The sequence below is a fragment of the Aulonocara sp. 'chitande type north' Nkhata Bay genome, linkage group LG2, assembly GCF_057382095.1.
Source record: "Aulonocara sp. 'chitande type north' Nkhata Bay isolate Kocher_YH1m ecotype deep benthic linkage group LG2, A_spYH_male_GT1.1, whole genome shotgun sequence".
Taxonomy (NCBI): Eukaryota; Metazoa; Chordata; class Actinopteri; order Cichliformes; family Cichlidae; genus Aulonocara; species Aulonocara sp. 'chitande type north' Nkhata Bay.
The window spans coordinates 19,442,727-19,511,994 of record NC_141345.1 but is presented as its reverse complement, the minus strand read 5'-3'; the positions used below and the strand labels follow the sequence as shown (position 1 = coordinate 19,511,994).

General features: G+C 40.0%; 8 protein-coding genes across 13 annotated transcripts in view; 4 read left to right on the top strand and 4 right to left on the bottom strand.

Moving 5' to 3' along the window:
* tenm2a (teneurin transmembrane protein 2a) overlaps window positions 1-3,003 on the top strand; it is a 229,967-nt gene extending 226,964 nt beyond the window's left edge. For 2 of the 5 annotated variants that reach the window (XM_086307882.1, XM_086307871.1), the window contains 2 exons: window positions 182-312; window positions 488-3,002. In XM_086307882.1, the coding sequence (XP_086164008.1) occupies window positions 182-312; window positions 488-1,225 (869 nt within the window). In that variant the 3' untranslated portion in view covers window positions 1,226-3,002. Of the gene's footprint in view, window positions 1-181; window positions 313-487 lie in introns of all 5 variants that reach the window. The other 3 variants (XM_086307866.1, XM_086307888.1, XM_086307896.1) reach the window with 3 other exon arrangements.
* A 2,832-nt stretch (window positions 3,004-5,835) lies between these two features.
* On the bottom strand, window positions 5,836-13,075 carry LOC147337667 (cysteine-rich transmembrane module-containing protein 1-like). The gene is made up of 3 exons (XM_086307843.1): window positions 12,782-13,075; window positions 9,673-9,964; window positions 5,836-7,083 (listed from the first exon to the last, which is right to left on the bottom strand). Exons 2-3 carry the CDS (start codon window positions 9,956-9,958, stop codon window positions 6,980-6,982), a joined length of 390 nt encoding a protein of 129 aa, XP_086163969.1. The 5' UTR covers window positions 9,959-9,964; window positions 12,782-13,075; the 3' UTR covers window positions 5,836-6,979.
* A 6,911-nt stretch (window positions 13,076-19,986) lies between these two features.
* eif4ebp3l (eukaryotic translation initiation factor 4E binding protein 3, like) lies at window positions 19,987-24,244 on the bottom strand. Of its 2 annotated transcripts, XR_015131196.1 has the most exons (4): window positions 23,832-24,244; window positions 22,171-22,347; window positions 20,475-20,604; window positions 19,987-20,442 (listed from the first exon to the last, which is right to left on the bottom strand). XR_015131196.1 is itself a non-coding variant. In XM_086307827.1 (3 exons), exons 1-3 carry the CDS (start codon window positions 23,962-23,964, stop codon window positions 20,576-20,578), a joined length of 339 nt encoding a protein of 112 aa, XP_086163953.1. In that variant the 5' UTR covers window positions 23,965-24,244; the 3' UTR covers window positions 19,987-20,575. The 2 variants fall into 2 exon arrangements, 1 of the variants encoding a protein (XP_086163953.1); XM_086307827.1 differs by having other exon boundaries at window positions 19,987-20,604.
* Window positions 24,245-27,642: 3,398 nt separating this feature from the next.
* On the top strand, window positions 27,643-32,787 carry LOC147337665 (uncharacterized). Its single transcript, XM_086307815.1, has 6 exons — window positions 27,643-27,859; window positions 28,762-29,669; window positions 29,938-30,034; window positions 30,408-30,518; window positions 30,967-31,133; window positions 31,466-32,787. Exons 2-6 carry the CDS (start codon window positions 29,245-29,247, stop codon window positions 32,511-32,513), a joined length of 1,848 nt encoding a protein of 615 aa, XP_086163941.1. The 5' UTR covers window positions 27,643-27,859; window positions 28,762-29,244; the 3' UTR covers window positions 32,514-32,787.
* Window positions 32,788-33,931: 1,144 nt separating this feature from the next.
* LOC147337664 (uncharacterized) lies at window positions 33,932-38,916 on the bottom strand. Its single transcript, XM_086307802.1, has 13 exons — window positions 38,686-38,916; window positions 37,653-38,073; window positions 37,472-37,504; window positions 37,286-37,375; window positions 36,803-36,874; window positions 36,608-36,696; window positions 36,393-36,495; window positions 36,029-36,131; window positions 35,897-35,949; window positions 35,709-35,787; window positions 35,021-35,487; window positions 34,626-34,819; window positions 33,932-34,517 (listed from the first exon to the last, which is right to left on the bottom strand). The coding sequence occupies exons 2-13, from the start codon at window positions 37,863-37,865 to the stop codon at window positions 34,373-34,375; spliced, it is 1,641 nt and encodes a 546-aa protein (XP_086163928.1). The 5' UTR covers window positions 37,866-38,073; window positions 38,686-38,916; the 3' UTR covers window positions 33,932-34,372.
* A 4,332-nt stretch (window positions 38,917-43,248) lies between these two features.
* On the top strand, window positions 43,249-53,157 carry acsl4a (acyl-CoA synthetase long chain family member 4a). The gene is made up of 15 exons (XM_086307767.1): window positions 43,249-43,396; window positions 45,223-45,763; window positions 45,855-46,032; window positions 46,160-46,269; window positions 46,656-46,794; window positions 46,881-47,031; window positions 47,239-47,362; window positions 47,944-48,015; window positions 48,117-48,256; window positions 48,351-48,523; window positions 48,807-48,881; window positions 48,978-49,166; window positions 49,346-49,460; window positions 51,607-51,764; window positions 51,868-53,157. The coding sequence occupies exons 2-15, from the start codon at window positions 45,407-45,409 to the stop codon at window positions 52,023-52,025; spliced, it is 2,139 nt and encodes a 712-aa protein (XP_086163893.1). The 5' UTR covers window positions 43,249-43,396; window positions 45,223-45,406; the 3' UTR covers window positions 52,026-53,157.
* nxt2 (nuclear transport factor 2-like export factor 2) lies at window positions 53,145-61,620 on the bottom strand. The gene is made up of 4 exons (XM_086307777.1): window positions 61,458-61,620; window positions 61,288-61,374; window positions 53,595-53,739; window positions 53,145-53,452 (listed from the first exon to the last, which is right to left on the bottom strand). Exons 1-4 carry the CDS (start codon window positions 61,470-61,472, stop codon window positions 53,268-53,270), a joined length of 432 nt encoding a protein of 143 aa, XP_086163903.1. The 5' UTR covers window positions 61,473-61,620; the 3' UTR covers window positions 53,145-53,267.
* Window positions 61,621-61,907: 287 nt separating this feature from the next.
* On the top strand, window positions 61,908-67,093 carry psmd10 (proteasome 26S subunit, non-ATPase 10). Its single transcript, XM_086307789.1, has 5 exons — window positions 61,908-62,074; window positions 62,183-62,281; window positions 62,431-62,577; window positions 66,250-66,416; window positions 66,642-67,093. Exons 1-5 carry the CDS (start codon window positions 61,961-61,963, stop codon window positions 66,793-66,795), a joined length of 681 nt encoding a protein of 226 aa, XP_086163915.1. The 5' UTR covers window positions 61,908-61,960; the 3' UTR covers window positions 66,796-67,093.
* Window positions 67,094-69,268: the final 2,175 nt, after the last annotated feature.

Here is a 69,268-nt window from a genome sequence, read left to right as displayed (position 1 = left end):
TGGACTAGATAGTTTATGCTAGTAACAATGTACTACAGATGGCACGGACGAGATAAGTCACAAAAGCAAACACGCTTTCAGTTTTTTGGTTTTTTGTTATACTAAAACCACTGCTTCATTTGCTACTGTGTTTAACTTTGTCATTCAGCAAAAGTAATTTCCCCTCGTCTGCTTGCTGTAGATGTGAAGAGTTGGCTGGTAATGTTTGGCTTCCAGCTCAGTAACATAATCCCAGGGTTCCCTCGACACTCGCTCTACTTTGTGGAGCCACCGTATGAGCTGCAGGCCACCCAGCACTGTGAGAACGGACAGGTACACCTATTTAAAATATATACCCACTCTCATTATTAAATCAAATATTGACCATTTTCTTTTAAATCTAATATAAATGTGCCCTGTATTTACTCACTGCGGTCAGCTGTGTGTTATTACATTATCATCTCTTTCAAAAAAGTGACAAAGCTTTTCTTTAACTTTTTCTATATAGCTCATAACCGGGGTGCAGCAAGCAGCTGAGCGGCACAACCAGGCCTTCATGGCCCTGGAGGGTCGTCTGCTCAACAAGGAGCGTCGCAGGCGCAAGGACAAGCCTGGCCACTGGTTCGGCACCAGCACCCCCATAATAGGCAGAGGAGTAATGGTGGCGCTGCAGGAGGGGAGAGTGGTGGCTGGCGTGTCGGCGCTGGCCAGCGAAGACAGCCGCAAAGTGGCTCTGGTGCTCAATGGTGCGCAGTACCTCGAAGGCACGCATTACACACAGGATGGAAAGGACTGCCACTACTTTGTGAAGGTAGGCTCTGCTGACAGCGACCTGCTGGCCCTGGGGCTCACAAACGGGCGCAAGTCACTGGAGAGCGGAATCAATGTGACAGTGAGCGGGCGGTCGAGGAGAGGAGTGACCGTGGAGTTTGCAGTTCCATCATTATTACTGAGCGTTCGGTACGGGCTCGCTGCAGACGTGCTGGACGAAGAGAAGGTAAGACTGTTGGAGCTGGCCAGGCAGAGGGCGCTGGCGGGGGCCTGGGCCAAGGAACAGCAGCGAGCTAGGGACGGAAAGGGAGGCAGTCGCCTCTGGACAGAAGGGGAGAGACAGCAGCTCCTAACGACAGGTCGAGTACAGGGCTATGACGGCTACTACGTACTGCCTGTGGAGCAGTATCCAGAACTGGCTGACAGCAGCAACAACATCCAGTTTCTCAGACAGAACGAGATGGGCAGGAGGTAACAGCCCACTGGAAGGGCGGACTCTTCCCACTCTCTCCCACTTTCACATCTCGAGATTTTGTCCCGGTTCCTTTTTTTTTCTCTTACCCTCCCTCCTCTTAAAACCCATGGAGATTTAACCAACAAACGGGGTTATTCACGGAACGCTGCAGGGACTTTTAAAAAAGAATGACTTACCAGACAACACATTGTTAATTTTACTGCCACAGGCAAAAAAATAAAAATAAAAATAAAAAATACAGTTTAGTCAGTCAGATTTTTTGTTCTGTTTTTTTTTTTCTTTTGAAAAAACTTTGAACAACTGAAAAAGCACTGAAGAACTTTGAGAACTGTTGCTTAATGAGTAAGAAGATTCCCCTTTTTAAAAAAGATAGTGATATTTTTGCCCATATTTTTTGGGTCACACTGAGAGCGTCCATGACAGCTACTGGTAACACGGAGGGTTTGCACTGCGGTGGCTTCTGCGATCGAGGCTTATCTGTCTCTAATCGACGCTAGAGGCAAAAAAAACAAAAAAAAAGGGACCAAAGTGGAGGAGCACTCCAGAGTGCCGCCATTAAAACTGCTCATCAAAAGGAGGACGTCGTGCACAGCGACAGACACGGCAACGCTAAGAGTTGCCCACCACTATGAGTCGTCTCCCTGTCTCAGGCCTCCCATTGTCCACCTCGGACACCCAACCAAGCAACACGCGGGCTAACGGCATCCTTGAAAAATCCACGCTGTTAACAGACTACGAAGTAAACTTTTTAACAAAAACAAAGTCAAAAAAATGTGATGGCTATATTTGTGGACAGTGGTGTCACACGGCATTGTTTATTTTGAAACGGGGAAAAGAATCATACTACTTACATATGTGTCCGACTACACTGAATTTCAGGATGTTGCGTATACTGTAGATGCCGTAGTTTTGTACGTTCCAGTCGCGGTAGAATTGTGAGAGTTTCACATAAGGCACTTCTGTACAGAACGATCAAACACACCGATCACAGAGTCCAGACAACATGCTTACGTTAGTATTTATTTGATTTTCTTCTTCTTCTTTTTTAAATTTATTTATTCTTAGTACTATATGACAATCATGAATGAGTCACCAGTTCTATTCAATATGAACATTAAATGGATGAGTTTATTTTCTTTTGTAAGATATGTAAGAAATTGTTCATTTTTGGGGTTTTTTTGTATTCATTTCCGTTTGCTGCCAGGGCAAATAATAGTCACTCTCAAAAAGAATAATTTATGTAATAAAGTGTTTTAAAAAAAACAGTTTATACTTTAAATAAAGTCTTTAAAACTGTGAAATCTGTTTTTTCGAAATATATTTCGATGTACAGTGTATAGACTTACCTTTATGCAGCACAGTAGAATATTGTTCAGATTATCAAGTTTTATATTTCTAAGAGGAAGTGGCTTGTAATGTGCAAAATCTTTAGCTGGTCTTACTACTCTAGAGTTTTGTGGCACTCTAATACTCCATATCTACAATATCGACCCCCCCACCCCACCCCCAGTTTGTTGTTTTTGACTGGGGGTTGTTTTTTTTTTCTTTTTGTTCGGAAGCTGTCCTAGATCCCAACAGCAGTAGCAGTAATGGATCCCTCTCACTGTGAAGAGACTCGTGCTGGATGTCATAATGTACCAAATCAGTATTATCAAAGGATGATTCTTATACATTCGCTGAAAACGAGACTCTTCTGAGAAACCTTATCAATAAAACATAATTGTTTACTTCAGCCGAGTGACGTGTACTTCACTTTCATCCCACTTTTCCGTTTGAAGACTACCGATGTTACTCATACGGAACATCCTCATTATTTTATGACATGCATTTGTATTAGTTGTGTGATGCTGAAATGCATTTCAAAGGTATCTTTGAGCTTGTTGCTGGTACTGGAAAGTTCCAATAATTAAAACGGGCAGCCCGCACCCAGCCCTTTCTTTGTTAACTGTACATAATTTCCTTAGGTTTGTTCGGAAAATAAGAGGTAATTAACAGCAGTGTTTTATAAACACACAGAGAGCTACCATTTCCCTCTCGTCTATGCTCTGGGGGGGGGCGCTACATTTTTTATATCTGCTGCCTCTTGACACTTACTCGGGCATGTTTACATAAGCTAAAGTAGATGTGACAGCATTTTGAATGAAGGCTTAATTATAAAGGAGGAGCGTGCGGTCGCAGATGATATCGCAGTGCCTTTGATGATGTTTCTTACAAATTTAAAAGCCCCCAAAAAACACAACCTCAGACTCGAACCTGCACTTTCACTCTTAGTCTCCAGCAATACACCTGCCAGGTTTGACAGGTGAAGTTGTGGTCTCCCTCTCTTTTTTTTAGGGGTTTCTCACTGTTGCCAAGGCAATTATCGCAATAAGGCACAGGGCAGGATCTGATATATTGCCAGCTCAGACAACACAGTTTAAAAAATATAACTCTGACATCTTCATGTCCATGCCACCAGCAACTACTCTAGTAAATGTTTCCTATAAACATTAAAAATGTTTGTATTAATGGGTATTAGTAATGTGATTAAAATGTGTAGAATTTACTGTCCATTTACGCTCACTGCTCGCTCTTTTAGGTACAACTTGCCAATACCGGGTTGGACTTCCTTTTGCCTTCAGATTTGCATCAAGTCTCCATGGCACAGACTAAAGAAGGTTCTGGAAATATTCCTCAGAGATGTTGTTCCAAAGTGGCATGACAGCATCACAAAGTCCATAATGTAACTCTCCCATTACCCCACATCCCAAAGGTGCTCTGTTGGCTTGAGATCTGGTGACTGTAGAAGCCGTTTAAATACAGTGACCTCACTGTCATATATTTAAGAAAGTAGTTTGAGGAGATCTGAGCTTTGTGAAAAGATGACAGCAGAAGATGGTTAAAGGGACAAACATGGTAAGCAATTATCCTCAGCTAAGCTGTGGCATTTAAACAGTGCTAACGTGGTACAAGAAAATATCCCCCACACTGTTACACCAACATCAGGCTGAACCATTGATACGAAGCAGGATGAATCCATGTTTTTTTTATGTTGTTTATGGCAAATTCTGACCCTGTCATCTAAGTGTTGCAGCAAAATCAAGACTCATAAGACCACATGGCATTTTCCCAATCTTCTATTATGAGTTGTAGCCTCAGTTTCCTGTTAATAGCTGACAGGAGTGATGCCTGGTCTGGTCTTCTGCTGGTCTTCTGCTCCATCAACTTCAAGTTTTGGCATAACGTGCATTCAGAGATGCTTTTCTGCATACCTCGGTTGTACAGAGTGAGTTCGTTAGGCAGGCAATAGTAACTCAACTATCAGCTATTAGGGGTCTAGCCATTCTCGTTCAGCCTCTGACATCATCAAGGCTTTTTCCCCCACAGAACTGCTTACTGTATATTTTCTCTTTTCCAGACCATTTTCTGCAAGCCCATGTTCTATGGGAAATCTCAGACTAGCCCACCTGGTACTAACAACAATGCCACATTCAAAGTCACTTAAATCACCTTTCTTCCCACTCTGAGCCTAGTTTGAACTATGTCACGTCAGCCATGTCTTCAAACCTAAATGCTTTAAGTTTCCGTCATGTTATTGTTTGAATGCATATTAGCAGTAATAAGAACATAATAAATTGCCCAGCCAGTGTAGGTTACAGCAGCATAAGCACAAGTTAAACTTGTAACTTTAAAAAGCTTTGAATGTCTTTTAATTGAAACAGTTATAAATACTGTGGAGGCTAGCTTAATGAGAAATGTGATACAAACTACGGTTGATTCACATGTGAGCTCTCTGCTGTATCCCACAAATGAAGTGAAATACAGTGAAAACTGTCTAATGCTATGTTTAATGTGTAAAGTGATAGTTTTCATGCTCAAAGCTCACGACTTTTCAGTGATGGCTCATTCTTAGCTCAGCAGGCAGTTTGGGTGGGGAAAGAGTCTCCTTTTGTTACCACCAGTTGCAGTGAACTAGCTTAGCTGGCAACTGTAGTGGAAACATTAAGCAGTAGTGCTTGCAGGTGAGTGTCAGACTTATATTTGATAAAAACAAACAGAGTGGTAGTGTAACTGGGAAAATGTTGCTACAAGGGAATTTTAGCTTCATAGACTGTTTCCACAGTGCCCCCAAGTGGCCAATTAGAGAAAGCTCTTATAGGTGTAAGTAAAATACAGAAACTTACATTACAAATAAGTCTTCTTTATATTCTGAATATATATAGTAATGTTAATTTTGATTCATAAACATGGATAATAAGCAACAGATTGATGTTTCAACTGTGCAGTTTATTTTAGGATTTCTTCTGAAAATGTAAAGATCCTGCATTTCAAGTATTGTGGCAAAAAAGAAAATCACTAGAAGTACAAGTACCCTAAAAGTGTTTATGCTTGAGTAACTATGCATCTTGTAATTTACCTCCTCCACAACTACTGGCTGCCAATTATGTCTCATTTTCTCCTCTGCTCCCCCCCTTCCTTTTATTTGATTGTAAGACATTTGGTGTTAAAAATAGTTGAAAACTCAGTCACCAACAGCCACAAATCTGCACTTTCATCCCTGCCTAAATCGCACACGCACACACACACATACCTCATTCACATTGCCCATTAAAAAAAAAAAAAAAAAAAACAACCCAAACAGAGCCTTTTATGGTTATGGCAATAAATTATTTTAATCATCTACAGCAAAAAGGCATCGTATGGGTAATTTGGATCAGTCTGTATAGCAATCACAACATCTTGTTTCAGTGAGAAATAAAGCTGAAAAGCTAATATGATAAAAATAATATTGATAGTCTGTGAAGGTTCTCAGTCATCCAGGTCATCGCAGTCAAAGGAGCTTGCAAAGAAAAGCGTCTGGACTTCTTTAAGTTGCTTGAAGACATTTCACCTCTCATCCGAGAAGCTTCTTCAGAAGTCCAGATGCTTTTCTTTGCAAGCTCCTTTGAATATTGATAGTCATTTCTTTGTATATGAAGAAAAACATTGTGGCTGTTAAATGTTGCCATTAATCAAAATAATAAAATAAGAGCATTCCATTTATTGTCTTACCGCCTATGGACAAACGTGCATTTGTTAAAATGACTTGTGTGCAAATGAGATGGGAAACATTTCAAGCATCAGCCCTGTCTGCAGCGGGGTTCTCACAGCCTTTGGGTATCATCATACTGGGTAAGAGTCCTTGAAGTTTTGCAGATAGCATAGCTGAAGGGGAGGAGTAAGGAAAGCTTTTATGTGGTTATGAAGACAGGAAGGAGTATATTACAGAGGCAATCATTATAAAGTGCCCAAGTGAATCACGCAGGATGAGCCTGAGATCATAGTATGCTGTATGTTTGGCATCTACCATATTGTGTGTGCAAATCTGTAGCTTGTGTGTTGTTGCACAATTTTAGTAAGGAGCCTGAGATTTTGGTAATGTTTACAAGCTCTGTTAGAAACTGCTACTGTGTAACCGTGGACAGCAACTGTGTAACCGTGGACAGCAACTGTGTAACCGTGGACAGGTCAGTCAGTCAGTGTGGAGGGTTGCACATGAAGGTGGAGGGTTGCACATGAAGGTAGAGCACTGGGATGAAGCTTCCATGTGGGAGCGAGGACTTCATTTATAGAAGTAATTTATAGCTTTACAGACATACAAGACTTCTGGAGGGAACAGAGGGGCGTTTGTGAGGAAGTGCAAGGTTTAAGTCAGATGGGAGAAAGGGCGATGGGCTTCGAGGCACAGAAATAGGGGCAAGAGGGTAATGGGGGTCAATCAGTAGGGGAATGGCGTTATGTCAGCATGTCCCAGAGACAGCAGCAGCACAGAGCTGTCCAGCAGGCTGTCAGGCATGTGTCCGCTGTGTCATCCCTTCTCCTGTCTTCAACCACGTACACTACAGTGAAATAAAGAGTAGAGATGGAAGAAAGAGGTTGGAAAGGGTTTTAAAGAAAAAGAAAGCAATTAGTGATTTCTTTTCTAAAACAACATAAAGTCCAGTGATATAATTCTCAGTGTCAAATCTCCAGCAGGGAGTTCAAGTGTAACCAGGGGTTTATACACTTTTCCTCTAATTACAGTCATCTTAGGAGTTTAATCTTTACAGTAATACCATAGCAGCGCACAGCCATGATCACACAGCATTACACTTGACTAACATCAGCTCGCCTTCGGTGCTTTCCCTTTACTTCACGTGTGTAGCAGTGGCTTTATTTCATCCTTCACCAACATGTGGAAACTTGTCGAGGCAAATGATCATGTTAGCCATACATGAGCTTTAACAGCTGCTCCAGCCTGAATGAGCACATCTCACCTTCTTTGTGTTTCTGATTAATCATTTATGTGGAAGCAAACACTAATCCAGCTTTTAACAGCTTCAGCTGGGAGGCAAGTTACCTAGGTGACATGCCACTGACCCAATAGGCAAGGACAGATGGCTTACCACTTTTCATACTGAACTCTGATAACGATGTGGCAAAGGTTAATAAATGTTTGGCCAATATTTATTTTTAATGCCGCTAATCGACATGGCGTGCAATGAGAATCTCAGTCACAGCACACTTAGCTTTTATTGACCAGATCAGGTTTATCTTAGGCTACAAAAGCAGCAACACCTTAGTGCTCGCTTTCATAAATAGAAGGATTGGCCGTGTTTTCTTCATGCAAGGCTGTTCTCTTTGCATACTCACTTTGAATATTTATTTTTAAAACGTGCCCTTTCTTTCCCAGCTTGTGCTACACTTTATTGGCTGCTCAGTGGGGAGTTCAAGCCGCATTAACACACCTTTCATCTAAAACCCGGCTTGACTTCACACATCTGAAACCTTAGCTGCCTGCTCGGGGATGCTTGAAGTTGTACCACGTTAAGGTTCCTGGTAGAAACACAGGCATTTGTCAAATTGGCAATTAGATTATCAAGTACCACGACTTAACAACACGTTATTTGTTGATGTTGTTAGGGAACAGAATGGTGGCTTTTAAAGCAGCGAAACCCCAATGCTTACATTAATAAAGTGGGACTTTTTCAAGGAAGCCAAGCATGTAAATGAAATCCTGTTTTTTTTTTCCCCCATTCTGCCCGAGTGTGTTGTATACTTTGTTAAACAATGTTGACTTTATTGTGTTAAGCACATACTTAAGGGGGAAAAAAAAAAAAAAAAAAAGTAGTAACGACTACATGCTAAAGTAGTGACTTCCCGTTGATGAAGCTTAGATTCAATAAGATAAGATAAGACTTTATTGATCCCACAGCGGGGAAATTTTTGCGTCACCTCAGCTCAGGTACAGATATCAGAAGGAAATACAAAAATACAAATAAGTACAATCAATGGAAAAAAAGTAAGATAATACACTATATACAATGGTAGCATACACAGTATGTGATCATGGATATGGTTGAAAATATGGAAGAACATAAACTATATAGCTATTGTACCACACACACACACACACACACACACACACACACACACACACCATTATGCATGAAGTGGTGACCGTGGCTGTTCACAGTGTCCAGTGACTTATGACATTGTGATTGAGGAGTTATAGAGTCTAACTGCTATTGGGATGAATGATCTGCGAAAGCGCTCCTTCTTGCAGCGAGGGTGTAATATTCAGTCTAATCTAAAACTAGCTAAGAGAAATTACACACCTGTCCCAAACAGGAATTTGTGTTTCAGGAGCCCACTGAAATGTGTCCACTTCAGTATTTAAATATAGTTCACTTCACTTGTCACAAACATAGACATCAGTTTTTGTTTATGAAGCTTTATTTTTTGTCATATGCCTCAGGAGGATGTGACTGAGCAATACAGCTTGTTCATTCAGTAGAAATTTGTTAATCACAAGGCAGGCCAGTCCTAAAGCATACCACCAGTTTTACTCCAGCTATGACCATAAACTCATCAAGAAAATGTTAAAGGTCTAAGATCAAGTGAGCAATAAGATATTTTGCTTATCTGGCATATTTGCTAGAGCAGTGGAAAGGCCCTTCTCTTGCCATTACAAAGAATATGTGTTTAAGGTACTTATGTAACCATCTTAAAAAGGTACAGCTAACGTTAACAGATCAGCTTCCTAGTGGTACTAACAAGGGGCAACCTCCAGACCTAAAACCAATGCCAGGTGCCAAAATGTGCAGTTCCTTTAGTAGCCAGCTGACAAGGTAGCACTGCATCGTCTCACACAAATATGGTCATTCTTAGCTCCAAAATGTTTTCAAAATGCCTTTCAAAAACCAGTGTGTGAAAACAATGTAGCTACAAACAGCTTTCCTACTGTTTATGAGTTATGCGAGTAGCTAATCCTTGCAGCTGAATGCAGACTTGCAAGACTCCCAGTGCATCTCCATAACATCCAGTCAACAAGTAATTCAGCACAGGACTTAAAATTGTGTAAGGACAGTGACAACTTGTAGTTCTGCTAGTACTGCTGGATTTGGACTCACAAGTGTTGTGTAGCACATTTGGGTCACAGTGCTTACCTGTGTTTTTGGGAGCTTCCCCATACATGGGCCCGGGAGGAGGTCCACCCTGCCAGCCAAACTGAGGCTGTCCAGCATACCCATAAGGAGGTTGTCCTGGTCCAGGATAAGGACCGCCAGGTCCCATTGGTCCGGGAGGGTAGTTCGGGTAAGCTGGGTTAGGTTGCTCCATGTTCACAGGGTATCCCTGCTGAGGATACCCTGGGTAGCCTTGAGGTGGTGGGCCCTGGGCTGGGTAACCAGGAGCAGTCGGGCCATTGCCTGGGTATGGAGGCGGGTTCTCCATGTTTGGCTGTAGGTTAAAAGGAAAAGAGAAAAAAAAAAAAAGTTAAAGGTGGTGTGATTATGGCCCTTTTCTTGACTAGAAAGCAGATACACTGAAGCAACACAGAATACCTTTTCAATTCCTCCATATTCCAGTTTCCTACTCAGAAAGTCTAAAGTAATATTTGGCAGTATTTTGCCAAAGTTCTAAAAAAAAGAGAAACTGTTTCTAGTTTGTATACATCACACACTTCACTCACTACTTCTTTAACCTGTTGACTATTCCACACTTTCGGCAAACAGCCATTATCTCCACTCAGCCACAGAGGAAAGACAAGCACAGTACATTACTCTAATGTTTGCAGAGGATATCTTATGATTCAGTGGTCAGTCACAGCACACATCAACCATTCCAGAGGCAAACATAATTATTTTACTATTCACACAGAAAGATTGGCTTCACAGCGTACAGAGTGAGGCCAGTAGAACACGTGAATAAGAGAGAGGAAGAAAGAACTCTGTAACCACAAGGCCCGTACAAGTTGCATTTTCACACTTATCACATTATATCACACGTTCATGTCTTCTTTTTGTCAGTGTGCGAATCAAACGGGAAAGAAAATGATCCCAAAGCCATTATCAAAGTAAATAAACTATGTCTGAGATCAGCCATTTAAAAGTCATTTCTTTCAAGTGCATTTCCCAACCAGTGGTTTCTGAGAAGGCCAACACCGAAACACTTGCTAGCTTTCACGTAGAAGAGCCACAGAAAAAGAAAAGGCTGATAGTTGGAAAACTGTGGTGGTGCTTACATCACTGGAATCCCTTTTTCACCTTGTATATGTACACTATAAACATCCAAATGGCTTTCATTCCTTCCTGCTCATCTTTTTATCCACATCCAATCTCCCATCTGTAATTTAAAAAAAGGTGCACACACAGAGTACTTCCAAACTGGATGGTGAAAAACGTTATTACCACTAATCTACTCAGTAGGATTTAACAGTGTACTTTTCTGTATTTATCACTTATGGAAAATCTCTTATTGGGTTCAAAGTACATAAGTCTTTTTATAAGTGTCATTGCCCAATGGCATTAATAACCATGTTTGATTGTGGCTCTTGGGTAATGTTATACCTGCAGATAAGCTATGAGGTTGGTTTCATACCACTTTCAAAGTGATGTGGGAATGTTAACATTAGCAGCCCATGTGACAATAAGCTTTATCACGGCTTTCACGCATTTCACCACCTGAATATGTTCTTCAAGCTACTAGCAGACGGCACTCCCTCTAAAGATGCCTAGGAGGGACAAAACAATTCCTGATGATTTGTTTAAGTAGTTACAGTAAGCCAGCACACACACCAGCAAAAAAACAACAACACTGGAATAAGCTCACCTGTCCTGCTGGGACAATGAGAGGTGACGCCAAAGTGTCCCCTGTGATGAAGGTCTATTCTGTCCCTCTCTTCCTGTGTAAGATTACGTGTTGAAGGTTGAGAAAGAAGCCAAACAAATGATCGGTAACCTGACACCTATGAGGATGTCTGCATATACTGTCAAAGTTCACCTTGAAGGCCATGGGCTTTTATTATACCTACGTACATTTCTTACTAGACTTTGGTACAGGGTTAAGTTTTAATGAAAAGATTTTAATAGACGTTGATTTCTATGAAGGTTTTCTCAGTGTGTCTTTACTGTGTCCGAGAGTGATAATTTGCATGTGTTTGTTTTTCCCCTCTGATGAAAAGCAAAAATAAATGAGTGAAGTGAGATCACATGTGTTTCCACAACAGTATCATGATGACAATATCACAGACAAACAGGGCACACGGAGTACCTGGACACTGAACACTAAACCTTCCTGAATCCTTTAAATGCCACTGAAAATGCCATTGTTAAATAATGACAAGCAAGAAGTTTCCCTAACAGTTGTGTTATCCTTGTGGCTGAGTTTAACACTAACATCTGGAAAATAAACTGGGTGGTAAAGCAGAACACGTAAGCATTACTATGGAATATTTAAAATATAGCCTCACAAACCCAAAAGAAGTGCTAATAATTAGCATTAAGTAGTAAAAGAAAAAAAATCTATTTGGGCATTTTAATGTTTTTTAGTACATAGGACTTGAACTACTTAAGATATGATGCCAATTTAAAAATTCTAAAAGGACCAGCTATAATAAATAAATAAATAAATAAATAAATAAATAAAGGGGGGGGGGGAGGTAAAAGCCCATATTGCCCAAAATGAATGAGCTTACATTAGATTTACATCATGTTTGTACAAGCTGAGCTGTGGCAAAGCAGTTCGGTAGCCTGGCAGCCCCTGTTTACCTTGTCTTTGTCTAGAGACAAGACAAGACTCCGTGTATATTAAGACACCCCATTGGACCCAATTAAGAGCAATCAGAACCATAATTCTGTCATATAAACAGGTGCTTGGAGCAAACTGAGAAAAAAAAAAAGCTCTAAACTAAAAAAAGACACGAAAACAAAAAGAAAAAAAGAACAGAAACTATAACCGGAACCTTTGTTGCTCAGCAACGCTGCCTTGAATTAATCTGAGTTAAGCTAAAGCTAGTCTGTTAATATTTGATCCGTTTGTATTTTCAATAAGCGTTTGTTAGTATGACTAGCCCACTTATTATCAGGGTTAGTCAACAGAATTTAGTTTAGCCTATTAAGTGTTTTTTTTTTTTTTTAAAGAACTCTATAGCCTTTACAGGAGGCAAACAGAAGTCGCACCTGCAGGCCACAACCCAGTCCGACCCATCTCTAATTTCACAGTGACAAGGCTCGTACACACAAATATACACAGTCCGGCCCTGGCTGGGCTTCCTACCTTTGAGTAACCACTATTCCAGTCAGCTGGAGACGGCAGCAAAGTCTGCTTAACCAGAAACGGCGTCAGTCTTCTCTTCTTGTTACTACTTCTTACCGCAATGACCGACCACTGTCCAGAAATTTGGTGCGTATCGCGTTCACTGGGTGTGACGTCATTTAAAGGGTACGATATGCGGGAGGCGTTTCGGTGGGCCACCGAAGGGCGGGATTGGCTGCTGAGCCGGCCCCCGCTCGCCAGCGTCCAATCACAAGCTAGAGCGATGACCAGCCGTTCGCCAGGGGAAAAAACAATGACTTCTGGTCGTTTGAACAGATAACCGATTTAGCGGGTCTACATCACCCAGCCAGTGACGAAATTCACACGAGGAGCAAGAATAGCTCAGAGGAGTGACTAACTGGTCAATTATTAATCGATGATCTTATTTCTCTCACTCATGGGAGTTTTGCTCATAAAGCTAATGGATAATTTACATGTTACCAAAGACACATAGTCAAATATTATTTTATATATGTAAGAATGAACTTTTTTTATTATTTCCTGTGTTTTATCTATCATATTGCATTGCTGGTTTTGTCCCAGCAGATGTCAGGCTAGCCCCAGCCTGGAATCATAAGACCTTCTCGTGTTTATATGAGATACACAATTCGGATATTCGCCAAATGCGTGTGTTTAATTTTGTTTAAGTTGCTGAGCACACCAGGACACCGTGTCGTTGAGTTGTTAGATGTTTATTAACATTATATGCTGTAAGATTCAGGCATTAATCTAAGACACTTTCGATCTTTCTGGGTCCCAGTAATTGCAGCACTTTGGCAGATTTCAATTGTATATCTTACAGATCCGAGAGAAGGAAAACAAACTCCACGAAAGTGGTTTGTGGAGTGGGCTGTATAGCTGCACTTGTGTTCACTATAGGCTGATTGCTATAAACCCTCTTATCTGTGACCGTATTCTCCCAGTGATTTATTGGCTTGTCAAAATGTCTTGCACGTGCAGAGAGGCCATGGCGGTTGAGTGAATTTGTTTTCTTTGAAACAACTGTACCTGTTAACTCAGGGCTCCATACTACACAGCGAGTTCAAAGAAGCTTTTTCCCCTACCTAGATTCACCTACCCTAACATTGGCTATCAGGATAAATGGCAAACAACGCTGGTTATCAACTCCCTAAATTAACCCAGGATTTCCCCTGTGCTATCACATGAAAGGGGTGACGTCAGCATCTGACCAATCACGAAGGGAGGTTTCAAGACTCATGTGACTTTTCCACAGAAAATGATCCCTGTGAGTGTCACCTACTCCAGAGACGTTATCAAATGGTGATGAAAATCTCAAAACAACATAAAATGCCAGTAAAATGCAAGACTGTTAAAGGGCTTCCTTTGACAACTGACACAGTTTGGCTTCATTTTGTGATTTTAGTAAGGTACAGCTTAACATATTATGTATTGTCCCAATAGAGAATCTACATCACACTTACAACGTGCTTTAAAAGAAAAGAATTAGTGAAAACGTGTTGCTTACAAATGATTTTAAACCCAAACTCTGAACATAACCTTCTCCTGACAGTTTGAGTGTTTATTCTCTAAGCTGCAGAACAATAAAATTGAAAAAAAATATGTAAGTATTAATTATTTATTTATATGTAAGTGTTAATTAATAATGCTCATCAGGGAATCAAAGACATTACATGGTATTTAAAAACAACAACAAAAAAAAAACTTTAGACCTTTTTTACTGTTCACATGCAGGTGCCCGAGGGATCTCCCGGTACGGTGACACTCTTTTCTGGAGAACTGATTCTTGATTTGATTCTTGAGTTGATTCTTAATCTACCAATTTACCCCAACAAGAAGTGAATACTTCATAGTAAAGAAAACCCAGGTTTAACCCAGAAGTTACCTGGATAAGCCAGCCAAGTCTGGCTGCTTAGCATAGACCACAGTTCTTTCTGAAGCTTTCCCCGAGTGGTTCTTGGCTCTTGGACAACTCTTTTGATGAGGTTCTGACTCTTCTATCAGAAATCTTGTGAGGAACGTTTGATTGTGGCTGGTTTATCGTGAAATGATGTTCTTTCCACTTCCCTAATTCACTGTAACATCCTGAAGGTCAGAAATATGCCCGTAACTGATCCCATCAGTATCTTCTGCAACAGTAAGGCTCCTACTGTCTTGCAACAATAAGGTTTACCCGTCATAAGCTGCATTTGCTGTGACACCTTGGTAATGAGAAACCTTTCTTATAGGCCATGAGTTAGGACTGAACCAGCTAGTACTAATTTCCACTGATAGGGGGCAGGATTGCATTCATAATAGAGAGAGATCTCAGCTGGCTTCTAGGCAAAGCAAGGCAATTTTATTTGTATAGCACACTTTAAGCACAAGGCAATTCAAGGTGCAATTCAAAATTAAAAACAAGCAAGTAGAAAGCCATAATAAGATCAGTTACTCATAAGCAAGTCTAAATAAGTAAGGAGTTCAGTGTCTCTGCAGCTTTGCATTCTCCTGATAGTGCGCTCCAGATGTGAGGAGCATAGAAACGAAAAGCTGCTTCTCCATGTTTAGTTCTGGTTCTAGGGACAGTCACTAAACTAGAGCTGGAGGACCTAACTGATCTAGATGATTTGTACCATGATAGCAGATCTCTAATGTACTCTGGTGCTAGCCCATTCAATGATTTATAAACTAATAAAAGCACTTTAAAGTCTATTCTCTGAGCTAGAGGGAGCCAGTGTAATGACTTTAGAACTGGGGTAATGTGCTCTATTTTCTTGATTCTAGTGAGAACACAAGCAACAGCGTTCTGGATCAGCTGCAGTTGTCTGATTGATTTTTTAGGTAAACCTGTGAAGATACTGTTACAGTAATCAAGGTGGCTAGAGATAAATTCATGGATGAGTTTTTCTAGGTCTCCTTGTGTCATCAGTCCTTTAATCCTAGAAATGTTCCTCATATGATAGAAGGCTGACCTTGTTATTACTTTTATGTGGCCCTGGAGGTTCAGGTCTGAGTCCATTATTACACCTAAATTTCTGGCCTGGTCAGTAGTTTCTAGTTGGACCAGTTTAAGCTGATTACTGATATTTAGTCGATCTTTTTTGGGTCCAAAGATAAGTACTTCAGTTTTGGTTTTGTTCAGTTGAAGGAAATTATGAGACATCCAGTTGTTAATTTGCTCAATGCATTTATTAATTGTTTGGATAGGTTCAACATCACCTGGTGACATTGAGATATAAAGTTGGCTAAGGCTTTCAATGCCTTTTCACACCTCCCTTTCTTCATATGTCCTTGTGTCATTCCACGCCACTACACATGGCTTAATTTAAGGACTCATTTGTCTTGGTTTCTTTGTATGCACAGATTATTTGGGATGTTACCAACATCTGGTAATGATTTCATGTCAATAGCTCCATTAGAAGTATAAGTTTGTTTTCCCAGCTGTAAGTACTCATTATGAAACCAAAAAAGGATCTGTAATTCTTACATCAATATATATTGCTGGATAATATTTACAAATTCATTAACATACATCATGTTTTCTAAGACAATAACACCCTTATATCTATCTTATTACACTGTAAAGTAACTGTAATACAAACCAACCTGGGCATATCTCACATATAAGGGTTTTTTTTTTTTAAATCACTGGTAGATGTTAAACCAAAATATAATTCTTCACTATTATATATCGGAATCAGTATGTGTGCACATACAAGGAACTGGGCTCTGTTTTTTTCCCTTTGCATTCAGTGTAAACAGAATGAACAGCCAGTATAGTAACAACATGTATGGCATATCCATACTGTATGTGCAATGGTGAGGAGTGCAAAGATGTTTGAATAAATTATGAAATAAAGAAGGGATGGATAACTGGTTACTATATATACAGTATATACATGCTTGTTTCAGCAGCAGGTATGGTGGATGTTTGACAATACATGATATTCTGTTTAATGAATGAGTAGCATACCAGAAATTGGACAGCGTGACCTCTGCTATTGACAGTTGAATTTAAAAGGCAATGATTTCTGTTCTGCAAAGAATTCCATGTAGCAACATGTGATGAGGCTTGCACATTGAGTATGTGTAACAGGACACCTGTATCAACAAACAGAGCTGTAAACCAGTGGTGCCACTGGGTATCGAAACCCTGATCTCTGACATATGCACACTAAGCACAGTATGTTTACAGCGGAAGCGTAAAGTCATGCACAGAAAGTCTGTTGATGAAAGTTACCGGTGACACATTAGGCAACAGCAGCGATTGTGCAACAAACAGTGAAGAAATCGTCAGCGTTACTGAGCCAAATGCAAGACGGTGTAGCCTGCATTGTAAACATCACAGACCAGTTCTGAATACATGAAAAACAATTCAAAAATACTTTTCAAAGATCACTTCTAGGGAATATAGTAAAAAAAAATAAATTACAATGAAATGTTTTCAAGCATCATATGAGCCTCATGTAATCCAAGAAACATCTGACAGTGTCTCATATTAAATTTCAGTGTAACAGCGATCGAGGAATCAGCGTTTACAGTGTACTCTTTTACTCATGTGCTCAACAGGAATCCTGGTAAACAGCTGGCTGGCTTTCCTGTGGTGTAAGTAATGTGAAATTGAGTTTGTGTGCGTGTATGTGTCAAACATGCGGCCTGCATCAGCCCACTCCCACCCCTCCAGGCCCCTTCCTGTCAGGATATATGTCACCTAGTAGGCTGTGTGTTTGAGTGTCTGTTTACATCGTCACCCGGGCGATTCATCCTGAACTTGTACTGCTCGGCTTTAACAGGAGCACAGGAGCAGCTGATAAAAATAGATCCTCATCGGCCATGCCAGCTTTACCCGACCCTCTTACAGGGAAACTGGGAGGAGCGAAGACGCAAAGAAGGGATCTTAACTCTTTGGAAAAGGGCACTGGAGCAAGTTTACCAGGGTTCATTTGAACTTGGATGGCAAGGGTGGTCATCTGTGGTGTTGTTTTCAACAGCACAGACATATTTTTTCCAAAATAACATTTCACAAATGTGCAGCAGACCAGAGACTGGTAGTCCACTCATCAACAACACAAAACATTTCAGGATCAGCTGCTTGCTGGACACAGTGTAATGTATGCAATGCAGTGAAAATGCATTGTATAAAAGCATCATAATGGCCTACTACACTCCTGAAATGTGTGCTATTATATCTTGTCATATTGAGATGTCGGAGGTATCGATAGGCTGTCATATGCCCTGCAATAGAGTTCCTTAAGTAAATCTCGCTCACTCTGAGACTTATTATTGCTGCAACAAACCTTTCTTATCATTTCTCTGAAGTCGACCCATCATCCTTTCCCTTGGTTTATCTCATATATATACTGTCGCAATAATGGATACACAGATACTGGATGCAAAATAGCTTGTTTCAGATAGTTTAAAAACTGAGAGCCTGCACTGAAGTCCACAGTAAGATAAACAGGGATTATTTTGAACTGAGTCATGTAAAGCCACTCTAGAGGAGTCCAAGAATTTAAAAAAACAGAGCTGGCAATGAGCATGCAAAGTCCATTTACGTACTTTATTAAAAATAAAGAAATAAATCAAAATATGTTTGAAAACCTTGGCTAACATTTGTAGCTTACTTTAGCCTGGATTCAGCTGTAAAATCAGCTCAATGCAGCCAGAATTCAGCCAAATATCGTTGATAGATGGTGACCTCGATGGTCTAGTCTAGTCTAGAATTATTACAGAAGCAAAATGTTAACCTGCTGTCTGAGCATTGTATTTGCTGTAAGGTGAGCTAATACAAGCTAACAGAGCACATTTAATTTGCTTGTTCTTAAAGGAACTACAGTTACTACACTGCTTGCTTTAATTAATTAGAGGTGGTTGGTAATAATATCTGCAAAACCATGTCTTCAACATCTGAACAGAATGATGTCACAAAATTAAACATGAACAATGTGGGGCAGGGGCTGCTTGTCCGTTTTTGCTTGAATACTCCACTCAGAATAGACTGTCATTATTATTAGCTAAAATACTCAGTAAATCCACAATTACATATTTGAAATGACTATCTGGTCAAATACCAGCAGGTGTCATACCCCCGCCCCCATACTGCGGTATAGTTTTACTGTGTCTGGCCTCTGAGGTGCAGCTGCTTTCATTCCTTAAGACCAGACCTACTTCCACAGTCAGTTTCCCTGATCTATAGACTGCCAGTGTCTGGAATAAGCCAGCATGCCTAGCACTGACCTTGCTGAGTGGCCACGGCCGGAGACACAGTGTACATGGCTCTGGGCAGCCTTGTGCTTCAAAGCCACTCCTGATAAATATTAGAAAAAAAAAAAAAGAAAAAAAAAAAAAAAAACACTTAATAGATTTTTCAGTGTTTTTTTGCTATGTCTGAAAATTCAAGATTGCATTTCCCATCAACATAAACGGTGCATAATACCAGGATAAAGACTAAAGCTGTGGTTCTCATACTTTTTCTCTAACTTTCCCACACACGCACTGATAAATGCATCTTGGACAATGATACTTCAGCATGCAGACTAGAATAGCTGGGGATTATCCACAAAACTTTGACTGGAAGGACTTTTTTTTTTTTATTTTTTTTTTTTTTTTTTTTATTTCCCACCTTCTCCTAGAAAAATCATATTCAGTCTGGCCCTGTTCCTGACATTCAGGGAACCACAAGCCTAAAAATAACCATTTTACTTCACACAGATCAGCAAAATTGAGCTTCTATGCACATGTGGATTTCCCTTTTTAAGAATACAAGAGTATCAGTACACAAGTAATGCAACATACTAACTGCCTAATATACATTTTTGCATGGCAACATGCTTTTCTGTTACAAGGTGTAACAGGGTCATCGTCTTAGCTACACTGGCTATAGTGGATTTCTGTGAAATAAGGCAGCACAATCATTTACTAAACGTGAAGCCCAGGCTTACAGGCTCCATTTGAGTCCATTTGAGCACAGAGAAAACCTGACATAAAGCACAGACAACATGTACTTTGGGTAAAGTACACGTTATCAAACTTTATGAGCTATCCTTTGGGGTCATAAAAATACATTAACACTTGAAACCCTTGTAGACCATTTCTCTTTAGAGAAATATATACTTTATTGGAAATGGTAAAAGTTTAAGTTACAAGGCCTTTATGTTAGTGTGCAGCTTAAAAGCTAAAACATGGACAAAAAGAAAGCGAAGAAACAATTTGACAGTTTTCACAGCCTTTATTTGAATTTCTTCACATTCCATCACTTCCTCTATACAAAACAAAGTAGGACCTGAATTTCAGAAGGCACCCCCGCAATGTTAGGTGACACCTGTCTACCAAACAAAGAAAGTCAACCTTCCTTTTTAGGGCGGGTGGGGGAAATGATAAATGATGCATGCATTGAAAGTACCAACTTCATATGTCTCGGTACGATCATCTTATAGTCCCTCGATTTAAAAAAAAAAAAAAAAGCAACATAGTACAAGTTTCTTATTTACAAAGATTTTAAAAAGTGAAATCAAAATGGATTTTTTTTTTTAATCCTGCTACAGTTCTGAAGTGAATCAGCAACCAAACAACCCATTTAGTACAATAAACACTTTTGTAGGGTTAAAAGCACCCTACTTTTATGCTTTCATTCTTTAATTCCAGACAAAAGCTTTTACTCGTTTTAAAAAAAAAAAAAAAAAGAAAAAAAGAAAAAAAAAAAAAAAAAAAAAGTGAAAAAGCTTCATTTGTAATGCGTTACGGTCAGTGATGACCTTGGAGGCATTTAAACATCTCCACAGGAGGTAATACTGCAGCTCAGATGTCCATCTCAAACTGGTTGTCATCTGTTGGGGGAAAAAAAAAAAAAAGAAAAAAGAAAAAAAAAAGAAGCACAAAACAAAACAGTTGAGATTAAAAACAGTGAGGTTTGATAATCTGCCATCACCTTATTTGTGCGGTTGCAGCCACACCTTAACCGACAATGGCGACGAGAACAAACTAGCTCTTATCACTGCAAAGGAAACCATCAAGGGGGCAAAAAACACACGGACACACCAAGGACATAGAACATAAAAACAAGACCCACGGCACGTCTTGGGTGTTTTTACCCACACAAAGAAGGAGACAAGTAGGCAGGGGTCACGTGTAATCCTCATGGTCTTCAGTTTGACAGGAGGAATGGAGGAGGGCAGATTGATAGCTGCATGTACTTCAGTCAATAACAAATGACTAAACTGTGAACCCAACCTTTGGTCACATGGCCACAATAAGCCCCACTAGAGGATTTGTTGCCAAAATAAGGAACTTTATCTCTAGCAAGTCACAATATTCTAATTGGAAATCAATAATAATAACAATAATAATAATAATAATAATAATAATAATAAGTCAAGTTGTTTACCAAAAGACATTAAACTTTAAAAAAAAAAAAAAAAGTGGAAATATGATGCTTTTCCTCAGCCTGTGACATTATGTTCTGAATCTTTGGCTGTGTTTGTACAAGTAATCGCAGTGAGTCACAAGCTCAGGCTTAACACTCGTCTAAATGCTCATTCCTTGAGTTGTTTTATTCTCCTTGCCCAGAAAACAATATCCTGAACATATGATCATCTCACACAACTTTCTGACTTCTATCCATGAGGGGCCGCCAATCAAAAGACAGCTAAAATGGTTCTAAAGAGAGGAACAACATCTATGCAGTTTAAGATAACCAGATTTTGAACTGTTAATCGTGCAAAGTCACTTTGTCAGACATGATTGTTTACCAATAAACTGCTGGCCTCTTTTTAATAAAAAGGTAAACAGCTAACAAACAGTTCAGCTGCAGAGTTGAGGACTGCAAGAACAGCAGGCTGTATGCATATGATGGTTAAGGCTGGACACGCTGGCTTAATCAGCATTTCGACTTAATCATAAAACAGTCAGTGGAGCCTTCTTTGTATCAGTTAGAAAAATCTGAGAGGGGAGGATGATTTAATGTCAATTGCGACACCCCCCCCCCACACACACACACACACATTTTTCTCAGGGGTTAGGAAAAAGACAGGAATCAAAAACTGTTTTACTTAAGAACAGGTTCCATTTCATGGGCTCATATGCCTTGAAGCTTATTAATCCCTTTTATCAGTGTTGGCATGCCCCCCACCACCCTAACCCAACAGCTGCACATTGCAAAACAAATTATTGAACTATTTGTTTTGGGCACCTCAGTCACATGCAAAGCTTTTTTCCCCTCCCAGTATTTATCCTGAGTGTTCAGATTGATAAAATTGTGTTGGCTGACATCACTCTCACAAATAAAGGGAACAATAAGGATTCTGAACTTTCAGGAGACTCAATATATATCAAGTAAAATTCCACATTACAAGTTGTGGTGACACAAATGAATCTTATATGTACAAGACATTTACCTGCAATGTCTTTCTCTTCCTCTTCTTCCTCCTCTTTGAGATCCTGCAACTTCCCCGTGGAGTGTGTGGCTGGTACAGTTACCCCTGGGATTTGGGGAAGACAGCATGGGGGGGTCCGAGCAAGAGGAGAGTTTCGACAATCCAAGAGGAACTTTCTGTCATAGATGATGCGGGTGCCTATTTTGTTTTAGGAGGGGGTGGGGGTTAAAATCGAAACAAAGAGTCAAACAACAGAACAAAGGCTGGACTTCTGCAAGCTCAAACTGCAGCCTAGTTATTACTCAAGCCCCTTTGCAGTGATCTAAGGTGCACATCTGGAGATTTGGACAATATTATTCTGTATTGGAAGAGATTTAAGTGGGGAAAGGGTTGTGTGCACACAATGTTTAGAGCCGTCACAGTAATTCTAGGAATTCCAAGAAATCAAACCACAAAACATTCTCACTTTGAAGCAAGATGCTTTCAGATTAAAGCCACATGTTTCATATTTTGATTCAGCAGAAAGCTGTTACATATACAGCAGTCATTAAATGCTTATGAATTAACCTAAAAGTACTTATTTTTCTTTTCAAAATGGAGTTTGTACCGTCTACAAGGAAAAACACGTTGAAAAACAGTTACGGGCAATTCATCCTAGACAAAGGGAAGCAAAGCAGAGGGAAATGGGGCAGGGGAAGGGGGCTGGAATGCAACCTATAGTGAAAGCAGCGACTGCGCCATGCAGCTACATGTGACAAAGGGTTAGGGTTAGCAACACAAGCATCGACCTGATAGGGTGTGCAAAATTTAATGTGTCACTATACAAAGTTTAACTCAAGTCAAAACTCAGTAGCGACATCATGTCACGTGTTCTTTGGCATCCATTTTTAGGCCTTTTTCTTGAAATGTTTACATTCCCCCATGCATTACACATTTCATCCCCTCCCCCTTCAAAATGTACAGAATGTTCTCTACTGTTCCTCAAATGCAGAACAGAGAGAAGCAGGGATAGGACGGTCTCCCGCTCCTCCACCACTGCGAAGGCCAATCACTCTGCATTTCTGGCAGCCGGACACATACACCCTAAAAGTCACGAGTTAAGACTGGGCGTGTTGTGTTTGAGACAACAATCAGTAAGTTTGACGCTGCAACAAGTCACCGATCAGACCACCGTGTTTTCGTTTGTCACAGGGGGCAGTGTTGTTATAAGCCTTACCGATACAAGTTTAACTACAGAACTTAAACAATATGTATGTAGTTATACATGTATAAAAAAGAAAAGAAAACACAATTTAGGAAAAAACAAAACACCGACGTTAGAGTATTAACCAACTCGGTGCAGGTAAAGCACACTCGTGAACATACGGGGCTGTGGCCTGCTGTGAGCATGCTCTCAATCTACAAACGAGGCAGGGGCCCCATCTTTGCCCGCTTTTTGGTCTCGAGCAAGTGCGAGGGCTGTTTTTATTGACGTTAGGGGAAACTAATATTACATCAGACACTTATGTTGTCGCGTGCAGCCTCTCGCGAGAGATGACGCGTGACCGTTTGGACGTAGGCACAAACCATTAGTTTCCAGCAAAAGTCGAACTTTTCGAGGGTTTTCCCCTTTTTCTTTCCTGTTGAGTTCTGAAAACATAAATTGATAACACAAAAACACAACACAGTGCAGTTTTTCTTACCTCCAGGCGTGGTGGAGAACAGGGTACCCCCGGGTGTTTGGCTGTAACAGTCTGGTAGCTGGGACCAGTCCTTCAGGGTAAGCACCCTGGTGGGGATAGGACGGCTTTTAACTTGATTTGCGTCGACCGACATGCTAATTTTGGCCTAACTACTGCTTCAAAAAGTGCTAGCGACTTTCTTTGTTTCTTTAGCCCCGAAACTCGTAAATACAAGTTTCCCCACAGTTTTCCTCACGGACAAAACTACGTAAGATACCGTAAAGTTTTACAAGTTTCACTTGCAAACTAAGAGTTAAAGCAAGCTCAAAGTTTTAAGGTCTGTCACGACAACCAGCTTCCGAACGCTGCTACACTCTGCATTCGTGGTACCCAAGTCTGCAGCAGCCAGCCGTCATGTTTTTGTGCAGTAGCTACCAGGCACGTGGGACAGCGTGTATTGGGTACGAATGTTTATCCCCAAACGACAGTCCGCGAGGGCGGTGACAATGAGTAAAAAGAGCGTTGTATTCTACTCTCTATCACTGTCAGTTTACCCCATGGGGGAAATAGTGGGAATTGTATTATTACCAATGAATAACATTAGTTTCTCTTTGTAAACGAATGGTATTAAAATAGCCGTATACTGGATAGAAATAACACGAGTTCCCGCGAGAATACCTAGACAGGGGTCATCTGGTTCACAAACCACGCATCCACCTCGTGGTTGTCAATCACTTGGCAACACTGCCCCCTACATGTGTGTCAGTGTGTTAGTACCATGCCTTCATGTTTAGAGGAGAAGCACCGTGTGCACGTCTCTCACGTGGCAGCTCCAGATCTCTGATCAATAACAGCAGCACCGTCTATACAGGTTACAGTCATCTCTGTTTTATTATAAGTTTTCTTTAATCAGGAAATGCATTATTACTCTCCAACATTTCATTTATCCAAACATTTCCTATATATAGCTTTATATGGAGATATATTTATCCGTTTCAGTGTTTTGGAACAAAGTGTGCACGTCTCGCACGAATCAGCAGAGCTCTGATCAATTCCAGCAGTAAGTATCAATAAGGGTTACGCGATTTACTTTTTCTGTAATCGGGAGATACATTAGATGCATATAGTTATACATTTGTCTATTTACTCACTTGTGTTGCTTGCGTTTTATTTTATTACATTTATGAATAATAAAGATTCTCTTGGAGTGGATTAAATCAGCAAATAGAGAAGCAAAACAGATTTCCCATTGGTCTGGAAATTTCTAGCCTTTGGTCAGTTAGTCTTGTTATTATAAACATAAACAGATACATAAATAAACATGTATTTCCAATAGAATATGTACACAAAAGAGATAATTAAAGTTGGCATTAAATCGGTTTAATCAGGACTCCTTTAAAGTGACATATTTGTTTGTAGTTTTATTTGACAGATTGACCTGCCTTTTGGTTTTATTTTATTTGTTTTAAAAAAAATTCTCCTACTTTTCAGCCACTTGAGGGCGACATTGACGTTAACACAAGGAACACTTTAAAAAAAATTAAAAATCTTTCTCATAATAACCGCCTGTTTCCTGGGATCTCCTCTGTGCTCTTGAGTCTGTGCTGGGAGACACAGCAAACCTTCTGGCAATGGTATTTATTGATGTGCCGCACTGGAGGAGTTGGACTATCTGTGCGACCTTTGTAGGGTCCAGGTTTGGTTTGTCTCATTGTTGCTGCTCTTAATTTCATTAACACCAAAGCAGCTGAACCTCATTAACCCCATCTGCTACTTCACTGACCACTTGAGGGCGACATTGACATGAACAATTTGTTCATATTAAATGTGTGTGGAACTTTTCAATGACTGGTCTGGGTGTTTTAACTAGTGATGGGCAGATGAAGCTTCATGAAGCACTGAAGCTTTTCATCCAATTGGTTCACCCCAGCGCAAAGCGTCTTGAAGCTTCATTTGCTCTAGTAGGACATCTACTGGATGTAAAAATATTAGTTAGCATGAATTTGAAGAGAGTGGCATTTTGCACACAGCCTGTAAATGTCAACAACAAAAGGAGTGTGTAAAACATGTATATTGTAGTGATGGCAGTATACTGTGTATATTTATACTGGCAGTATGGAAAATGATTATTTGGAAATGCTTAAAATGGAAATGATCATTTACTGTGAGGTGAGGTGTGGTTGGAGTATGGACAGTGGTTGTGCTTTTGTAACGTTGAGGTATGGACAGCTACAGACTGAGGCCTCAGTCCTGCCTGTTCACATTTTATTCAGTAAAAACTAAAATTTCACTGCTTTTATGGCCTTTTTAGTGGGGAGAACATAGCTAGGATTTAATGATTTAACAAATCTTTTAAATCCTTTGTCCTCCACAATGCTAAATGGCTGGGAGTCCTCAATCACCATGCTAACCAGGTCTTCATCTATTTGAGATTGTCTTTATTGTCTTTCCTCAGGAGAACAAAGCACAAATATAAATATCACACACGTAACTTATTACAGTTGCATAATATTGTTATATCATTTAGTAACATTACTGCATGCTATATTATCATTGCATTTGATGGCTCATCTGGTCTTGCCCCACAATCGGTGTTCCCCTTATTCTCATGCAAAGCTCTGTAGTGCCTAAGCATGGATGAGGTGTTGTTGTTATATCCCAGCTCCCTGGCACATAGCAAACACTTCACCTTGTACAAAAGGCAAGACAGCTTAACATAAATTGTATTGCACCATCAGTATCATGACAATACATCTTCTGTAGAAATTTACCTTGTTGGGAGGAATAAGATCAAAATGTTCCCACACAGGGGAGGACATCCTCCTCTTCTTAGCTGGCTCCATTCTCTCCTGACTTTCTCTCCTCACTCTCATAAACCTCCAAACTGTCTCCAAACTCTCACTAACCGCAACTCTCCATCAAACACCCACATTTTGAATGAAGTCTGAGGGGTTTATATCGCTGTCATAGCTCGCGGCAAAGTTCGAACCACTTCCTGAACCAGTCACGTGGTACAGCCGGGCAGCGAGGCTTCGGACGTCTCATTTTCAGCTCCTCCCATAAATGAAGCAAGCCTCGATACGCGTATCGCGGAAACGCCCCCTCCATTACTCGACACAAGCTTTGAAGCCTCGATACAGAATGTCACATCACTAGTTTTAACTATAAAAAGTTTAGTGCTACTCCAGTATTGCATTGATGCTTAAAATAAACGTCCTAGGAATAAGGTTTAACTTCATATTAATTTTAGGATGTCAAATTAATTTGACCACATTAATGAAGTGACCCCAGCAGCAATTTGATTAAATCAGTTTTAGAGATTGTGTTTGAATGTTTAAGGGAAAAGCTACGGAGATTTTTACGCTTTTGAAATCCAGCTTTCATCTGTGACCTGCAGAGGATGGCCTGAACCAGTTTATCTCTGGGCACTTGTTACTTTAAGGTTTTTGTCACAAAGAAACTGGGGCTTTGTGTGGTGTCAGTGAACCGACAATAAACTCATTAACTGACTTTGAGTTTGTGAATTAACATTACACAAACTTCCCTGACAACACATACTAACTATTAGGTTAGCATTCTATGATTCATGGGTTACACACATGGAACTCATGTTTGCATAACACATCCCTCTAATCCAGGTACCAAGGAGAACAGGAATGACAAGATTATGGTTTGCATAAACCTCCAAGGTATATGCGCTTTCCAGTACGCTTTTTCATTCATTCTTGCGAAACACTACAGAAAGGTGCAGCTCATGATTTCCAGACCTTATCATAAGGGAGGATTGCTCAGAATCTTCTGTTTACATCATACTTGTAGCCCCCCCGGACGATCTGATTTCCTCGTGTCAGCATTGTTCCCACATCATCATAATTAATGTTGTTCCAGGTTCAACATTGCAAGTGACCAATCACCTTCTTGTGACGTCATTCCTTTGCGACTTCGAAATACCCGCCTTCGAGTATTTCGAAATACAAGTGAAGAAGCGAAAAACCGCCGCCTGTCCGCCGAATTTGAAGTCAATTTAGGATACTTTCCTTTAATAAACGGTAAGCATTATACATATGTTCCTCACTTGGCTTGCTGTTTGTTTGCTAGCGATAGGCTACTTGACGACAGCATTAGCTAACCAGTGTTCTCTAGACCAGCGTTCCCCAACTTTTTGGGTGTTTCGTGGCCCGGGGGTTGGGTCAGGCAAAATTGCAGTAGCTTCCCTGATCATTTTACAAACATAAATGAAGAGAATCTGGACTAAAAGGCCTAGACTTATGGTTGTGTGCTGAATCTATGAATCAAACTATCACCTGGAAACATAATTAACTGGTCCATAGCTGTGAAACTGGACATGAGTTCTTGATTCTATGGAGATTAACAGTAATCCAGAAATTTACAAATTTGTCCTGGTACATCGCGTAAATGTTGTCCCTGGGACATCATGTAGAAGTTGCCCTGGGACATCGTGTAGATGTTGTCCCTGGGACATTGTGTAATTGTTGTCCCTGGGACATCGCGTAGATGTTGTCCCTGGGACATCGCGTAAATGTTGTCCCTGGGACATCGCGTAAATGTTGTCCCTGGGACATCGCGTAAATGTTGTCCCAGGGACATCGCGTAAATGTTGTCCCAGGGACATCGCGTAAATGTTGTCCCAGGGACATCGCGTAAATGTTGTCCCTGGGACATCGCGTAAATGTTGTCCCTGGGACATCGCGTAAATGTTGTCCCTGGGACATCGCGTAAATGTTGTCCCTGGGACATCATGTTAAAGTTGCCAGAGACATACCATATAAAAGTTTAGCTTCTTTTAGCCCCTGTTTGTTTTATATTATTTTATATATATATTTTTTTAATATTATATTTAATATTTACATTGTATTGCAAAAAACCCCACAACAAGTTAAAATGAATTAATGAATATTGACTAATTAAACCTTCGTTATTTTTCCACCAGAAATGGACGACATAATTAGAAGAAGTGTTCTGAATGACGAAAAAAAAAGAACTGGAAAAGACACACAACTTTGTGTGCATGTGTCACAATGCCAGGAGGACCCATTCAGTGTTGTGTTAGAAAAATTGAACTCATTAACCCTTCATGGACATTATAAATGTTTAAATGTTGCCTCAGGTAAAGACAGGAAAAGAGACTATTACAAATTCAACTGCATCAGAGCTGGGGGAAAAAGTCGAAACAGCTACAGAGCAGTGGGCTGTAAGGCCTATGTTTCATTTAAAGTACTCAAATGTTGGAAAGACCACACAGTCATTGTGCAGCGTACATATGATAAGCATGATGGGCATGATCCTTCGGACCCAAAAGACGCACATTTCAACAATATTTCCAGTGATTTAAGGAGGAAGATTGAGGAACTGCTTTCCCTTGGAACTAAGCCAGCCATCGTACTAACCGAATGTCATAAATGGGCCAAAGAACATGGACACAGATCTTCACAACAGAGAGCATTTTGTCACACCACGTGACATTGACAGTGTTAGAACCTGCATGATGAGGAAGAAGCACTTTAACTGTGGAGACAGTCAAAGTGTACATACCTTACTTAATGGAAAACATCAAGAACATGTTCTCTTCTATCAACCATACACATCTGACCAAGAACTAATGATTGTTTTGCAGACACCTGTAATGAAATCAAACATGGAGAACTATGCAAAACAGTTAGTATTTGTTGACACCACGCACTGCGTTAACCAGTATTCATTTCCCTTATTCACACTTGTTGTAAGAGATGATCATGGGCATGGAGTCCCTGTGGCCTATGCTATTGTCAGCAACGAAAGTCAGAAAACCCTGGAAACTGTTCTTGGAATAGTTTGTGAGCATTTCCCAACTTCCCCGAGGTAAATAATACATTGACAGCTATTGATTTTGAAATAATTCCTTTTCAAAAAAGTTATAACATGCCAGAATCTAATGCTATAGCTGCAGCATGGGCTGCAAAAAACTTTCCTTTCCAGTTGTTAAAGTTATTCCTATAGGCTGTATGCAGTATTTTATATATCTACTTGTGAGTTGAAATGTTTAATTTGGCATTGAAGTGGTGCTTTGAGATAGCAAAAACATTTTCATACTGTTTAATCTCATTTAGTGTTTTCTTTTTTTCTGTAGAGCATTTATGGTTGACAAAGACTTTGCGGAAATAAATGCTTTGCAGAAGGTTTTTCCAGAGTCAGCTATCCTTCTATGCTGGTACCATGTCTTGCAGGTAAACCACATTGTTTTCTTTTCACGTTGTCTAAGATGCACCTGAAACACATTTTTACAACAGGGTCCTGTTGTCATGATTTGCCTTATTGTGATATTCACCTACTCAGGTTAATGAATATAAAGGGATAAAATGTTGAGTGACTATGTCCATCCATTTAAGACCACAGTGCACTCATCTTCTGGTGGCTGCTTCCCAAAGCTCTTTTTGACATTTAAAAATATGTTTGCCTGGTTGATTTCTGTAATGCACAGGTCCTCTTGTCCAGTGAGTGACAAAGTTATTTTTGGACGTCAGCTTTCTTTTATGCTTTTTGTACAGCTGCTCCTCTGTCTCTTTCTCCAGATTAACTTTTTTTCTCTTACATTCACAGGCTGTTAATCGATGGCTTTCAAAATCAGAGTCCGGGGTCCATGGGCTTTCTAACACCCAAAAGAGAAATGAAATCATTTCTTTCTTTTGTAAGCTGAAAGCTTGCACATCTGTAAGTGTAATTTGTCTATTTCACATTTTGATTTCTTGATTACACTAAGAGCATAATAACTTTCAGTTGCTAAAAAAAGTTACAGAGAGATACAAAATAGATTTTTGAAACAATTTCTAAAACTGGCTTCTTATCTTGCTTATCAAAACAAGTACTTAAGCTGTGCAGAACATCATTGTGTCACCCACTGTGCAGTAGAACTTGTGAGTGGGATTCTTTCACAGACAGATGCTGAAACCAAATATGCTTATAGGTTTAGTGTTCCTTCTTAGCCATTGTAAGGGAAGAAATAATTGCTTCTTAATACAAAAACACGACATATTATTAATAACTTAAAATTCTTAATGTTATTCAATAAAAGGAAAAGGGCTTCAATACATAATATTAAAGATTTCAATAGGTCTGTTAAATGGATTGAAATATATTCTGTTGCATCCAATTCTCTTAGGAGGACGACTTTAAAGCCACATCAGCAGAGTTCTGCCAGACATTTAAGCAATACCCTTTGGTGTGCCAGTATTTTCAGAAGCACTGGGAAGGCATTGGCCACATGTGGTGTGACTACGGCCGTCGCTTCAGTCACGCTCGTTCTGAAACAAACAATGTGATTGAAAGGTATGATTTATTATTTTGACCTCATTCGATTGTATTGCTGAAAAAAAGATATTATGCTTTAATCCAAGAGGCTAAACTGAGTAGGTTCGTCATGTCATTGCCAGAACAGGTTTTAGGCAAATCCTTTAAATTCTAGCAGCGTTTTTTATGTTATCACAACAAAAAACAGAGTAGGTGGATTTGCCTAAATCAGCTAAACCGGCACAGAGCATTCCTTTATAAAAGACGTGTGCAATAGGTATTCCAATTTTTAAAAAAATAATACAGTCTTGATTAAAACTTTAAATTCCTTCAATTACAGTTACTAATCATTTCAAATAACTGTTTTTCAGATTTTTCCACCGCCTGAAATACCAGTTTTTATCTGGCTACAAGAATAGGCGTCTGGATGATCTGATTGAAGTGCTCCTAGGGAAGGCCGACGACTACTTCTCAGTCATAAAAACCCTGCAAGATGTGGGCCGCATGAAAAACAGGTTTGCTGACACCTTGTCTCAAGTTTCAGACTCTGCTTCAAGACTGATGGAAAGTGGTTGGGCTCTTAAAATTACAGTCAAGAACAGCCATGGAGTTAATGCATATCAAGTCCCATCTGAGTCAAGAGAAGACATGGTGTATGATGTCTGCCCTGTTGAGTCCTACTGCAACTGTACATATGGCTTACGAGGACTTCTTTGCAAGCATCTAGTGTTACTTGCAAAATTAGCAGAGGCTGACAATGACATCTATCCAAACATGGAAACAGACATTTCTACCTTGGCAAGAATTGCAGTGAAAGAAAGGCATTACTTTGTACACTGTGAGGACTTGAAAGTGATAAAAATGTCAAGTTTGTTTGGAAATCTGTGTTTTTTTGCATCGGCTGAAACACTTCAGTGCACTTGTTGTACGTTCTCTCACTATAACACATGTGCTTGCCTGAAGGTGGCTTGTAGCCATTTTAAACAAATGAAAAACTCTCTGAAAAGTCCTCTATCAACTTTGAATGACACTCCTGTAGTTGAAAGCACAGACAAAAAATGCACAGAAGATGCAGTTGGAAAACGAAATGCTGTTTTAGACACAGTTAAACAGTGGGCATTCATTCCAGAGGGTATTACTCCAATGATAGATGAACTGCATACAAATGTCTTAAAAACAAAACAAGTAGGCAAAAGTATATGCCAGTACGAAATAAAGACGACAGATAATGCACGCAAAATTAGGCCATTGTATTCTAGCAAGAAACGTTCGGCCAGCATCGACATTCCAACAGTCTGTGAAAATGAATGTGAACAGTCGATAACCACTGAAAGAGAGACATCCTCTGGAGAAAATGAAAACCTTTTGGAATACAAAACAAAAAAGAGAAGAGTTAAAGCTAAGTATATGCACAAGTAGACTTTTGTGTGACATTTCAAAGGGACTGCATCCATTACTTCTGTTTATTGAAACCTAAAGCTGAATAGCTGTCTTAACTTTCTGCCAAGGAACAGTTGAAAAGAAATTGTTTGGTCTCTCAAGCAGTTGTTATTTATGTGTGTTATTCATTACTTTGGCTTGGTTGCTGTTTTTGATACAAATTCATCTGTGCCCATTGTAATATTTTCATATGTTACTATTTTTATATTGCTATGCATTATAAATAAAGGATTACTTATTACTATTAAAGGTCTGCATTTGTAATTGTTGGTATTATTTATAAAATATGCGCTCTTAAGTTTTTTGCTCCATAAAACGATACCTGTCACTTTTTGGACATAGAGTATCAGCTGTTGAGAATCCTGGCTCATACAAAATAGAAGTAAAAGGTTTCAACATCCAGCCTTTTTATGATTAAATACAAAGTGTAATAACAGAGTTATTGGGGTGTGATTTTTGTTAATAGTTAGTCTTAAGTATAAGTTTAATAGTAATGAGTAAGAAAATATAGCCAGAATAATGGAATGAGACTAACACCTGACCTCACACTGAGATTTGGTATGAAGTGGCATGTTTGTGCTAATGCTGACATTGGGGCTCAGAGTTCCTCTGTGTGTATATATTTGTGAACGTTAACTTGGCTAATGTCCAAGGGTTTGACTGCTTTCCTGTTGGATTGTATCACAAAGAACAGGGATAAGAGCACCAGTGGCCGTGCACACCCTCATCTCTCTCCTTCACCCGATCATTAGTGTTGGAAACCGGCATTAGCTCAGAGTAGATTAGACTTCAGTATAGTGCAAGTGATTTGATGATTATTTGATTCAGTTTTTTCTGTGTTCAAGCTCAATTACTTTAATAAAATATGTTGAATTCAAACAAATAAATAAACAAATAAACTGTGGACATTACCCTTTTAAACCTTTCTGAAACAAGACAGGTAAAAACCAGTGTATAAAAGTTTACATAGGTATAAATAGCTCTAACACTTTACTCCAGCCTGGCGTCCACACATGTGGACATCACATTTTGGGTTATTTAGACCAAAATACTAAATCTTGATCAACAAGTGCCTGATATACAGTTATGAGGACATTATACTGCAACTGTTCTATCGAAATTTCAAATTAATGTCCTCATATGTGGCTCTCATTTTTCTCAGAAACAAAAATTAGGTAAAAAAAAAAAAAAAAAAACAAAACCTGGTAATTCTTTCTTTTTACATTCATCGGGTTCCAATCGGCCCAAATATCAAAGAGAAATTAAAAATGCATGCCATGGAAGATTTCGGGTCTTAGGGGGTTAAAATGACCAGACCCCTCCAGCCTGTTTTCCAGGCCACTAAATTAAACCCAGTCAATTACCAATTGAACAGAATAAAAACCTACGAGGTCCACTAATAGTCCAAAAGTCCAAATCTTTAATAGAAAAGACAGGCAGAACTCAAACAAACAATAATCCAAACGAGGAGCATATATACACACTGGAAAGTAAATAATTATAAGTTATTAAATCAGACTAATTAAATACAGTAAAACTAATAAGGGAAGACGAACACACGGGAAATAAAAATAACAGTGTAAACATACCAAAACTCAAAATAAAACAGGAAAGCTACTACAAACCGAGTGTGACACAATTACATTCATATTGAAACATATGTGATAATTTTCTTTCTTTGTAGCATTTTTAAGATATGTGTTAGAACAGTCATTATGCTGTTTGGATTAGGAACCAATCATTTTTGCCAAATAGTTAACACAAACTTAGAACAACAGTGAACAATTTTCAAGATTCTGATTTACAGAACAAACAAAAGTCACAAAAGGTTTCATTATTTAAGAGACAAGATCAAGTTTTTCACACAGGAATGAAATGACAGAATCCAGTGCAGCGGGGCCAAAGGTGTGTGTCAGCAAACTGAAGGTTGAGGAATCAGTCAGCTCATGTTTAAGATTGTGTTGGATTTTGAGAAGAGTCTGTCTGTTATTAGAAAGTAAGATTAACAATGTTACACCAATAACCCAAATACGGGGAAATGACAAATAATACCAAAAAAGATACAACTTTCATATTGTTTTACTAACTTACTTTGTCATATCAGCACTTGAATGGTCGATGCCTTTACAGACCATGTCTGTTGTGACATCGCAGGCCAATCTTCCGGCAAACCCGAGGGCTAGCTCCCCAGCCTCCTCTTCACTCAGAACACTAAACACTGTTACTTTAGTTTTGGCCTTCTTAGGCCTGTCAAGAATCATTGCGGGCAGTTTGGCTTTACGGCCCTAAAAAAGAAAAAGTGCAAACACCAAAAGAGCAGAGAGAGACACACACACACGCGCACAAAGTTAAATGCTTTTGTTTACATGGTGTAATTGTGTATATGTTGCAGCAAATGCACAATTTCCAGCCACATTGTCACTTCATTGATACGAGTAACCCGGATTTATTTCAGGTGACATCAAAATCACGAAATGTATACCTACCCCAATCAAACCTCTGAAAACATGAACTGACATGTTCTCTGCATTGATTCTGCGCTTGATCTCGTCTTCTGTTATTGTGTAGGTTTTCTTTTTTGAGCTTGGTACAGATAAGCGACCATGCACTCTGTAAACTGTACTAGTTCCTTCTGAATCAGTTTGGAATTCTGTATCTGCATCGATCCTGTCAACATCATCAGCAGCAGCATTATCTGTACTCAGACTTATGCCGTACACTTCTGTTTCTTTTTCTTCAGTCTGTGTACCTTCATCTCTGACTGTCAGTCTTCCTATCTCACTGTTACTTGTCGATTTGCTGCAGATGTTCTCTCCCTTAGGAACTTTTCCTTTGTCATTCGCTGCCTGATGCTTTCCCTGATGACATTCTTCACTGGCTACTTCTATTGCTCCTCCTGTATAGCCACCCACTATGCTGCACAACTCCTTTCCCTCTGCTGTGCTGCACTGTGCTGTTACATAAAGAAGAATGATATAAACAGCACTATATCAATTTAATTGTGAAGAGAAATCCCCACAATACGACACAGTTATGTCTAAAATAGTTTTGTGTAAAAACTGGATCTTGAAACGTCCACTTTAATTACACAGTCCTGGTGTGCAAAGGCAAAATTACGAAAAAAAAATTCACTTTAAACATTTTTGGACATTGTTTAGTTATATTGTGACTTACTCTCACAGAAGATACAGATGCCACAAACAGACTTTGAACAACGCATGTGCTTGTATGCACTACATTTCTGGCACTGCACCTGTGAATTAAAAAAAAGAAAAAAGAAGAAGAAATAAACTAACAAAAAACTAATGAACAAAGTCCATTAAATAAACAATCTATATGGCTAAGGACATGTCATAGTGTACCCGGTCTTTGGCTGCAATCACACACCAGCACTGACTGCACTTCCTAGTTCGATCTGCAAAATATAATTTGTTTAAGTACAAGTTACATTTTCCAATGTTAGAGAAAAAGAAGGCAGCTAATTTTATCTTTACCTATTGAGGAAAATAAGTAGTGGCAAAGTCGGGACCTGAGCTTTGTGATTTCAGTGTTGTACTCCTCCACTTGTGTTTTACCGTCAATGAGAGATTGGGCAAACTAATAATTGACGAAGAAAAAAAAAAAAAAAAAAAAGAACAAAAAGAATTAGATTAACAAAGAAATGTTTGTTTGTTTTTAACCCCCCCGAGAAAAAAAAAAAAAAAAAAAACAGAGCAACCAAAGCAAAGCATTACTGCTGAAATGGTTCAATCTACAAAAAAAATTGAGATTTTACCATCCTGCCTCTAAGGCTTTAAAAACTGAATAGGCAAAAATGTAAACATTACTTATATAGGTTAAAGCTATAGTTTTCAGTACCATTATGACATGCACTCCACATGAGTTCCCATCCTGTTGATGTGGGTGGCTCACATGTGACAAGGTCCACTCTCCAGCGCAGCCTCTTGCTGAAGCAAATGAGCTGAGAGATTGCAGTTATTACAAATAAAAAGCATATAGAGAAATCAATAACCACGTTCGGTAATGATTTCAATTAAATTAAATATGTTATGTTAAATATGTTAATTAATTACCTCCAGTTTTTCAACACCGCACTTTTTCTGACCTCCGACTCGCCAAATGAATTCATATAGACTATGGTCCTCTTGGGTATGTCACAAAACTGTTTTGTAAAAAGATGGATATGGTAGGCTTGGGCCTTGAGCTTTCCTAATGAGGGACACTGAAAAGTATCATGCACTAGAGAGTGCAAAATCTGTGCAACTTACAAACAAGGTCCAGTGGCTGCCGTTTTCCAGACAGGCTCCAATCAATTTCTCATACATCTGAAAGATGTTTTTCTGGAAATAAAAATAATGTGACAAGTATGTTTTTCTGTCAAGAATGACACTGCAAAACTGCAAAAGCTTGTCAGGTGAGACTTGTAATTAATTCTGCAGATACACAAACATATAGAAAGTGTCATTTTTGGTTTACATTAATTAATTTCTATAGTGTGTACAAAACAAATCAAGACCACAGACTCAACACGCACCACTAAATTTTTGGTGTTCTTTATCAGTTGGCCAAGACAGAAATGTTTTAATCTGTGTGCATTGCTTTTGAACAAGTCTTTACACAGAAAAGGTTTCAGAAAGGTATTTTTCAGGTTCTTCTGACAAGGCTTCAATTTTGGAAAATGCTGTTTGTTTATAGTGGCAACTTATAAACCCTTTGTAATAAGAACATAGTTACCACAGTCCAAGTCATACCTTCAAAAAGTATGCACTTTGTGCTCTTGTGGACCCATCCAAAATTTTTCCAGTGATTTGGCTTGGTATTGGATAAATGTGAGGGAAATTCTATAAAAATAACATAAATACACCTATGTTTTCAAGTACATTACAAAAAACGTAAACATGCTATGTCATTATGATCAAACAAGCTTTTCAACATACCTCACACTGCAAATAGATTAGGCCATCTATTACCTTATAAAACAAATAAATAAATACATATAAATAAAAACAGAACTAAGGAACACGATTCATTAAGTAAATTGTACAATAAAGTGTATTTAAAGCAGAATTTAACATTAGTTTTATGACAACATAAAAGGATTTTTATGTCAAGAGGTACCTCATCTGAAATGTTAGTCTGGTCAAACAGGGATTTCAAACTTGAAATACCAATAGAGTTTGGTCCAGCTACTCCCACAAGGTAATCTGTGAGAAAGCATATGCTGTAGTCAACAGATATCATTTTCTTTTTGCATGCTGCAACCATCATCCATTTCAGTCTTCTAGGAGCTTTGTCTGGTTGTAGTTCTTTTTTCTCCTCCTCTCCCCTCATCTATTAATTAAATTGTTTTCTGACCTTCCTAACTGTTTCCGACCTGTCTTCCCAATGTGATGTTTAAGCAATATATGTATGGTCAGAAGGGGGTGAAATTTTCATTGCAGTTGTACGTGTAACATTGCATGTGATAATAAAAGGCTTGATTGGTTGATTATTCAACATGAGTTGACATTTACCTGACATTGTGAAGGAGTCACAGTTTCTGTAAGGGTGTAAGAACATAACATGTGGATTTGTTACACTTCTTTTTCACAAGTTAATAACAATCAATAATTTTCATTCCATTATTTACAAGCTATCACACGATGTCCCAGGGACAACATCTACACGATGTCCCTGGGACAACATTTACACGATGTCCCAGGGACAACATTTACACAATGTCCCAGGGACAACATCTACACAATGTCCCAGGGCAACTTCTACATGATGTCCCAGGGACAACATTTACGCGATGTACCAGGACAAATTTGTAAATTTCTGGATTACTGTTAATCTCCATAGAATCAAGAACTCATGTCCAGTTTCACAGCTATGGACCAGTTAATTATGTTTCCAGGTGATAGTTTGATTCATAGATTCAGCACACAACCATAAGTCTAGGCCTTTTAGTCCAGATTCTCTTCACTTATGTTTGTAAAATGATCAGGGAAGCTACTGCAATTTTGCCTGACCCAACCCCCGGGCCACGAAACACCCAAAAAGTTGGGGAACGCTGGTCTAGAGAACACTGGTTAGCTAATGCTGTCGTCAAGTAGCCTATCGCTAGCAAACAAACAGCAAGCCAAGTGAGGAACATATGTATAATGCTTACCGTTTATTAAAGGAAAGTATCCTAAATTGACTTCAAATTCGGCGGACAGGCGGCGGTTTTTCGCTTCTTCACTTGTATTTCGAAATACTCGAAGGCGGGTATTTCGAAGTCGCAAAGGAATGACGTCACAAGAAGGTGATTGGTCACTTGCAATGTTGAACCTGGAACAACATTAATTATGATGATGTGGGAACAATGCTGACACGAGGAAATCAGATCGTCCGTAGCCCCCCACAGCTGAGCGGTGGTGGTAACAGCCTGACTCATGTGTGCCGTAGGGTTCTGGTAGAATGGTGTTTTGGAAGTATCATTTCCAAAGCCTTCGCAAGGAACTACAAGCAGGAACGTGGTGCATTCTCATTGGTGCAACTGCTTAGATGCAGAGATGTCAAACTCCAGTCCTTGAGGGCCAGTATCCTGAATCTTTAACATGTGTCCCTGCTCCAACACACCTGAATAACATTAGTAGATCGTTAGCAAGACACTATAGGTCTTGACTGCATGCTGAGGTGGCAACCACTAATCCTACTCAAGTAAATTTAAATACATTTTGTGTTTGGAAAAATGTACTTTTAAAAGTACTTTTATTGCACCATGTTCATTCATTCATTAGCTGCTGTAACATGAATCAAATGGCTGAACTGCTAACGACCTACTAAATTTATTCAGGTGTGTTGCAGCAGGGACACATCTAAAAGTTAAAGGATACTGGCCCTTGAGGACTGGAGCTTGACACCTGTGGCTTGGAGGAACAAAAGAGTCAAACACAAAAGTATATCTTAAATCACGTCTTAAAACCCACTTTTATTCCTTGGCTTTTAACCTCAGTGAGATTTAGTTTCTCTTTTAATTGAAGTAGTTATTTAATTAATGATTTCACTCTTCTTTTATTTGTGTTTTATTTATATCTTATGTAATTTTATTTTACAGTTCCAATGTACAGCACTTTGTGTCAGCTGTGGTTGTTTTAAAGTGCTTTATAAATAAAGTTGATGATGATGGTGATGATGAAGAAAAATCCCAAAGAGCTAGACATTCTTGTAATTTTGTAAAGTGTTTTTAAACAAAAGTTCTTCAGGTTTTCTTTCACATTATCTGCTTTTTCAATTTTTTTTCATTTTCAGTCCAATTCTTTTATCTGACCATTTTCAAATGAATAATTTCTATTTAAGACACTCAACACTGACCTGTAACTTATCTAAGCATAGAGCATCAAAGTTAATACAGTCTAACAGATATCTTGTCATTCACAAACAGCTATTAGCTGAAAACCTTGCATATGTTGACCTTAGAAAATTTGAGGAAACTGGAAAGGTAGAGGACAAAAGAAGAAGTGGCACGCTCCAACTGAAAAAAATCCAGCATCCCTTGTTTTCACAGCTGACTTGTGCCTCAGTGATGGAATATTTATTTGCTTTAAAAGAGTTTTCTCTTTTTCTCTCTCTCTCTTTTTTTTTTTTTTACATCACAGAGTGATATGCCATTGTGCTGTCATTGTTTTTCTTGGATTTACTTCTCCAACCTTGGAGAAGTACCTTGGAGTACACATTGACAATAAACTGGACTGGGCTAAAAACACCACAGCACTTTACAGGAAGGGCCAGAGTCGTCTCTATTTTTTGAGGCGACTGAGGTCCTTCAACATCTGCCAGAAAATGCTCAGGATTTTCTATGAGTCTGTTGTGGCCAGTGCGATCCTCTATGCTGTTGCATGCTGGGGGAGCAGGCTGAGGGTAGCAGATGCCAACAGACTCAATAAACTAATCTGTAATGTTGTGGGGATGGAGCTGGACTCCCTCAAGGTGGTGTCGGAGAGGCGGATGCTGTCCAAGATAAAGACAATGTTGGATAACACCTCCCACCCACTCCATGACATGCTGGTCAGTCACAGGAGCACGTTCAGTGAGAGACTGAGATTACCGAAAAGCACCACTGAACGACACAGGAAATCTTTCCTGCCTGTGGCCATCTCCCTGTACAACGCATCCACTTAACACACTGGTTACTGCTACAACTACACATGTTTCTTTTTCAGCTATTTGTTAATGAGTGACTTAGCATATTGTCTGTCTTGTTAATGTTGGTTTATGTTGGTTTATAATGGAGCACTGTAACAAAAAAATAATTTCCCCCAGGGATCAATAAAGTATTCTGATTCTGATTCTGAACTCCTACAGTTTTGAGGTTTTCTGAATCCATTCCATGTTTCATAGCTAAACTCACTCCAGCTCTTTCAGATTGGCACAGGTGATTTTAAATAATCTTGTTCAGGCTAAGGACTCCATAGTCCAGTAATCAGCAATCAGTCTATGCTGTATCTACGTACCTATTTATCCATCAATCTATTTAAATTCAAATTCAAATTTTATTTGTCACACACACAACCATACACAGTATGACATGAGGTGAAATGCTTGTAGCTGTGCAATGCAATGCCCGACCATTAAATGACAGTGATTTTACAGTATTTACAATTTACAGGTTATTACAAAATTTACAGATTTAACTTAGAAATTTACAGTAAAAATGTGCAAATAGCAGAAATAGAGATTATAAATTATAGGAAGTGTGCATGAAGAAAAAACAGAGTGCGTGTGGTGATGTGATGTGTGTGAGAGTCCAGTCTTATAGTGATGTGATGTGTGTGGGAGAGTCCAGACCTACACCTGGTTCAGGACCCAAATAGCCTGGGGGAAGAAGCTCCTCCTCATTCTCTCTGTTTTGGCCTTAAGGGAGCGGAAGCGCTTCCCAGACCTCAACAGTGAGAAGAGTCCATTGTTGGGATGGGAGAGGTCCATCATAATCTTCCTAGCTTTGGTCTTGCACCGCTTGGTGTAGACGGACAGCAGGTCAGGGAGCTCTGATTGAATGATGCGTTCGGCCGAGCGCACCACTCTTTGCATATCTCGTCTGTCCTGCTTGGTGCTGTTCCCAAACCAGGTGCAGATGTTTCCCGTCAGGATGCTCTCGATGGTGCAGGAGTAAAAGTTCTTGAGCACCTTCAGTGGCAGATGGAAGTCTCTAAGTCTTCTAAGGAAGAAGAGACGCTGACGAGCTTTCTTAACCAGGGTGTTGATGTGACAGGACCATGACAAGTCCCGAGTGATGTGGACACCCAGGTATCGGAAACTGTCCACTTCCTCCACTGGCGTGCCACAGATGATGGGGGGCTTGTAATTCCTCGCCTGCTTTGTAGTGAAGTCCACAATCAGCTCCTTAGTCTTGCTGACGTTTAGGAGGAGGTTATTCTCCTGGCACCAGGTCTCCAGGTTCCTAATCTCCTCCAGGTAGGCCGTCTCAATCTTGTCGGAGATCAGGCCCACAACAACAGTGTCGTCAGCAAACTTGACAATGGAGGTGGTGTCTGATGTGGCTACACAGTCATAAGTGTACAGTGAGTACAGCAGGGGGCTTAAAACACAGCCCTGAGGCACTCCAGTGCTGAGTGAGATGGAGGGGGAGACTTGTTTTCCCACCCTCACTGATTGGGGTCTGTCTGTGAGGAAGTTGAGGATCCACTGACACAGTGATGAGCTGAGTCCTAGATCCGTCAACTTGGTGAAAAGCTTAGAGGGAATTATTGTGTTGAATGCTGAACTGTAGTCCACGAACAGCATCCTAACATAATTCCCTCTGCCAGTGTCCAGGTGACTCAGGGATGTGTGGAGCAGGTGACATATGGCATCGTCTGTGGAACGATTAGTCCGGTAAGCAAACTGAAATGAGTCGATGGTGGCAGGAAGTGAAGAAATGATGTGATCTGTCATCAGTCTTTCAAAACACTTCATTACAATTGAAGTCAGTGCTACTGGACGGTAGTCATTGTGGCAAGCGGGCTGTTGTTTCTTTGGAACAGGGACAATGATGGACTGTTTGAAGCACGTGGGAACCATTGCTTGGGCCAGGGAAAGGTTGAAGATCTCCGTGAACACCGGTGCTAGCTGGTCAGCGCAGGCTCTCAGGACCCGGCCAGGGATTGCATCTGGTCCTGCTGCCTTCCTGGTGTTCACCCTCCTGAAGGTGTTCCTCACGGCATGCTCTGTGATGATGAATGCATTGTCTTCACTGGTGCACTCCGAGCGTGCGCAACCATTTGTTGTTTTAATGAGTGGGAATGGTGCTTGTACTTGAAAGAATTTTCAGTGTCTTTAATAAAAATACCAAATCAGGCACACATCAAAGCAGGATCATAAATGTAAAAACCAGGTTTCAATCTAATACTATACGGGGTTATGTAAGCTCCATCATATATAAACATAAATTATCAGATCTCAGCTAGATTTGTGTAAGCTGCATAATATGTAAACAAATGATCTGATCTCAATTATCAGATCTATCTGCAAAATATATTAGATAAGAGTGCAAGTACGGTAACTTTTTTATTATTATTATTATTGTTTTGCTTTTGTTTGGATGTAAACTTCGGTAAAATACACACATAACCATTACATGATGAAAGAAAAATACAGGTGCTGTAACAGAGCCAGAGAACATACGCATTACTGATTTCCTGTTACCTTTTTCTTTTTTTCTTTTTCTTTTTAAGCGGACGTAGCATAAGAGAGCGCAAATCCGCTTTGGCTGCTCATTGGTCGAGAAATATGGAATCAGATGACGTAGTGGTTCCGGGTTTCTAGGTCCCAACAAAAGGTAACTTTCGGTCATTTGTGAAAGAGCGGCACACGGCTGACCGGGCTTTCTTCAGCTGAAGGTAAGAACGCTGCCAGCCTGCCAATACAGCATGGTATCACTCTCTAGCTGACCGCTGTAATCTCATTAGAGCCTTTATCCGTTAGTTAATATGTACTGCTAATATTGAGCAGGTTTAAGCGACAGCAGCTAACGTTAATCAACTTGCCAGTGAGACGCGCCGTGCCAGCAATGTGCGGCGGCTTTTTGTCATCATTTCGTCTGCCATGCCGCTCCTGACCCATTGTCGTTTCAGTGCTAGATAAGGAGGTCAGATTTGCTTCCCAGCTCGCCTTATTTTGAAGCACACCAATTATGTAAAGGGAGCAAGAAAGGCGCTTTAATTTTAATTACAGCTCGTATTGTTTTTCATGGTGTTTTAGCGTAACGTGTTACAAGTGGAAACTGCAAACCCCGGCTACAACTTTAGCATTTCCCGGTATTAAACTGTCGCTTTTGTTAGCAATACCTGCCCTAAACGGATATGCAGTGTTTGGCTTTTTACCGTTAGATAACGTGTTTATCACTCACAACTAGATATAGACGTGTGAGGAGATTTGCATCGAACCACTCACTCCCGTATTCCCGTGTAAAATGATTTGAATTTGCTTTTATTCAATTCCACCCAAGAGAGAGAGAGGAAAAACTGTTTTAAGCTAGTGGTCCATGGCTTTTCCATCATCATCATCACCATCCCCACGTCCTGTCATCACACAGGAATGTTTTCAGGGTATTTTTATTTTCACAGTAAGAGCCCAGAAAAAGATCCTGACATATAAATATTTCTTTCTCCGCCGCTTTGATTCATCTGTGGGTGTACTGTCATTCTTTAAGATGTATGGACAGATGTGACGTACACTGAGGATATGATTCACGGAAATGATTCACGATGAAGAGTGTGAGCTTTCAGGATTGGGAAAGCCAGTTACGTGGTTTGACCTTCTCTTTCCATAAATGTCTTAATGTAGCTAAGTACACAGTGTTCTCTTATTTGCAGGTAACCGGTGTCTGTCTTGTGCCATGAAGACACTTTCCACTTAATAGCTGACTGCCGTAGGCTACAATTACTTTGTCACGTGCTAAACGGGTTCAGCACGTGACGTTTAGCCACAGAGCAAACATGTGGATATTGACTACATTTTGCAATTATGAGACACAATTTGTTTTAACTACTTTACCGTCTCTGCACTCTGAGGATATCAGCAGGCTGAGCTTGCTCTATAGTGACCCTTCCCTGACCACCAAGTGGGGTGAGCCTAAAGAGTATTGTCATTGGTTGTCTGCAGCACAATCCTCATTGGACAGTAGCCAGTCTGGTCAGAGTGACCACATCTCCGCACTACTTCATCCCTCCATGACCTTTCAGTTGACCTGTTGTTTAAAAGCAGGCAGGTGTTTGAGTGCAGCAGAGGACATTATAAGGAGCTGAGCACTGAAAACGTTCAGACATACAGAGGCGGTTTGGTACGCAGCGAGGAGGTGGTGAGGCTGTGGATAATTGCCGTGTGTAGTGCAGTCTTCCTGTCTGTAAGAAGAGGTAGCACAGTGGTGGAACGGTTTAGATAAGCCTCAGATACTGATGGTTAATAGTTCACTTTTTATTTCCAATCTAGTGTTTTGTCAGAGTTCCTTTAAGCAAGAAGTCAACCACCAGACAAACTTAGTTAACCAGCCAACTTCCCTTTTGTGACATCTCTTGGCATGCGATAGATATTTGGGTGAAAATCAACTTTCTTGCTTTTGACTTTTAACCTGAGTTATTTAAGTGATCTCACAGGCAGCTGATGAATGAACTGTATCAATTGACTGTATTGTGTTTTTTGTTTTTCTTTTCTGTCTCAACTTTAGCTTAAGCATTTTGTGGACCAAATATTTACATGCTACAACTGTGGGACTCTTAAGAGTTTAAGAGCTTTTTTTTCCCCTCTTCCCGTCCAACACAATTCTCTTGACGCACCTCAAACATCTTTGGGGCCACCAAGCTTGAAAGTTTTCTGATAACCTGCTGCTCAGCTCCCTTCCAGAAAAAAGCATGGGTCTTCAGTCAGACTCTGTCCTCCAATCTATCCTCCTTTTTCCAATCCACCTTATCATATGGCTGTACTCAATAGTCTCATTCCTGCCTTGGTACTACCTCACCGGAGCTGGCCAAGGAAAAGCTCTGTCCAAGAGGATAAAAGCCCGTTCCAAATCAGGATGTGCCGAGGGACCATACCGCTCCGTGGACCAATTTGATTCCCTGGCCAGGGAAGACTTCCCAGGCAAGGACACACTCGATAAGCTGTTCAAGCATGCTGTGCAGCGCTTCGGTGAAGCTGATTGTCTAGGAACCCGAGAGATTCTGAGCGAAGAGAACGAGACTCAGCCCAACGGCAAAGTTTTTAAAAAGGTAAGGTTGCTTAGAGTTTACTGCTCTGTTGACAAATGCGTAAGTGATCAGAGATGTTCGGTGTTATTTATGTGACCCTTTCTCCTTTTAGCTGATCCTGGGGGAGTACAAATGGTTATCCTACAATGAACTCGACTCCATAGTCAGTGAGTTTGGCAGTGGATTGGCGGCTTTGGGGCAGCAACCCAAAAGCACTATTGCAGTCTTCTGTGAAACCAGGGCAGAGTGGATGATCACTGCTCAGGCATGCTTCAGACACAATTTCCCACGTAAGTATATCTCAGCGCGTTCAATCCAAGGTTTTGGGGTCAGATAGCGTGAATGCTGTGTTAAGTGTTTCATAATTTAATTATCTCACTCACTGAGATCCTTTTTTAAACAATATTATTATTGCAGTGGTGACGTTCTACGCCACACTGGGGGAGGAGGCGATTGCTTTTGGACTGAATGAGACGGGTGTTTCACATTTGGTCACCAACGTGGAGCTCCTTGAGACTAAGCTGAAAGTGAGTTAATCCTTTACAGCACATGGTCCAACCACCACTCCTAAGAACAAGAGAAGCAGTGATATGATTATTCTCATGAGACGTCTTTGTTTACCATCTAACAGCCTCAATTATCATCACATGATTATAATTTAAGATGTAGCAAATTGTTAACATTAAAGTTTGGAAAGCCCAGAATAATGTCTTTGTCCACAGCTTCATGGATGAAATAAGGAACACAGAATTGATTTGTTAAAGCATTTTTTTTTAAAGATGCATTTACTGGCTTTCTGTTACAAAGAAAATCCCAAAGGACTATCACTTTTTAAAAAATGTTATTTATAGAAGGAAATCTTGTACTTGGGCATCCTCCTGTAACATTTTTACTCTTTGCTTTTTCTGCATAGACTGTACTGCCACAGATCCCCAACCTGAAGCATGTGATTTATGTGGATGACAAGAAAATGAACACAGAAGGCTACCCAGCAGGGCTTTCCATCCGCAGCATGCAGTCCGTACGAGAGATGGGCAGGCAGCCGGAGAATGGTGTGTATTTCTGACTCACTCTGGTTGTGCTTTTTGTCCTATTTCAGGCACAGTACAAGACGGTAACGCTTTCCTTTGTTCTACAGTGGCTAGGGCAATTGTTGAGCCCCGGCCATCCGATCTGGCCGTTGTGATGTACACCAGCGGTTCCACAGGCAGACCCAAAGGAGTTGTCATTGTCCACAGTAACCTAATTGCAGGAATGACAGGCCAGTGTGAACGCATCCCTGGGCTCGGGTGAGTTGCAGCAATGGCTGATTTGTTGTATTTTAGTAAGGCTACTTGGAGATGTGAAGAAATCTAAGACAAAAAGAAAGTTTAAGTTCAAATTGGAACTAAGGAAGTGCAGTCAAAGATCCTCAGTGTAAACATTGGAAAGAGGAACTGAAAATGTCTACTAATCGTTGGTCCTAACCAAGACTTTCAATGATTCTACTGTGGCAGGCCTAATGATACCTACATAGCCTATCTGCCCCTGGCTCATGTTCTGGAAATGACAGCTGAAATCTCCTGTGTCACATATGGTTGTCGGATTGGCTATTCGTCCCCACAGACACTGTCAGACCAGGTAAGCAGCACCGACGCCAGGTTGCATTGTTTCTGTCACTGTAGTCTATATTTTAATTGACTCTTAGTGGTGTTTCTGTTAATATTTAGATGAAAAGTCTGGTTTATTTCAAGCTGTTGTTTTTCACAGTTTAAGTGGCCATTGTGACGATTGCGTGCCGTGGCATCGGTCCACACTTTATCTACATTGTAAAGATTTGAGGAAACGAGAGTTCACAAAACCAGATGTGAATCGTGTTTATCATGGCGAACAGTAGCTCTCCAAAAAAGCAGCTTTTTATATTTATTTTTTTAATCTTACTTAAAGGAGATGCCTAACTTAGCCCACTGGAAGCTTTGCTAACTGCGCAACAAGTCGGTTGGAAATGATGAGAAACACTTTAATAATGTCTGGTTTTATTAAAACTTGAGGCATGAGTTTGTCCACAAACCAGTGTGACTTGATCTTGCCTTTGTCGATTAGATTCTGTAGTCTGTGGCCACATTAGTCACATCAGTGGGAAGCAGGGCAGATTGAGGAGGAGTTACATTACAAAAGTTGGACAATATTTCAATTTTTATTTTTTTCCTTCTCCTCTTTAGTCTACCAGGATAAAGAAGGGAAGTAAAGGAGATTGCTCTGTGCTCAGGCCCACACTGATGGCAGCTGTGCCAGTAAGAACCTTGTTTTTTATTTATCCTGTTTGTGTCTTTCTTTATTTTATTTTGTTTGTCAACTGGTGTCTAAATAACTCCTATATGTTTGGTCCAAAAAGGAAATCATGGATCGCATCAACAAGAACGTGATGAGCAAAGTGCAGGAAATGGGTTTTGTTCAGAAGATGCTGTTTACACTGGGCTACAATTATAAACTGGAGCAGATCAGGAGGGGCTATGACGCACCACTCTGCAATGCGTAAGAAGCATCCTATGCGTTCCTGTGACCCTTGCACTAAAACATGATTGGCTTGTTTAACTTAAAATCAAAACTGCGTGATCTCTCTTTGCAGCTTGTTGTTCCGGAAAGTAAAGAAACTGCTGGGTGGGCGAGTGAGGATGATGCTGTCTGGAGGAGCCCCCCTGTCCCCGGCCACTCAGAGATTTATGAATGTGTGTTTTTGCTGTCCAGTGGGCCAGGGCTACGGCCTCACTGAGACCTGTGGAGCAGGCACTATCACAGAGGGTAAGATAACATTTTGAGTGCCCAAAATAATGACAGATGAGTTCAAATTTAGGCATTATTTAATTTAGAAGAAACAAATCCTGACTTACAGTTTTATTTTAAGTTGGATTAACTAAAGTGCCTCAGTTCCCTAGTGATTTGCTGACTGGAAGCAGTCATTATTGTAGTGAGCCTGGCCAATAGTCACACAGGATAAACAAATACCTCAGGATAGAAGCAGATGGGCCTAAATTGAAAATAATGTTTAAATGACTGTTCTTAAGAAATGTTTTTCATTTTACAGTTGAAGACATCAGCACTGGTCGTGTTGGAGCTCCTCTGATTTGCTGTGAGATTAGACTCAGGGACTGGGCTGAAGGTATGTTTGGGGGGGAAAACATGCCGGGACACGCTTTTGCAGAATGGAAAGATCTCCATTGCAGCGTAATCATGTGTTTTTTTTATTTTCACTCAGGTGGCTACACCAGTAAAGACAAGCCAAATCCAAGAGGGGAGATCTTGATCGGTGGCCCCAATGTAACCATGGGCTACTACAGGAGTGAAGGCAACAATCAGGACTTCTTTGTGGATGAAAATGGTCAGAGATGGTTCTGCACCGGAGATGTAGGAGAGGTTTACCCAGATGGCTGTCTACAAATTGTTGGTGTGTATATTTCTTTTTCTGGGTGGGGGTGGGATGCTACTGTGAATGATACGTATTGTATAAAGCCCTTTGAGTGCTTAAGTAGAGGGTTTTTTTTTTTTTTTTTTTTTTTTTTTTTTTTTTTTTTTTAAGTGCTATATAAAAATCAGTCCATTTATCATTTACTTTTTCTCATTAAGACCGCAAGAAAGATTTGGTGAAACTGCAGGCTGGAGAGTACGTGTCTCTCGGTAAAGTGGAATCTGCTCTGAAAAACTGCCCTCTTATAGACAACATCTGTGCTTATGCAAACAGGTGAGTGACCTACTTTTTTATTTATTTATTCAGGGAAAGTTAAAATGGTAGGAGATGCAATTTAGAGGCGAAGTTTTTCCATATCCTAATATATGATTTACATCTGGATCAACGAGTATAATGGCAGATTATAAACGATATGGGGAAACAGCTGAATGAATTTGCAGATGGTGACCTTTCCACGAGCTGTTTACAGTTCAAACATCATATTCAACTGCTGCAGGCGTCTGTGTTTTTACTCTAAACTTAAGAACACGAGTGCTTCTTGAAATATTTTTTCATTCTTCACGTTTGACTTTGGAGAAAAATTACATTATAGCGATCAGTCATAGATTCATATCAGTTTCATATGCATGATAGGCCAGCTGAAGTTTTGTGCTAATAAACACTGACTAAACACAGATTTGCATATGACGGGTACAAACAAATATTATTTCACGATATACTTGCATAAAGTTAGAATTACAGAAAATGTTATTCAGGGTCAGGGTTTCTTATCAGTTGATGCAAATGAACCAGGAAATGAAATAAAAGATAAAGGTACTAGTAAACAACCCAGATGACATTTCCATGAAATGTTTACTTGTACGTATGGTATATTCATCAGCTACAGGCTGTTTCTATTTGTACTATACATGATTGCGTATCTATAGAAACGTCTTTCACTTATCTCACACTTGGGATTTGAGATGATGATCTCCATTTGAAAATGTGAATGACACTTTATCATCAGTTTAATAAATGCAGTACATAATGCAGTATATGGACAAAAGAATTGGGCCACACCTTGCAATCATTGTTTTCTGTTCTTAGCCAAATGCATATACAACCAAGCACCTAGCCATGCGATCTGCCTTTGCAAACATCCGTGAAAGAGTGGGTCATTGTAAAGAGCTCACTGAATGTGAGTGTGGTGCTGTAATAGGACAAAGTTAGTGTGGGACATTTTTTCCCTACTAGATATTCTACAGTTGACTGTAAATGTATTATTGGAACCACAGCAACTCGGAGCATGTAAAGTTGCAGAGCAGGGTTTTATAAAGTCATCAACGATCTGCTGATTCAATAACTGCAGAGTTTTAAACATCAGCATAAACGCTGTGCACGGGGAGCTTCACGGTGTGGGTTTGCATGGCTGAGCAGCTCTTGTAGGTCATCCAGCACTTTTGTCCATGTAATGTATTTTAGCATATCGAATTAAGCAAGCTAAGGTTTAATTCATTGGGTAGGTGTTTTGTTTGTTTCTTTTTTGTTTTTTTTAAATTATTATTTTGTTTTTTCTGACCAAATACAGTGTTAAGCAAGTGTTTATTTCTGGGCTCTTAATATAAACATAATGTGCAGGAAAACATTTTTCAACCTAAATTTAGTCCAGTCTGTTAAACATGTGTGTACTGTTCTAATTATGCAGGCAGGTTTAGTTCCGCTTCTGAAAAGGGGCACCCGGTTTAGCTACAGCAGTACTGACGTGTTGTCAGAACAGTTTAAACATGGTATATTGCATAATATTACACAGAGATGGTTACTCAGGATATCCCAGCAGTAGCAGTATTTCTCAACGTTGCCAGCACTTGCTTGTGTCTCACAGCTCCACTCCTTGAATTCTTTTCTCCTTTTATCATTCCACATCACTCAGCACCGCTCCTGCAGTCATTCTTTGCCTTTTTTTTTTTTTTTTTTTTTTTTTTTTTCCCCTGTGCTTATTATACCTTCATGTTTACACTTTAAATCATTTCCAGTCTCAGTTCTTCTCCAAGCTCCAATAAAATCAAATTGTTACTGTTCATACATAATTACCTGACAGGCTTTTGCGCCTACGCACTTGAACTGACAGCTTTCAGTGTGAACACCCAAACCGTCATGAAATTCTTCCCACTTCAGATGTGTCACCTGCACTCTGGCTGACATGAGAACTCCAAGTGACGTTTAAGTGTCTTAATGACGACTGAATCAACAAATGTAGCGCTCACTTCGACTTCAGCTGATATCGGAACAATTAAATATGGCACTTAATTAGACTGAAGTGATTACGGCTGCAACTTGAATTAATTATTTTGTCTGTAGTTGTTCAGTGGTGGGCATGCGACGTAATGTTGAACAGTTTCTAAACTTTTTTTTGTTTGTTTTAAATTGTGTGCCCTTGCAGTGATCAGAACTATGTGATCAGCTTCGTGGTTCCCAATCAGAAAAAGCTCACAGAACTGGCCAAACAGAGGAGCATAGAGGGGACATGGGAGGAGATCTGCACTAATCCTGAAATGGAAAGCGAGGTCCTGAAGGCGATCAAGGAGGTCGCCACTAACAGTAAGAGTCTTTTCACAGCATTGCGATAACAGAAGCTTTGCAAGTTTTGCTTTCATCCATACTTTGTCCAAACGTGCCTGAACATCACTTTCCTTCCTTGTAGTTAAACTCCAGAGATTTGAGATTCCAGTGAAGGTGCATCTGAGTCCAGAGCCGTGGACGCCTGAAACGGGCCTAGTCACAGATGCATTCAAGTTGAAGAGGAAAGAGCTGAAGAACCACTATCTCCATCACATAGAGAGAATGTATGGGAGGAAGTAACTTCCAGCAGGCCCACACCACCCAGGAGTTACTGCTTTCACCATAACCACGATTTTGATGTGCAAATATTCCTCTGGTTACAAAGCTGTAGTTTATTTGTGTTCCACAGCTTCACAGAGAAAAGCGTAAGCTATAAATAGTTGTATCCGTGTGTGTGTGTGTGTGTGTGTGTGTGTGAATGTGTGAGAAGTTGTGTTTGTAAGAGATGCACCAAAGTGTCAGTTTTTGTTATTAGAAGGGTGAAAGGCTATTGCAGCTCTCAACTGCCATCCATTGGAAATTGCTGGGACTCTTATTTGTAGCTGTTAGAAACGGCACCTTCGGTCCACATGTTGCTTAAGTCTTGCTGCTGCTTTCATTGAAAATGTTTCAAAAAATAAAGGAAAAAAATGCGACCATGATCACAGAGGCATGTCATGCTGTTTTGTAAAGTTGGAGTACTGATGTTAAGGTGCCTTCAGTCTGTAGTTCTCATGTAGTTGAGCAGAGGTGGTAGCTAGACAGTAAAAAAGAAAAGTTACAAAAAAGGCTGAATGCCGTGTTTACTTGAAAGGAAAAATACTCCCCACCGCAGACACATCGACACGATCAAGAGCATTTACAGTCGTTTGTCCGTGTCTGTGTATTTAGCTTTGATTTTGTTTCTTACCTGTTTTATTTATGCTTTAATGTTATTTTAATGGTTAAGAAAGGAAGACCAAAATGTGTTGGCCTAAATGACTCAGGAAGACGGACAAATGTTTTAATATATGAAGTTGTCAAATGTGGGGTATAGAAACATTTTGACAAATGTTTGTAGGCACCTTATTAAAAAAAACAATTAACTACTAAACTGCTTAGCCTTTATTATAGTCACAACTGGCATACTGTAATACTGTGCGTACTTTACCTCAGTTAATAGGTTATTGTACGATTTGGTATAAAGGATCCTCTGAACTCAGTTTTAATGTGTTTTCTATGTATTTTTCCAAATACTATCATGTTGGTGGATTTGCATTGTTAAAAGTTTTAAGTACACAGACGATGGCAGTCACTTTAGTTGTTTGGTGAACCTACGTGTATTTATTACTCCCATCATTGCAGTCACATGCCATGTTCGACATTTCAAGAATAAACACCTTTTCGTACTCAGTGTTGTATGACACTTTATTTTATTACAAAAAACTGAATATACAAATGCAATATTGATTATTAAGGTGATCACTGCTGAAGCCTTTGTACACTTCAGGGGAAAGCAGAGCCTCAGCTATTCCAGTCTTGAAAGCGGAAACAGTCGCTAGCGATCTTCCACACGGGCTGATCGTTGTTGGGTGAAGCCTGAGCTGTTAGGAGAAAGTTCTGGTTGAAAAAACGCTGTTTGTTCCCTTCAAACTTGACTATGCCACCGGTCACCACAAGCAGTGTTGTCTGGCCTTGGGTTGCTTGCTCTGTGAGTGAGGAGAAGTTAGTTATTTTCTAAAGCAGCAACAGAAGAATAAAGGTTTACATTCACATTTTAATGAGACAATATGATTAATGGGGATCAATTTAATAGTTCAAATGTGTTGAGTTTGGGATTGACCCACTGACCGTGCACAGGCTGGCAATCCAGTGTTTGAACCTGGAACTCGCTGGATGGCAGTGACTCAAAAAACTCGCCCAGGGCTTCCTGTCCTGACACCGCATTTCCGTTCCACACCAATGTAGCCTTGTCCAGGTAGAGCCGGATTAAGTTCTAGCACATGGGAGCCAGACAATGGTGAACATTAACAGCAACAGTGCCATCAGCCTGTAGCAGAGCACCATGCTCATTAGCTCTAGTGAAACTGAAAGGTTGTGATCTTTAAAATGAAAACTATCACTTTAAGAATAAGACTGCTTTCACTGCAGAGGAGCTGTGGGTTAGTGGGGAGCTCATAGTTGAATCCACTTTAATAAATTTACATCACAGGCCCAAATAAGGAAGTCTTCACAATATCTCTTACTTAGAAGATTTTAAAGCTAAGTTTCAACATGCTATAACCTACACTCATTGGCCACATTATTAGGTACTTATTCAAGCTGGAGCCCAACCGATGTACTGACCAATATATCAGGACTTATAATGGCCAAAAGATGAAACACCCAGAAGAGCATCTGTGAATGCATTCAAACCTTGAAGCAGATTGGCTACAGCAGCAGAAGACCACAGGCTGTCACTCCTGTCAGCTAAGAACAGGAAGCGGAGACTACAATTCACACGTGCTAACTAAAGTTGACAAAATACAGAAGACTAGAAAATGTTGCCTGATCTGATGATTTTTGCTTTCTGCTGCAACATTTGGCAGGGTCTGAATTTGGTGTAAACAAAGTGATAGCACAGATCTATCCTTGTATCAACAGTTAAGGATGGTGGAGGTGTGATGGCGTAGGTCAGTGATTCTTAAAGTGTGGGCTGCCCCGCCCCCGGCAGGCCACAAAAGGTACTGCAGGTAGGCTGCAGTAATAACAGAAATTCAGTTTGTAATTACTCACAAGTATGTACACTTAAACATTTATATACATTTATCTGAAACAGAAATTAAAATTGGTAACTGGAGGTGGTTAGTTTGTGATATTACTCATTACTTTAACTTAAACTCTGTATTGAAGGAGTGGGTCACACATTGGCCTTAACACTTTTCATACGACTGCACTACATTAGCAATTTATAGCTAATGTGGTTTGTGTTTTTGGAATAACATTTTCAATGAAATACGTCATTTTCGTTTGGTCTTTAACATTTATATTGGAGTTTAAGATTTTTTGGGACATTTTCTTGGTACATGGCTCCTTTGTACCAGCTGTTTAAATGTCACATCTTAGCTGACGTTGCTGACCATACGCATCCCCTTGTGACCACAGTGTAGTCATCTTCTGATGACTACTACAAGCTCTTCCATCACATTGCAAAGCTCAGGCCGTCTCAGACTGGTTTCTTGAACATGACAATGAATTCACTGTAGTAAAATGGCCTCCGGTCATTAGATCACAATCCAACTTGGCCTTTCAAAGTGGAACAGGAGTTACATCATGGATATGCAGCTGACAAATCTGTGACGCTGTCAAGTCCACAAGCACCAAAATCACTTTGTTGAATCTTTGCCATGAAGATTTAAGACGGGACTGAAGGAAAAAGAGAGGCGCAACTAGAAATGTGTGGCTAATGGAATGACCGGTGTTCCAGATCTACTGGCGTTTAGATCTACTGGCGTTGGTCGAACAGATGTGTGGCAGACTTGCGTTTCAGGAGCTGCTACCGACAAACCAGCAAGAAAAACGCCAAATGTGTCACCTGTGACACTTGTGAGGTTGTCTCAAACACACTCCGTCAGTCTTGATGCTGTTGAACAACAAAATGTTTAAAAATGTGGCGAGTTTACCTGGTGATATCCTCATGCGCGACGCGATCGCGAAAACAGCAAACAATTAACACCACGCCGATGTTGTTCACGGGACAGCAAGAGTAAACGATCGGGAGACTCTTGTCGTCGTTATCGTTCCCCTCGCACGGTTTATTTCTCCGGTTTCAGCGTTTTTGCTTCACAACTACAGCGAGCAGTTTACTATGTGCACTAACATGGAGTCGAGTCAACCAGCGCCACCTCTGGCCAAGTGCCCCAGCCTACAGCCAGATCAACCTGTGACACACATCTGCAGCACGTTTGAATTCGTGTCATGCACAACACATTTGTACCTTTCAATTGTGTCTGTTTGTGGGTCATGCAAATAAACCTTTGAAATGAATGAAATGATATCATATATTCCTTATTGGCCTACATTTGTACAAAATTCCAAATTATATACACAAAGTCATAGAAATCACCACTCCAATTGGTCATCATGATTTTGATATTCTCTTTTTCCATAACAATGAAATACACCTTGGACAAATATGACAAATCAATATTTAATTAGTGTTGTCACATCACATCCTGTAAGCAGAGTCTGCCTGTGTCTTTTCCCTGGAAATTAATATTTCCAGCCAATATAGGCAATCCATCAACATGGCTGGGGAGTTGGTAGTTATATACAATCTGTATAAGTGTGGTTAATCTAATGAAGATTTGTAAGGAGATGGCAGTTACTGTGAATTCACAGCAGTTACACAGTGATTAGTAATAAACAGCCAGTGAGAGTGAGTGGATTTAAGAAAGTCAGTGACTCAGGTGTGTCGCTTGGTTTGTCATCTGTTTGTGAGACTGGAGGAGACGTAGAAATCTTTTGTTTTAAATCTTAGTTAGGAAGGTTCCTGTTTGAAAACAAGCACTTTTTGTGAGAAATGCAAGAAGTACATCTGCAGAAAGCACACAGTTACATTCTGTCCATCATGTGGACAAAATCGAAAATGTTGAGCATTGAAAAACTGAGAAAGTTGGGCAAGTTCAAAAGAAATGTGTTTGTAAGAACGAAAAACCAAATTGTTCCTAAAATAGTTATGTAAAGTCTAACAGTTGTATGTCTGTGTTCTACATGTTTATCTAATGGGAAATAAAGTTGCTATTGTTTTATTGCAGTTTTTGGATAATTCTGAGTGGATTTACACAGTACGGATCTAAATGACCCGCAACAAAATCAATGTCAATTGTGTGTTCTTCAACTTAATACAAGGGTTAATTTCCAAAACTTCCATATGATCTTCAATTTGTAGCAGATCCACTATCACACAGCAGCTGGAGCAGTTTCAAATGGAGGTCAGTCCTAGTGATGTGACATTCTGTATCGAGGCTTCGAAGCTTGTGTCGAGTAATTGAGGGGGCGTTTCCGCGATGCGCGTAACGAGGCTTGCTTCATTTATGGGAGGAGCTGAAAATGAGACGTCCGAAGCCTCGCTGCCCGGCTGTACCACGTGACTGGTTCAGGAAGTGGTTCGAACTTTGCCGCGAGCTATGACAGAGATATAAACCCCTCAGACTTCATTCAAAATGTGGGTGTTTGATGGAGAGTTGCTGTTAGTGAGAGTTTGGAGACCGTTTGGAGGTTTATGAGAGTGAGGAGAGAAAGTCAGGAGAGAATAGCGCCAGCTAAGAAGAGGAGGATGTCCTCCCCTGTGTGGGAACATTTTGATCTTATTCCTCCCAACAAGGTAAATTTCTACAGAAGATGTATTTTCATAATACTGATGGTGCAATACAATTTATGTTAAGCTGTCTTGACTTTTGTACAAGGTGAAGTGTTTGCTATGTGCCAGGGAGCTGGGATATAACAACAACACCTCATCCATGCTTAGGCACTACAGAGCTTTGCATGAGAATAAGGGGAACACCGATTGTGGGGCAAGACCAGGTGAGCCATCAAATGCAATGATAATATAGCATGCAGTAATGTTACTAAATGATATAACAATATTATACAGCTGTTATAAGTTACGTGTGTGATATTTATATTTGTGCTTTGTTCTCCTGAGGAAAGACAATAAAGACAATCTCAAATAGATGAAGACCTGGTTAGCATGGTGATTGAGGACTCCCAGCCATTTAGCATTGTGGAGGACAAAGGATTTAAAAGATTTGTTAAATCATTAAATCCTAGCTATGTTCTCCCCACTAAAAAGTAGGGGTGCAACGATACACAAAATTCACGGTTCGGTTCGGTTCGATACTTTGGTGTCACGGTTCGATAGTTTTTCGATACAAAAAAAATGTTCATGCCTTTTTAATTTGTCATTTATTAAAATTATAAATATATATTTTAACACAAAAGTACAGTTTTTAAATTTAACCCTAACCCTTGTGCGTGTTGTTTTTTAGCTCGTCATATTGCAGCCACAGAAATTCTTTTGTCCATGAAACCATAAAGCTGCACTTTCTTTTTGCCTTATAGTCTGATTTGTCATAACTTCTCCGTTTTGTGGTAAGCTTTTCTTTGGCTGTCACTTCTTCACCCTGACCTGTCTTATTTGGCTCAGCAGAACTAAAATATATATCTGTCTGTGAAGGTTCTCAATCATCCAGGTCATCGTAGTGAAATATATATCCTGCCGCACTCACATAAGCTCAGCGATTCTCTGCGCGATCAACCTCTCACATGTTTAAGCTGCGGGAGATTTCACTTGTCATGTTTGCATAGTAAGCTAACAATTAATAAGACGATGTCAGAGGAATTGGTGCACAAATTATCATCACTCACAGATCAGTGCTGTCGCTCTCTATACACAGTTCGCGCAATTGCAAAGTGAAAGCAAAAAAACAAGCGCAAATTCAAACACGATTTCAATATGTCACATATTGACAGTGGCTCACCCAATGACATAATTACCCAGCTACATTTCTGAAAGAATGCAAAAGCATTGACATATATTTTTCCTTCCTACAATAGCCCGACAGGCAGGGGAGAGATAGCCCCGGGACGTCGGGCTAGCGATATTGCGAGCCCTGTATCTGATTGAGGAATCACTCATCTTTGGAAAAGAGAGTTTATTACAGAGAAATGTCTCTTTCCAAAATAAAAGCTATACTATCCGCTTCTTCTGGGCTATATTCTCAGCAGCATATTAAACATATCAGGTCTCCATAAGGAGAATCCTGTGCTAACAGCTGTCTAAATGACTCGGCTAAAGTTTGTAGCATGCATGCTTGTTGTTTTTGTCTTTGCACTAGGATGATGTCGGTGTAAATGTGCAGTCATATTCGTTGTGTTCCCACTAGTGCTTTCAGGTTAATCTCGTTGAAATAACCTTAACGCCACAACACGGCAAATCTCCGTTAACGAGCTACCCTATACAGAGGGGCTAGACGGCCAACACGTTAACGAGCTAACTGCGCTAACACACTAGCTCCCACCCATGTAATTGAGCATTGCATGGCACATCCAACATACTGTTTTACTTTAGTCCATGACTCGCTTACCTTCAGGGTCATACGTCACATGAAAACCAAAATAATTCCAAACGCCAGATCTGAATGAGGGTGGGGAGGTCCACTTCTGTCTCGCTAGCTTGCCCTGCGCTCTTCCTTCTGACCATGCTGTCTGTGTTGAGTGCTCAGTGAATCTGCGTTCGACTACTCCGCCTAGGCTGCACTCTCGAGCCTAGGCGGAGTAGTCAAATGCAGATTCACTGAGCGCTCAACACAGACAGCATGGTCAGAAGGAAAGTTGATAAAATAAATTACAAATTTTGTATTGTTCTTTTTTTTCCTCCCCTTTGGTTTTCTTTCTTTCTCTCCCCCTCTTTCTTTCATTCTTTCCCCCTGTCCTATCCCACAGTCATGTCTGTCACGTTTGCAACTGAAAATAAAATAAATTCATAATTATAATAAAGGTCAATCAAATGGACCAATATGATGATCCACTTAAAATAAATCCTCTTGGCATCTTTCTTGGCCTCAAGACAACAATTCTGATGGCTATAGATCCAAACGGGACACAAAAAAAAAAAAAAAAAAAAAAAAAAAAAAAATTGAAAAAAAATTGTATTGTTCGATACATATGCGTACCGAACCGAAAGCACTGTATCGAACGGTTCAATATCGATACGAATATCGTTGCACCCCTACTAAAAAGGTCATAAAAGCAGTGAAAATTTAGTTTTTACAGAATAAAATGTGAACAGGCAGGACTGAGGCCTCAGTCTGTAGCTGTCCATGCCTCAACGTTACAAAAGCACAACTACTGTCCACACCCCAACCACACCTCACCTCACAGTAAATGATCATTTCCATTTTAAGCATTTCCAAATAATCATTTTCCATACTGCCAGTATAAATATACACAGTATACTGCCATCACTACAATATAGATGTTTTACACACTGTTTTATACACTTTTGTTGTTGACATTTACAGGCTATGTGCAAAAGGCCACACTCTTCAAATTCATGCCAACTAATATTTTTACGTCCAGTAGGTGTCCTACTAGAGCAAATGAAGCTTCAAGAAGCTTTGCGCTGGGATGAACCAATTGGATGAAAAGCTTCAGTGCTTCATGAAGCTTCATCTGCCCATCACTAATCAGTCCACTACTACCATAGCCTACTACTAGATTAACTTGTGACACATCTGCACCTGCTGCTATGATCACATTGAGTAGAGGCTGAGTGGCTGCACTTACCCCTGGTACATCCAAATCTACCCACAAACATGTTGAAAGATGCAATGCCAGCAATGTGGATTGTCAACACTGAAAACAATCAGTAAGCAAAGACAACAGGGATAATTTTTTTCTGTTTATTTAGCACCCACAACATTTGTAGTCGCCTTCTGCACAGGGGAAGTCCACACACACCGTGTGGTACCACTTTCCACAGAAGGTGCATTCAATCTGCAAGATTGAATGAGATTGTCAGAGTCATTGTCTGACTGTTTATTACTAATCACTGTGTAACTGCTGTACATTCACAGTAACTGCCATCTCCTTACAAATGTTTATTAGATTAACCACACTTATGCAGACTGTATATCACAACCAACTCTGAAATGTTCGTTTGCAGAGGGAAGACACAGGCAGACTATGCTAACGACATGTGATGTTACAACACTGGTGAAATATTAGTGTGTCATATATTTGTTCACGGCATTTTTCTTATGGGCAAAAGTATTGATATCAGGATGGTGATTCTTATGATTATGTGTATGTCATTTGGCATTTTGTACAAATGTAGGATGATAATAAATACATGATATCATTTCATTCATTTCAATGGTTTATTTGCATGACGCACAAACAGACACAATTGAAAGGTACAAATGTGTTGTGCATGACACGAATTCAAACGTGGTACAGATGTGTGTCACAGGTTGATCTGGCTGTAGGCTGGGGCACTTGGCCAGAGGTGGCGCTGGTTGACTCGACTCCATGTTAGTGCACAAAGCAAACTGCTCGCTTTAGTTGTGAAGCAAAAACGCTGAAACCGGAGAAATAAACCGTGCGAGGGGAACGATAACGACGACAAGAGTCTCCCGATCGTTTACTCTTGCTGTCCCGTGAACAACATCGGCGTGGTGTTAATTGTTTGCTGTTTTCGCGGTCGCGCATGAGGATATCACCAGGTAAACTCGCCACATTTTTAAACATTTTGTTGTTCAACAGCATCAAGACTGACGGAGTGTGTTTGAGACAACCTCACAAGTGTCACAGGTGACACATTTGCCGTTTTTTTGCTGGTTTGTCGGTAGGAGCTCCTGAAACACAAGACTGCCACACATCTGTTCGACCAACGCCAGTTGATCTAAACGCCAGTAGATCTGGAACAACGGCACTTTCGGGCCACCGTATGTAGTTTGGTCTTACAAATTAATTTAAGTTAAATTACAGAAACAAAACTCACCCGCCTCTTCTTATCCATACAGTCGTAATAAATGTTGACAAATTCTTCTGAATATCTGCATGACTGGTCGGCATGAGTCCTGAAATCCTGAAGAGATAACTACGTATTACTCAAAGCTGGACACGGTGATTTAACGTGTGTTTTTTTGGAAACGGCATGGAAAAGCTTACCAGGGTGGTTGCCATATGAACGGATAAATTATTGGAAACAACTCAAAACAAAAATATTACAAAAAGACCGAGAAAACGTCACAATTCAAACTTCTTTTCTTCTCTTGTTATTCCTTTAGCAACCAACACGTTTCTATCACACTGGGTATTACTTCCTCGGGGCACCAACTCTGCCTACCAAAATAAGATGTCAGTACAATCTTTCAGACTCATTTAAGCTTCTCTCTTCCGAGTTCCACTTTCATGTCGTGTTTTTTACATTTTAAGGAAACAATAGTGGTAGTAAATGTTGACTGTGTGGATAATAACGCGGAAGTGGCGTGGCAAAGTCAGTACCATTTTGGTGATGGAGTTTTAGTTTGAAAAGAAAAGGTCGACCAGCGCGGAAAGAGAACTCATAATTTCCTGAGTCATTGCTTCTGTGGTTTATTAAACGAAATAACTAAAGAGTATCCTCAGTAAGCTTTAATATATTTATTTGGACATTTAGCTATATTTTAAGAATGGAGGGGTCTGTGTCCAATGTGGAGGTGTGTAACTTTGCTTACACGGGGCAGTTTGAGAAATTAAAACAGTGCATCCTGTCAGATAAAACGCTTGCCTGCAAAACAGACCAGGTAAGAACACATGACCCACCAGTACAGCCTGCGGGAATTCGTTTTTCCCTACAGTAAATCGGAATAATAATTTTCTTTTTAAAGCAACACAACTTTCTGTGATTTCAGGACCGGAGAACCGCGCTGCACTGGGCTTGTTCTGCTGGACACACCGATATTGTGGAGTTTCTTCTTGACATGGGAGTTGAAGTGAACCTGCAAGATGATGTAAGTTTATTTGTGGGTACATTAATTCTTTCCTTCTGTAGACTTTTCCCTATAAGGTGCCATGTGACCATTAATACAAGAGATATACTGATGAACACATTGTTTCAGAATGATGCCACTGATGTCTGTGTTTTGTTTTTCGCTCTCAGGCTTCGTGGACCCCTTTGCACATTGCAGCATCTGCAGGCAGAGAAGACATCGTGAGATCTCTGATATCCAAAGGAGCTCAGCTCAACTCAGTTAATCAAAATGGATGCACCCCTCTGCACTACGCCGCCTCCAAAGACAGATATGAGGTAACATCCACAGGTTGCAGTATTAGTCCTCCATACTTCTGCAGTCAGTTAATACAGTTGTGTTATCTCCCCGTTTAGTTCAGTGGTGCTTTGTTTCTGCACATAATTAATTATATAGTGTTGTGCAAAAGAGTTTGGACATTTATCTGCTTTTTCCACTTATCTTCGGTCCAGTTCTTATACCTCACAAATTTCAGAGAAGTATTTTTTCCATATAAGCCACATAACACTAACCTATGAATCATTCAAACAAACAAAAAAAGACACCTAACTCAAGGAATGAGCCAGTGTTGGCTGCACATAACAGACGAATTAGCAAAGAACTAATTTTAAATAGTATCTTTAGGCACTTTGTTACTAGCAGCTTGTCATGAAAACACAATTCATTCCCATTTCTTTAGTTAAATCTACAATAATGCCAGAGATAAAAAAAAAAAAAAAAAAAAAAAAAAAAAAAAAAAAAAAGATTAAGAGGCATAAAATGTCTTGTACGCCAAAAACATGGCAAACCTCACCACGGTGTGCAGTATGTCCTTTAAATGAAAGTGGACAAGTGGACGACAAAAGAAGTGGCAGGCAATCTACAACAAATGCAACAATATATTTAAGTCATTTTCTCAAAAAATAGGAAAAATCAAGGAAAGACCTGACATAGAACCTGAGAAGATGCATCTCGCACTTCTGTTGACCCATCTGCTGTTCACTGAAGCCTCAGAAATGGTCTCAGCTGAAGGTTGGCTATCAAGAAGCCATTCTTAAGGAAGGAAAATAGGGACAAAAGGCTCAAGTATGACAAATTACACAAGAACTGGACTGAAATCGGTGGCAACACATCTGATGGAGTGATGAATTTAAATGTGAAACTTTTGGTTAAAATTGTTGTCAGTGGTGTAGCTCAGGGGAGAAGTACAGCTGTGAGTGTCTTCTAGTGATGGGCAAAGCACAGCTGTGTGAAGTAGTGAAACATTTGAAGCAGCTGTGCCAGGATTGTACTGAGGTTTCAAAACAATTTCCACAGTGACACCCACTGGCCACTTTTACTATTGTCATGTCTTGATGATGTCTACTCTGTGAACACACAACAAACGTGTTTTGCACAGTTCTAAATAAAGCTATAAGTTATACCAGGCTAACAATAAGTATGACCAGCGCATGATTTGGAGAAATCCTCATTGACCAAAGCGAGAAAAACTTTGAGACTGATGAAGCATGTCTCACGCATGTACACACGTGTTAATATATTAAAGACTCTGCATTTAGTTATTTATTTTTATTTATTTTTAATACAAATTACCTCCTCAGCCTTGGAAAAACTACAATTAAACAGTACACTTCTTGTGGGTATATATTGGTATATTTTGTTTTGTTCTTTTTACTTTTTTCCAAGATGTGCTGTTTATTCAAATGTTTACATCATTGCTCCAAATACATTAGTGCATCATGTGCCCTTGGAACAAATGCATCAGTGAGGTATGTATTTTTTTTGACTTCTACAGTGCCATCAGTAATTACACTGTGAATACTGTGGGTGACACTAAACCTGGCTGTGGTTGCTGTTGCCACTCCTGGTGCTGCAGATGACTCTTAAGCTTTTTTACCCACAACCTTAAAAGCCTGATCGGGTATTTTCAGATTTATACTGTAGGCATAAAGGGGTAGAACTGGTGCCCGCTGGTATTTCCATAGTTTGCGATGTCATCAGTTTTTGTTCTACACTTAGACACAGTGGGTAAGCCCCTGAAAGCTGAAGTGAAACACACCAAGACTTCAGTCAGCTATGGCCATGTGATCTGAGCTAATGCATCCTAAGCATTTTGAAAAAAGATAATTATGCAAAGTAGGACTTTTCAGGGCCCAGTTTACCCGACATTAGTACAATAACACTGGCTCTCAATATAGTAATAATCATTAGGAATGATTGCATATTAATTCAAATTAATTTTTTATCTGTTGCTGTTATTTATTTATTTATTTTTTCAAATTTTGCCCTCGCTTCCTGCAGGTGGGCCCTGTAATATGCTACAGGTGGGGTGCTGAATGGTGGGTTACACCGGTGGGTTTCTTGTTCTCTACACAAGCTCTACTGGTGCTTCACACACAAATATAGAAAGTGCAACAGAACACAGGAAAGGGGGATAAATGCACTTCAATAGAGTAAGCATGGCAGGAGGCCAGCTTGAGACTGGGGCATCCATGGGGGAGGCAGGTGTTGGACCCTACAGCACACCTTTATTCTGTGGCTTGCCTTTGCTGGAATGTCTAAAAGCCCTCCTCTTCTTATTAGGATAATTTTCATTACATTTTTTTTCTTTCTCTCCCGTATAGTATGACTAATGTACCTTTGTCTGCTGCTTTTACTTTCCTCACATCAAGATAAACAGCAATCCCATCACCTACACCCACAACCGTCTTGCTGTTTCTTGTTATCTTTTTTTTTTTTCTTATTACCCCTGTGTTACCACCCCTTTATTATCGCTGCGCCCTATACACACAGGGCTTGGCTTATGAGTAACCACTCTCTGTCACCTATAAGTCACGCCCTGTACACGCAACAGGTTATTAAATTTTTGAAACATGTTCTCATCCAGGGTACCAGGATTCGATTGTGCCTTTTCGTCTTTTCTTAGATCAGCATAAAGTTTTCTCTTTAGAATGAAACTTGTAGATATGAGCTTTAGTACTTTTAAGGAAACCCTGTAGGAATAAGTAAAATATAATTATAGGTTGCTTATACTTCTCAAATGTGCAAAACAAAACAGCTTTTCTTTAACAATAAACTTGTTGTGCTGAATATTTGTCTCCCCCTTGTGGCACATAGAGGTATTACAAAGATACCGTCAACACGTGCTTGTAATGTGTTCCCGCTGTGTTCACTGCTTATGTACAGTTTTCAGTTAGACTCTAACCTTTCCTCTGGACATGTAATGAAGTTTTATTTCCGTATTTGTTTTTATCTGGAGTATTAGAAGGTTTTACTGAACATTTCTTATTTGTTCTGAACCATCATCACTAATACATCAATACATCCCGTCTTGCTCTCTGAGAAGGATCCCTTGGATATAAGAAAAGATGATTTGTCAGCTTTATTTAAAAACAAAAAAAACAAAAACAAAAAAAAAAATCACTATCTGCAGCTTTATTTTTAAGATGACAAGAATGTTTTATTCAATATAACTGATAATAATATAACAATAAAAGGACATAGCTATCTCAAAAATCGTGGCATTGTTGTAGCATGTATGCTGCAGTACCTATATCATTGCTAATATTACAAAGATTTAATAAAGACCTATGTATATATGGGAGACTTGAGATGGTGGGAAACGGGGTCCAACACACTGCAACAATCAAGATGCATTTTTTTTGTTAAATCAAATGTGCATATAAAAGATCATGAAACTGAATTTTTTCATCGTCTTCTCTCACAAGGACTTGGACATGACATGAATGGATTTCATTGTACATTTACAGGATTTTATTTCAACCACAGGTTTCTTTTCCCAGTCAGGATTGTCCTAACTTTCAGTCTCACTTCCTAACGTGAAACTTCCACATGACTGTGGTAACCAAAATGACGAGATCTGAAAACGGGTATTTCATAGAAACTAGAAATAACTGGATGTAAAAGTGTGGTTTTCAGCTTGTGAATGAAACATGGTTACCTCTTTGCAGATTGCCCTGCTGCTGTTGGAAAATGGAGCAGACCCCAATGCTACTGACAAGCTGGACTCTACGCCTCTTCACAGAGCATCTGCCAAGGGCAACTACCGGCTCATCCAGCTGCTTCTCAAACAGAGTGCATCAACAAATATTCAGGACTCACAGGGCAACACACCTCTGTATGATTACATATATGTCACATGCAATTTTTTTTAACATCATGCAATATGAATACAAAGATGAACTCTAATTATACCTAAAAATAAAATGTTTTCTTACTTATCCTAGCAGTACTAGAAGTTATCATCCACATTACATTAGCTATACAGTGTGATTAGCATTGGGGGGGGAGGCATTTCTGTATTTATAGTTATGCATTGATTTTTATTTTTTTCTTCTCCCAGCCATCTTGCATGCGATGAGGAGCGTGTTGAAGCAGCCAAGTTGCTGGTGGAACATGGAGCGAGCATTTACATTGAGAACAAGGAGGAGAAGACCCCGCTCCAGATAGCAAAGGGCAGTCTTGGGAACATACTCCGTCAGATCGTGGAGGGATGATGCTTTATCTGACCGACGCGTCTTGTTCCAGCTCAAATCCCCACCACCAACCGCCAAGTTACATTCTAAGATTTCCCATCCCGCTCAGTCCTCCTTAAGCGGTCCGTGTGGAAGATGAGATGATGGACTCAGATGGTGTTTTGAGACTGCACAGATCTTATTTGTTGTCTGAGCACAGGTTTTCAAACCCCACAGGCTATTTTCTATTAAATTTGAATTGTAATGTAAAACATGAAGTTCAACCTGTTAATAAATGTGTTGTTCATGAATGATGTACTGCTGCCTTTAGTAATTTAAGCTATTATTGCACAAAATATTGTGAATGTTTCCTACATTTTTGTTCTTTTTATTATTAGCTTATACCCAGGTTCCTTAAAGACTAACTGAAAATATTGTTGCCTACCTGCAACAGTATTAACCTCTCACCTGGTGATGGTGACATATAGGTGTGGCTATGTGGAATATGGTTAAATCTGCAACAGAGCTTTATCTGACCACACCCCAAAACCCTGGACATTAAGAATCCTAAGCAAACCGTTTTTGGACTTCTCAGATTTCAGATTAACTGAATAACAAATAAAAAGTTGTGCAGCTTCATTGTTTTTAAGCTAAATCTTAAATAATGCGTACCTTTGTAGCATGTCAACCTGACAACTTCCCAGCACAACAGCTATTTAAATCCTGCAGTAGTCATGCAATATATGTTATATGTTTTTTATAATACTGCCAATACAAGGAACAGTGAGTGGAAAACAGAAGTGGCCAGGTTTTCCCTATTGACGTAGTGCTGCAAAGCGTTTGTTTCTTGTTCCCTGTTCCACATGTTGAGATTATGGCCCACATTTTTATTAGCGGAAGTTTTCAGCCTTCTTTTCTATAGTCTGCCTTTTACTCAATGGCTGTGAAGGAAGCAGCAAAGGGTGTCTTCATTATGACAGGCTGTCGACACTGAAGTGGAAAATTTCCCCCACAAGCAAAGCAGGTTTTTGTGGAACATGACTGAAACTACCACAAAGGAAAATAAAGCTAGAATAAGCATGAAACTGCTGGGAAGGCAACTCTCACTTGTAACTCAGCTCAAAAAAACAAATGGATAAGTTGATGGAAGCCAAATGATTGCTGGAGAAAACGGAAAGAACAGTAAATAATAGTTTTAAAGGACTCTGAGACAAAAAAGAAGAATACATGAAAGTGAAAAGACTGTCACTTAACAAAAATATCAAGTTTTAGCACATGCTAAAAGATTCTCAGTGTTAGGAATGGGTCCAATGTTCTACCACATTGAGTTTGCTGGGATCTGGCCAGCCTATAAATTGAGGAAGCTTCAAATTGCCTAAAAATAAATGAATAGTTTTTAGGTATTTAAAGGATGGCCAAGGTGAGCAACAACACTCAAGTATGCTGTGACATTTAAATGATGTTCCTTTGGTATTAAGAGGCCAAGAGTAACCATTTCAGCACCATCAGCAGCTGCTTGAACCACTGATAAAAACCAGGCTGGATCCACGACTTCATGTCGTTTAATCCAAATGTACAGTACTTTAACTCTGGAAACAGAAGCTGTGAGATGGACCTTTAAAAAGGTCAATCCTCACAAAGCTCCAGGACCAGACGGCATCCCAGGCCGGCTTCTCAGAGTGTGTGCCGACCAGCTGGCAGGGGTGTTCACCAACATCTTCAACCTCTCCCTGAGGCAGTCAGTGGTCCCCACGTCCCTCAAAGCATCCACCATCATTCCCGTTCCCAAAAAATCAGTGGTCTCCTGTCTGAATGACTACCGTCCTGTTGCACTGACATCCGTCATCATGAAGTGCCTGGAGCGGCTGGTCAAAGGTCACATCTGCTCCTCCCTCCCTGACACACTGGACCCTCTTCAGTTTGCCTATCGGACAAACAGAGCCACAGAGGATGCCATCGCCCTGGCAACGCACACCACCCTCACTCACCTGGAGAAAGGGAATACATATGCAAGGATGCTCTTCATCGACTACAGCTCGGCATTTAACACCATCATCCCCTCAAAACTTGCCACGAAGCTCGTCGACCTTGGGCTGGAAACACCAATCTGCAGATGGATTCTAAACTTCCTCACAAACAGGCCCCAGGTGGTGAGAGTTGGTAAGCACCCCTCTTCACCACTCATCCTAAACACAGGTACGCCACAGGGTTGTGTGCTTAGCCCCCTCCTATATTCCCTGTTCACACACGACTGTGTTGCTAAACACGAGTCCAACATCATCATCAAGTTTGCGGATGACACAACCATCATAGGCCTCATCACAGGCAATGATGAGACGGCCTATAGAGAGGAGGTGATGGCAGTGGTGTCTGGAAAATAACCTGACTCTCAACATCAGCAAAACTAGAGAGATGATAGTGGACTACCGGAAACGACCAGTCAGAGAACACCAGCCCAGCCACATCAACGGTGTCAAGGTCGAAAGAGTCAGCAGCTTCAAGTTCCTTGGAGTCA

Bases quoted from the DNA above. Each gene is read 5' to 3' on its own strand.
- eif4ebp3l (XM_086307827.1), bottom strand. From the start codon at position 23,964: ATGTCGGTCGACGCAAATCAAGTTAAAAGCCGTCCTATCCCCACCAGG. The intron at 22,348-23,831 runs GTAAGAAAAACT...AAAACAAAATAG, and splicing joins GTTCTCCACCACGCCTGGAG to GCACCCGCATCATCTATGAC. The intron at 20,605-22,170 runs GTAAATGTCTTG...TTCCCCCAACAG, and splicing joins GGAAGAGAAAGACATTGCAG to ATGACAACCAGTTTGAGATG.
- psmd10 (XM_086307789.1), top strand. From the start codon at position 61,961: ATGGAGGGGTCTGTGTCCAATGTGGAGGTGTGTAACTTTGCTTACACG. The intron at 62,282-62,430 runs GTAAGTTTATTT...TTTCGCTCTCAG, and splicing joins AAGTGAACCTGCAAGATGAT to GCTTCGTGGACCCCTTTGCA. The intron at 66,417-66,641 runs GTATGATTACAT...TTCTTCTCCCAG, and splicing joins TCACAGGGCAACACACCTCT to CCATCTTGCATGCGATGAGG.
- nxt2 (XM_086307777.1), bottom strand. The intron at 53,740-61,287 runs GTGAGTTTTGTT...CCCATGTGCTAG, and splicing joins GTATGGATAAGAAGAGGCGG to AACTTAATCCGGCTCTACCT. The intron at 53,453-53,594 runs GTCAGTGGGTCA...CCTCACTCACAG, and splicing joins GGATTGCCAGCCTGTGCACG to AGCAAGCAACCCAAGGCCAG.
- LOC147337667 (XM_086307843.1), bottom strand. From the start codon at position 9,958: ATGGAGAACCCGCCTCCATACCCAGGCAATGGCCCGACTGCTCCTGGT. The intron at 7,084-9,672 runs GTAAGCACTGTG...ATTTCACTGTAG, and splicing joins GGAAGCTCCCAAAAACACAG to TGTACGTGGTTGAAGACAGG.
- acsl4a (XM_086307767.1), top strand. From the start codon at position 45,407: ATGGGTCTTCAGTCAGACTCTGTCCTCCAATCTATCCTCCTTTTTCCA. The intron at 46,795-46,880 runs GTGTGTATTTCT...TTTGTTCTACAG, and splicing joins GGGCAGGCAGCCGGAGAATG to TGGCTAGGGCAATTGTTGAG. The intron at 47,363-47,943 runs GTAAGCAGCACC...TCTCCTCTTTAG, and splicing joins CACAGACACTGTCAGACCAG to TCTACCAGGATAAAGAAGGG.
- LOC147337664 (XM_086307802.1), bottom strand. From the start codon at position 37,865: ATGAGGGGAGAGGAGGAGAAAAAAGAACTACAACCAGACAAAGCTCCT. The intron at 35,788-35,896 runs GTACACTATGAC...TTTAATTCACAG, and splicing joins TGATTGCAGCCAAAGACCGG to GTGCAGTGCCAGAAATGTAG. The intron at 34,518-34,625 runs GTAAGTTAGTAA...TTCTAATAACAG, and splicing joins TCAAGTGCTGATATGACAAA to ACAGACTCTTCTCAAAATCC.
- LOC147337665 (XM_086307815.1), top strand. From the start codon at position 29,245: ATGGACACAGATCTTCACAACAGAGAGCATTTTGTCACACCACGTGAC. The intron at 29,670-29,937 runs GTAAATAATACA...TTTTTTCTGTAG, and splicing joins CATTTCCCAACTTCCCCGAG to AGCATTTATGGTTGACAAAG. The intron at 31,134-31,465 runs GTATGATTTATT...ACTGTTTTTCAG, and splicing joins ACAAACAATGTGATTGAAAG to ATTTTTCCACCGCCTGAAAT.